The following is a 72089-nucleotide window of genomic DNA, read 5'->3' on the forward strand; positions in this document are numbered from 1 at the left end:
TATAGTATTTGATCAAATACCGCAATAAAAGGATGTACCCCAGTTAGGCCAAAGTCATTGACCATTATATCTCTCCATATATATTATATATATGTTTGTGATCGACGTGCAACGAAACAATGCTAGAACTCTCTGTCCATTTGTATCCCAAACTCACATATAGTTTTCTCTAACTTATATGTGAAGTCCCAACCAAATTAATTTGATTTCCCAACACTCCAGCGATGAAACACGAAGCCATCACATTTTCGAGGTTTTCTCTCTTCCCACTCATTATCTTCTCCATATGTTTTTCCTTCGCAAGCTCAAACATTTTGCTATCGGTTGAAGAACATGACTCGCACTCCCTAACTTCCCCGGATAAGACCTTCACATGTGGCTTCTATGGCCTTGGAAGCAATGCTTACTGGTTCTCAATCTGGTTCACCTACTCCTCGGACAGGACTGTCGTTTGGACGGCCAACCGGGACAAGCCCGTGAATGGCCAAGGCTCTAAGGTCACGCTCCGGGGCACCGGCTCGTTGGTCCTGACCGATGTGGACGGTTCTGTGGTCTGGGAGACCCACACGACTTCCCCCGATGCCCCTTCGCTAGAGCTCTGGAATACGGGCAATCTTGTGCTGTTGCGTCCTGATGGGAGAATTTTGTGGCAAAGCTTTGATTATCCAACCGATACTCTGCTGCCAAAGCAGCTCCTCACTAAGAGCAAGAAATTGGTGTCATCTCTAAAAGGAGGAGCATTTTACTCTGGCTACTTCAATCTGTACTTCGACAATGACAACGTGCTGAGGTTGATGTATGACGGACCGGACATATCGAGCCTCTATTGGCCTGACCCGCGCTGCAGCGTGTCCACGAACGAGAGAACGAATGACAACAGCAGCCGGGTCGCAGTCCTAGATGAGACAGGCCATTTTCAATCGAGCGACTGGTTTCAGTTCAATGCTTCCGACCGAGGCCTGGGGATCAAACGGCGGCTGACAATGGGCCACGATGGGAACCTGAGGCTGTACAGCTTGGATGACCAGTCAGGGTCGTGGGCAGTGACGTGGCAGGCGCTTCCGTCACAGTGCTTGGTGCATGGGATATGTGGGAGGAATGGGATTTGTGTGCACACCCCTGAGCCCAAGTGCGCATGCCCTCCTGGTTACGAGATGAAAGAGCCTAGTAACTGGAACAAAGGTTGCAAGCCCAAGTTCAATTTCACTTGCTGCTCCAAGTCTCGGGACGTGAAGTTCGTGGCGCTTCCCAACACGGACTACAGCGGGTTCAATGCTGTCGAAAACAACAATGCCTCATTCAATTCCTGCAGGCAGGCCTGTTTGGATGACTACAGCTGCTTGGGCTTCATCTACTGGGAATCAAAAAGATGGTGCTCGACGAAGAGCTCGCTCTTTAACGGCTACCAGGTCCCGTCTTTTAATGGAACTTTACATCTGAAATTGCCCGTCTCCATGGTGGCATCCTTGGAGCCGATTCGCAACAGCAGCGATCCCGAGTGCTCCAGGGCCAGAGACCAATTATTCGTCGGTTCATCTAAGTTGTATGACACTACGGGCAAGAGGGTGAAATGGGCCTACCTCTATGGGTTCGCATCGGCGTTTGGGGTGGTCGAAATCCTCGTCTTTTTCTCGGGCTGGTGGATTCTCTTCAGGAAGGGTAATGTGCAGAGCATAGTGGAAGACGGGTACCATGCAATAACGAGCCAGTTCAGGAGGTTCAGCTATGAGGAACTCAAGAGCGCGACCCGGAACTTCAAGGGAGAGATAGGGAGGGGAGCGTCAGGACTGGTGTACAGGGGCATTTTAGCAGACGAAAGGGTCGTGGCCGTGAAGAGACTCGGAGATGTGTACCATGAGGAGGAGGTCTTCTGGGCTGAAGTCAGAACAATTGGGAAGATAAATCACATGAACCTGGTGAGGATGTGGGGGTTCTGTTGTGAGGGCAAGCGCAAGCTCTTGGTCTATGAGTATGTGGAGAATCAGTCCCTGGACAAGCACTTGTTCTCAGGGGACGTCATTGAGTGGAGGGATCGATTCAGGATCGTGCTCGGCACGGCCAAAGGCCTGGCCTACCTGCACCACGAGTGCCTCGAGTGGGTCATCCACTGCGATGTGAAGCCCGAGAACATCCTCTTGGACAAGACATTCGAGCCCAAGATCGCGGACTTTGGGCTGGCGAAACTGCTCCAGAGGGATGGTGCGAATTTGCAGTTTTCGCGCATAAGGGGCACAAAGGGCTACCTGGCACCCGAGTGGACCCTGAACCTCCCGATCACGGCGAAGGTCGACGTGTACAGTTACGGGGTAATGGTCCTGGAGATAGTGAGGGGGATTCGGCTCTCGAATTGGGTCATGAAGAAAGCGGAGAATGAGGAGCAGGAGGCCGAACTGACGGTCTTCATCCGGGAGATGAAGAGGAGGTATCAATGTGGAGAGGAATTGGGGATAGAGGATTTGGTGGACAAGAGACTGAAAGGACAATACAGCCGGAAGCAGGCAGGAGTGCTTGTTGAGATTGGTGTGACATGTCTGGAGGAGGACAGGAACAAGAGACCAACTATGGATTCAATAGTAAACCAACTGCTAGAATTTGTTGATGAAACAAAATTGCCTAAGCCAGATAATGAAGATTAGGCCATTTGCTGATGCTTTTGGTAACATGAAAGATTCGATTTCCAATTTTTCGCCTTTTTTGCTTAGCTTTAAGGGTTGGGTCATCATACTGTTATGTAATAAATTCATCTCATTCTATTTCTATCTGAAAATAAAAAGGACATTACTCATCCTGATCCTGCGAGAAGAATTTCCATTAAAGTAAAAGATGGCTTAGTTCAAGTCTCGAATGTGGTTTAGTCCAAGTTTGCTTTCAAGTCAAGAAGTCAAAGAATACCTAAAGGCAGGCCACTAGAGAGGAAGAAATAATGGTTCTTGATCGGCATATATTGACAAGGCGTCAGAGCAAGATGCTAAGGTCTCCTCTCACTCTGCACTAAATTATTGTTAGGACAATCTAAATCCATTGGTTAATTCGGAATTTTGGAGACACGGTCAAAAGGGATGATTCATTTTCTGCATCTGTTGAACCTCGCAATGCTTTTTGAAGCATGCTCGAGTACATATGAACGAAACAAAGAAACTTGACAAATTGATTGGATATTTCAACGGGGGGGACCACATGTAAGCACCTCATTTTCAGTCAATTAATCACTTATTTCAAATTTTGTGGCGTATGTATTTTGAGTTTTCTTTTTTAATCTTAAACACTTGAAATTTTCATAATATATGGACGTTGACATGAAAATTTGTTTCGAAATGGCTCCATGACTGGCAAGCGCGATGCTACATCTCAATCAAACGTTTTTTTGCCTTCAACATGAAGTTCAACTTCTACCTTTTGCTGTTTTGCCTATGTCCCTATATGTCCATTTCCAATTTCATTTATAACATCTGTCTTTAATATATTTCGGTTGAGCAAATACACGATACTATTGGAGTAAATTTTTCGATCCAGCCATTTCATGATTATGCGACGAGGCTTTTGAAATATTCTCCCAGCTCAAGAAATCCGATGGTTGTTCATTGGCGAGGCCCAATGTGATAAGTTGGAGCGCCATCATTGATGCATTTGCTTCTGCGGAAGAGGGAGAGAGTCTTTGGAACTCTACAGACAAATGCAGCTTGCCAACGTCGCGGGGAATGCTGCAACCGTCTCCAGTGCACAATCAGTTTGTGCAGAGTTGGCGGCACTCAACCTTGGTTGGGAAGTCCACGGACATGTGGTTTGGGCTTTCATGAATCATAACCTCCCGGTGGCAAACAGCTCGATCACAATGTACATGAGATGTGGATGCCTTAATGAGGAGAGCCTGGGGTTCACGAAACTTGATGTGAAGTAATTAGTCTCTTGGAACTCAATGATTGCAGGGTGTAAAATGCATGGTTTAGTTAAAGATGCAGAGAGATATTTTGATGGAATGGTGGAAACTGGAATTAAGCCAGATGAGGTCACTTTTGTTGCTGTTCTTTCTGCTTGTGGTCATGCAGGGCTTGTTGTTGAGGGTCTTTAACTTTATGATCGAATGACTGAAGAGTTTGGAATTGAGCCGCAGGTGGAACACTATGCATGTCTTGTTGATCTGATGATCCGATCTGGTTCCCTGGAGGTTGCTACAGAGATAGTAAAAGCCGTGCCATTCACACCTAATGCTTGTATTTGGGGAGCTCTTCTTAATGCTCGTAGGATGTTTAGAGATACAGATTTTGCAGAGGCAACAGCCTCACACATTTTCAATCAGAACTCAGAAACTACGGGAAGCTATATGCTTCTCTCTAACATTTATGCGGCAAATGGCCAGTGGGATGATTCTGTAAGAGTGCGGATTTCTGCCAAGTAGAAGGGTTTGAAGAAAGTCCCAGGCCAGAGTTGGATTTTTTTTTGTTTTTTTTGGTCAGAGGCCAGAGTTGGATTGAGTTGAATAAAAAAGTCTATGTTTTCGTCTGGGAGCGCCTTGCAGTTGGGTATGGAGGATGTTTATGGTGTTCTTGAAGAAATGACACTTAAAATGCAAACTGAAGATATTATACCTGCGATATTACTAAAGACAAGTAGCAATACAAAGCTGAGAATGCTTAATTAGTCTCTCTTCATGGAATTGCTAATTTTCTTCACCCATATGGCCAGTAGACTATTGGAAATTCTCTGTAGTCTTGAACAGATTGAGCTGGCAGAAGAAAAAAAGGGTTCCAGCAACTAAATTCTACTCATTGTTTAGATGCTTCTCATAACTTGCAGTGATTAGTTTGTGGAAAAGATTTCTCTGTACCATGCTGACTGGGCATATTGTTTTGTTAACGTGCAATGCACTGTTATTGACCCTTCAAATCTAATTGAAAGTTTCGGCCATATTTCTGCCTCATATTTTGGCGCGTTATGCATATCTTTAAGTACGAACTCTTGGAGGTATAAATTGCTTTAGCAGTGAGGACGGGGATTCACATCCCAGTTTAAACAGCACATCCTCAACCTAGGTTGCTTTGCAGCGCAATGAGCACAAGCATTAGGCGCCCTTGGGAATGCGGTTAACACAAAAGACTGAAAAGAAATATCCTCAACTGATATCCTCAATTAGCTTCTTACATCTCCAGTTGCCTTCATACGGTTGCTCAATGAGATCTTTAAAGACATTACCTGCGCCCATCTCAATATATACCTTTGGCCAGCCTTTCTTTTTAACTAGTAGTACACCATTCCAAACATCATGAAGGTCAACCTCTTCAGCAAAGAGAGCAGGCATGATGATTCCCCTACACCCAACAAGATTTCCATCGCTATCATAACAAGCAATTCCAACAGAGGCCTTATGTGTCTCTTGTACAAACGAACCATCACAAATTTGTTTTCATGTCCAGGTTTAGACCGGCCCTCCTCACACTGCCCTTCATCTGGAGTACTCTTCACAGCCTTACTAGGCTCTTGTACTCCCACAATGCATGATTGATCTGCCCAATAACACTCACGCGTAGGGGCTATATGATAAAAGACAGTATAATCAATCTTCTTCAACAAACCCCTCACCTCAGTCTTAATCAACTTGTTATCAACTTGTTGTAGCAGCCATCTATCAAAAGAAGTCATTGGGACTTATCAATCATAATTTTAGCTGCTGCAAACCACGCAGACCTCCACCATTCACAGCAAAGTAGCAGATGTTCCACTGATTGTCTCCCCAGAGAGAATGCAGTCTGGAGTTAATCCTTCTTTTGTATAAATTTTCCCCTGTTGCCACTGCCCCAGAGCACATCTTCCCAATAAAAGATGTTCCATTTTTGGCTGGCTAACCAAGTTCCATTCCAATTTCCATAATCTACTTTCCACTTTGCTAGAACTTGAAGCTTTAGCCACTTCAACTTTCTGTAACTGCTACTTCAAAGCCACTTGATGAGCAGATTTCACGGTGAAGGAACCATTCATGTTCCACGGCCAGAATAATTTGTCCCTCTCCTGACTCGAATAAATGGGGACTTTGGAAAGTAGCTTTATTCCCCTCCGACAGATTGGCTCAATGCTTTCCAGTTTCTATTCCTTTGTTTCCCCGTCAATTAGTTGAGCTACCTTCGTATCTCCATCTGCCTCCTCATCAGTTTTAGGATGGAGTTGGAAGTTCCAGGTATCACTAATCCACTTGTCAGATCAGACAAATAGATTCTCCATTAGCAACTTGCCGTAAATCACCTTCTTTCAGAAGTGATCTTCCCTCCAGGATGCTCCTCCATGCCCAAGATGTCTTGCCTCCTTTAAATGCTTCCTAGAAAGAACAATGAGAGACATACAAGACTTTAAGTAATCGAACGCGCAGGTCCTTTGGGCAATGTATAGTTCTCAATGTCACTTTGGCTGGGAGAGTAGTATTAAACTTCATTATGTCCCTAAAACCTATACCCCATAAGCCTTAGAAATAACTAACTTGTTCCAACACTTCCAATGTACTCTTCTTTCATCTTATTTCTGCCCCCACCATAATTAGCAATAGCTGCATCCAACCCCTCACGCCACTTTTTAGGGAACTCGAAACAGGCCACAGAATATGTTGCAACTGCGTAGGCAACTGCCTTTATCAAGATCTCTCTTCCAACATCAGATAGAAATATTGCTTTCCACCCTTCATCCTCTGGATTTTACAGTCTTCAAGGCCTCTGTTATGGACCTACCCAGATAGTAGGTAGACCCAAATATACCTGGGTACGGCGCCTTAGCTACTCCCAAGTCTGCACTGAGATCCTTTCTCATCAGCGAAAAATAGGTGTGTTAGCTCAGGACTGTCCCTTTTCAGTCAAATTCACTGCAATGTGCCTGTTTGTACAGATTTTACAAGTAAATGAGAGAGTACATCAGCAATAAGCATGAAAAGATAGGGGGGAAAGGGGATCTCCTTGTCTAATACCTCCACTAGGAATGACTTTCCCAGACCTTTTCCCATTATTTATCAATTCATAGGAGACAGATCTAACACCAGTCCCGATCCAGTCAATCTACACCCTCTCACAGCTCAGCTGAAACATAACATACTTCAAGAAATTCCATTCAACTCTATCATAGGCATTAATCATATGTAATTTCAGTGCAGACAATCTTTCCCCTTCTTCTTTAGTTTCATATGCTGAAATACCTCCTGTGCCATAATGATGTCATCATGGATGAGTCTTCCTTCAATTTTATTCTAATATGACTAAATGAAGCAACTATTTTATTCTATCAACTCGAATTTTAGATATTGTTTTATAGAGAAAATTGCATAAACTAATAGACCTAATATGAGAGATGTCTACAGGATTTGACATTTTTTTAATAAGGACTACTGAAGTATCATTCAAGGATGAAGGAAGGACACCTGCATCAAAGGAATTCCTCGCTGCTGTGGTGACAAAGGGCCCAAGAACATTCCAATACTTGTGGTAAAGAAGCCTGGATAACCATCAAGTCCTGGTACCTTGAGAGAGCCAAGCTGAAAAGTGGCAGTTTTCACCTCATTGTTAGTTACACACTGCAGTGTAGCTGAATTCATCTCCCCAGTAACTAAAGAAGAAATCTATCCCTCTAAGAATATCCCAATTCACTCCATCACTTTTAAAAAGATCATAGTAAAAGCTTTCAAACACAGCAATGACCTCCAATTCTTTTTGCATTCACCTAGATTGATCCACGTTTACTCTTAGATTTTAGTGGTTTGGTGAAAAAACTTGGTCTTTCTATTTCCAAAAGTGAGCCAATTAACCCGTGATCTCTAATGCCAGTGCCATTTCCTCCATTCTCCAGTCATCAACCAGTTCTTGTATAATCTCTCCTTCCATCTTATAGTCATCATCAGTGGAGCCCTCCTCCAGTACTTCAGCTAATTTCTTTTTCAGTTCCTCTTTTCCTCCTGCTATAAGGGCAGTCGTTTTTCCTCCACTTAAGTAAAGCATGCTGGCATTTGACAAGTTTGGCCTGCACCGCATTAAGATTTTGGGCTTCGAGCAGGTAATTCCTGGCTTTAGTAAAAGATAGATAATTATAAGTACAAGATAGATAATTAACAATTTATATCATCCCTAAACATAAATAGCGAGTTCATATATATTATAGGATTTTTTGTGTGCATGTAAGTAGGGCCATTTTCTCAAAGACGTACTAAAGTGGACATCGTCTCAAATGAGGGCATTAATTGGCCAATTTAATCTCAAATAATGTCCCGAGCTCAATAATCAGCTAAATCTTTGCCGGCAGGCTTATTCCAGCAGCAACATCAGGGTCAGTTTTGTCCAATTTTTTCTGTTTTGACCCAATTTGAAGAAGCCCTAATTGAAGCTACAATTCGTGCTAACCAATTAAATTAATGGCAAAAACCCTAACAACCAAAAAGCCCCAAATTGAATTCTTATTGAAGATAGGGTTCTTCAAGGGTTTTCTATCTCTCTTGCTATGCCGAAGTCTCGATCTCCCGACACCAAATTTCTGCTCGCCCTCTTCAAGTCTCTCGTTGCGAGCTCTATCCTCAGCTGGAGGGGCATCCATCTAAATTTCAGCGTCCTCATTTTTTATCATTTTGATTTTGTAAGTTTGTTATATATTGGATTCGGTGTTGATGAGTTACGTGTTTGTGTCTTAAACGTGCATAGTGAATGCCTAATCTCCTTAGAAGAGATTTGTACTACTCGCTGGACTGTGGTTGCCGATTCCATTCGTCTTACATGTTTTTCAAGTTCCTCGGTTGGCAGCAGATAGAACAAGAGCGTTCATGTTATCGCCAGGGCATTTTTAATAGGAGGAATTTTGGGCATGAACTTAGTTAGTTATATATTTCTGAGCTATATATGATTGAACCGAGTTTGTTGGATTTAATTATTAGTTAAAAGTGTACCTATTCTTTTATATGGATTATATAAACTCTAATGTTATAACTAACCTGCTGATTTATCATACATACATACATACATACATATATATGAAGATATATATTTTGATAATAGGTTGTTGGCTTCTGTTTGAGGCTGCATCCTTCCAATGGAAAAGCGATTGTGCCATTCTCCCATTCTTGTTGGTTTCGGGGTGTGACAGTCGGGAGGAATTTAGGAAGAGGTGTGAGGGTTATTCACCAAAAAAAGTTCTAACTTGGTTGGTTGAGTGCATGGAGAGCGCTATATCATCGTATTAATAGAATATAACATAAAACCACCATACCGCCGGAACATCAAACCGGTCAAAAATCGATTTTGACCTTATTCAATCCTCAAACATGTGCCTGATTGAACTAGATCAACACATTAAAAACATAAATTTGAGGGGAGGGGGGGTCCGATCTCAAAAATCACAAATTTACTATTTTTGCAATTTTGAGCTATCAGGCTCACTAAAGAAATTTTTTGTACTATTAGTACGAAACTCATCTTAGGTAAAATTTTGGACCTCTAAATTAGGGAAAATTGCATCAACAGTCCTCAACGTTTCATTTAATATACAATCGAATCATAAAAGTTTGAAAAAAATGCAATCAAGTCCTTCTAAAAGAATGCGCACCCAATATTTGCCCAACATGGCGGTTTTCAATATTTGTTAGTTTATGTGCGCTGACGTGGCGACTTCAGGTAAACCCGAAGTAGTAATCCCGAGACAATTTAGATCCTTCATTCTTGACTTTTCTGGAAGCACATAGGGGTCGAGGTCACCGCTGCATTTCTTAGGGGAACTGTCACAAAAGAAAGATTCGTGTTTGAGACCGAAATAAAGGGACAAAAGTCGCCCAAAAATTATTAACAAAACAAAGGAGACTGAACACAGAAAATTTGGTTTTGGATGATTGGGACGTGATCTCTTTGGGGCCGCCAGGCAAAAGACGAAACGAAACGAAAGCCTGCCCACAGACCGTTCTATCCATGCGAACACGAGAAGGCAGGTTTAGGTCATACCACATCGAGACACGCAATAAGGTATTTCGGTGTTTTCAAATCGATTACCATAATTGTATTATTGACTCGAGCGAGCGAACGTGAATGCACCAAAATGGTGGCGAGTGAAACCTTAGATGAAGAGAGATTATAAAAGAAGTTTACATTTCATAATATTCTAACTTCAAAGAGTGAGATATGTAAATATTTCAGATGAGAAATTCATAAATCGCAGATTACATTTACTAAGAGCTATATCGAGTACCTTTGTCTCAATCACTTTGGCAATCAATTTCGTTCCATTTGCTATCGGAGCTACCTAATTTGGAAGATCCGGTATTGGGATTTACCTAAATTAACAAATTGAGTGATACCTTGCCCACCTCCCTTCATGTTTTGCTTTCTGCCGTCCTTGTTTCAAGAAAATGAAGTGCTCGTGGAATAAAGCAACCCTGTGCTCCTTCTTGATTGGGAATATGGAGCCGTGGGAATTGACTTCATGTTCTTTTAAGTCACAAAATAGATATTTAAACGGAATTGACATGAATACAACGACAAAATCATCTGACAAACTCGAAAGCGACACGAATTGATTCGAATTTCCAACATATACATAAGTTTTATAAAACAAATTAACAAACAAATATGGTGCTTTTCAATGACAAGACTTGGCACGTCTATAGAACCCAATTGTAGCATGTGAACATAAATTGCCGGCACACTTCAATCAATATTTGGTAGTTTATTCAAACGGGGGTTGACATTCTATATTTCACGGACAAGGCATAACCAACACGCAAGGTCCTTAAAGTCTGCCCTTCACATATGTTAGAGTTTCTTTTTGTGACGAGCAGATGAATGAATGATTATGTACCATAAGAGTGAGATAATCCCAACAAGTTTTTCGCCTCAGGCTCGCTCACTCCCTGATAACATACCCCCATGAAGCGTGCTCTAAGAAGCATTTTGTCAAACACATTGGGGCTATTGTAATTCCGGGCAGAGTTTTACACGAACCCAACTCACATGGGCATCATGAAAACAGAAACTTGCAGAAGCGATCGCAGACACTCGTGCAGATCAATAGAAACTATTGCAATGACATGTAAGGTTCAAATGGTGCATGTTAAAGTCTAATGCAACGAGCAAGTGAATTCCTACAAATTGGCTACTATGTGGAGACTTTCAATCTCCACCTTCTCGAATTATTAGTTCTATTTGTAATGTTGGGGATGCCCCTAAGCTTCTGTATTTCATTTGATAAATGATACTTACATTTTGCACCAAATAAAAAAAAAAAAAAAGACATTGTTTCCAGTCAATTTCCACGCTGGTCTATTTTTGGACCATTGGAATAATCCCCAGATTAGTATTTTCAGATGTGGCCATTTTACAAACTTGCGATTGCGACTTGGCTTTTCTTATTGCGATTTTCTCAGCCAATCGGACCCAACTCGAACCCTTTACAAGGCCAGGACAACAATTGACTGACCCTAAGAAGATTATTTTACATTGATTTTTATAATTTTCTTAATTTGATATCTAATCCTCGACGTGATCCTTGACTAAATGCGGAAACTGGTTAGTAATCTCTTTTGAAAGCGAATAGTATTGTTTTCTGTGGAGAGTTGGTGAGTCCCACCGCACAATGTAAAACATCAATCAAATGTCCGAATAGGGAGAAAAGAATCTTGTTAAAGACTGTCCTGGGACACCAGTTAAAGAACCATTTTAAAGAAAGTGAACAATTTTCTAGTGCACCGTGGTTATTATGTTTTGTAATCGACGCATTCGAAATCAAAACAATCCTTAGTAGATATACTTATTAAGTACTTCTTGATTTCCAATTGTTTAATCAGCTAATTGAAGTTAAACATGTAAGTAGGGGTGTACAGTTTCCCAATTGGGAAGTGTATATGCTCAAACCTGAAATGTACTCTATAGGTACTAGTTCCAGGTTTTTGAAACCTAGAACGCATCCTATAGACTCTTGGAACCACCCGGAAACATATCAGTTCCACAGGTTCTAGGATACACTCAATCACATATCTTTTTTCGAAAGAAGAATCTATGCGAAAAAAATTGTCACATAGTTATCAACACACTGTACATTCAACCCAAAATATTAAGATCACGTGATACGCTACATGTTAATGTTAGTAAAATTAAATAAAGAAGTGAATCAGTTTCCACTCATCTTTTATATCTATGAGTTTAGATGAAAGCCTATCCAACTGTACTAAGAGCATGAACAAAAATGTGCCGACAAAGACATAGCCGGACTTGTCCCAGAGAGAGGGAGGGGGAAATGAAGTTGGAGATTTATTTTTTTTCTAATAGGATTGGAGATTGCTTATGAACTAGGCTTTTCACGCATAGAAATGTCAAAAAATCGTAAAGAAAAAGAGAAAGCCATAAATAATTAGGTATACTTATGTTTAATTAAGAAATGTCATATAAGGTAAACTCATACGTTCATGGTGCAAAGTGGATGACCTTAAATTCTGGCACCTATCATATACTTCTCAATTCCGAAATTTTGAAATTTGAAACTTATCATGCAAGCTCTAGCACCTATTATGGAATCTACCCTACCATGGAGGTTCTCTACAGTCTACAGGTTCGCGGATCCTCCTACCCACCTGTAGTAAGTTGGCGTAAATATTTGAGGTTTTTAAATTTATTTTAAGCGACCCATTGGAAATAATTCGAATAGTGAATCATATTTGTTACAATTGCCTACTTCTTTTCCCTTGATAATAATTCCGCTAGTGCCTCTGAAGCTATGTCACGGCAGATGTGGACCAAGGTTAATCAAAACAAATCGTGTGAACCAGAATTTCTCCTTTGTCCCATCTTATTTGGCCTTTTAGCGGTTTATACTCGACTCTGCAATGCCATTCATATAAAACTTGATCAGACGTCGAAATAAAGGTATGTACCCCACTTGTGACGGGGACAGGTATCATGTTCCTAAAACCAAAGAAAGACATTCAATTTGGGCGAGTCATTGACTTTTATTTCTAACCATTCATACGTGTGCGCGCGCGTCATCGACGTGCACTTCAGATATCTGTAAACAAAATAAAATTCAGAACTCTCTGTCCATACATTTTCCCAAACTCCAGAGATGAAACACAAAGCCATCCCATTTTCAAGCTTTACTCTCTTCCCACTCATTATCTTTTCCACATGTTTTTCCTTTGCAAGCTCAGACGTTTTGCATAGAGGCTCTTCTCTATCAGTTGAAGAACATGACTCCGACACTCTCACATCCCCAGAGAAGACCTTCACATGCGGCTTCTATGGCCTTGGAGGCAATGCTTACTGGTTCTCAATCTGGTTCACCAACTCCTTGGACAGGACCGTCATTTGGACTGCCAACCGGGACAATCCTGTTAATGGCCGAGGCTCCAAGGTCACTCTCCGGGGCAACGGCGCGTTGGTCGTGACTGACGTGGATGGTTCCGTGGTTTGGGAGACCAACACGACGTCCACCAATGCCAGTTCGCTCGAGCTTTTGAATACAGGCAACCTTGTTCTGAGTAGTCCTGATAGGAAAATTCTATGGCAAAGCTTTGATTATCCAACTGATACTCTGCTGCCATACCAGCTCCTCACTAAGAGCAAGAAATTGGTGTCATCTCTAAAAGGAGGAGCATTTTACTCTGGCTACTTCAACCTGTACTTCGACAATGACAATGTGCTGAGGTTGATGTATGATGGACCGGATATATCCAGCCTCTATTGGCCTAACCCAGACTTAGACGTGTTCGCAAATGGGAGAACGAATTACAATAGCAGCCGGATCGCATTCCTAGATGAGACAGGCCATTTTCAATCGAGCGACCAGTTTCAGTTCAATGCTTCCGACCGAGGCCGTCGGATCAACAGGCGGCTGACAATGGACCAGGACGGGAACCTGAGGCTCTACAGCTTGGACAAGCAGTCTGGATCGTGGTTGGTGACGTGGCAGGCGCTTCCAGGATTGTGCAATGTGCACGGAATATGTGGGAGGAATGGGATTTGTGTGTACACACCTGAGGCCAAGTGCACCTGCCCTCCTGGTTATGAGATGAGCGAGCCTAGTGACTGGGACAAGGGTTGCAAGCCCAAGTTCAATTTCACTTGCTCCTCTAAGTCTCAAAACGTGAAGTTCTTGGCGCTTCCCAACACGGACTATTATGGGTTCGACGGCATCTACAACAACAACGCCTCCTTCAATTTCTGCAGGCAGGCCTGTTTGGATGACTGCAGCTGCTTGGGGTTCAGCTACCGGGAATCGCAAAGATGGTGTTTCGGGAAGAGCTTGCTCTTCAGCGGCTACAAGGCCCCGTCTTTTCCCGGAACTTTACATCTGAAACTGCCTATCTCAATGGTTGCATCCTTGGAGCAGATTCACAACGGCAGCGATCCCAATTGCTCCGCGGTCGGAGACCAATTAACAATAGGTTCATCTACCACGTATGACACTATAGGCAAGAGGGTGAGATGGACCTACCTCTACTGGTTCGCTTCCGCGATTGGGGTGGTTGAGATCCTTATCTTTTTCTCGGGTTGGTGGATTCTATTTAGAAAGCGTGATGTGCAGAGCATAGTGGAAGATGGATACCGCGCGATAATGAGCCAGTTCAGGAGGTTCAGCTATGCAGAACTTAAGAGCGCGACCCAGAACTTCAAGGGAGAGATAGGGAGAGGAGCGTCAGGATCGGTGTACAAGGGCGTTTTATTGGACGAAAGGGTTGTGGCCGTGAAGAGACTCGGAGATGTGTACCATGAGGAGGAGGTCTTCTGGGCCGAAGTCAGTACAATTGGGAAGATAAATCACATGAACCTGGTGAGGATGTGGGGGTTCTGTTGTGAGGGCAAGCACAAGCTCTTGGTCTATGAGTATGTGGAGAATCAGTCCCTGGACAAGCACTTGTTCTCGGGGAACATCATCGAGTGGAGGGATCGGTTCAGGATCGCGCTTGGCACGGCCAAAGGCCTGGCCTATCTGCACCACGAGTGCCTCGAGTGGGTCATCCACTGCGATGTGAAGCCTGAGAATATCCTCTTGGATAAGACATTTGAACCCAAGATCGCAGACTTTGGGCTGGCAAAACTGCTCCAGAGGGACAGCATGAATTCGCAGTTCTCAAGCATAAGGGGCACAAAGGGCTACATGGCGCCTGAGTGGGCCTTGAACCTCCCGATCACAGCGAAGGTCGATGTTTACAGTTATGGTGTGATGGTCCTGGAGATAGTGAGGGGGGTTCGGCTCTCGAATTGGGTCTTGAAGAAAGCAGAAAACGAGGAGCAGGAAACCGAGCTGACGGTCTTCATCTCGGAGATGAAGAGGAGGATTCAATGTGGAGAGGATTTGGGGATAGAGGATTTAGTGGACAAGAGATTGAAAGGGCAATATAGCAGGAAGCAGGCAAGAATGCTTGTTGAGATTGGCGTGTCATGTGTGGAGGAGGACAGGAACAAGAGACCCACCATGGATTCAGTAGTAAATCAGCTGCTAGAACTTGATGATGAACCTAACTTGCCCAAGACAGATAATGAAGATTAAGCCTCTTGCCAATGCTTTTGGTGACACGAAAGATCGATTTCCAATATTTTGCCTTTTTGTTTTGCGTAAAAGATTGTATCATCCACATTTTACGTGAGAAATTCATCTCATTCTGTTTTTATCTTAAAATGAGGAGGAGATTATTTGTCATGACACTGTAAGAAGAATCCGAATTGAGCTAAAAAAATTTTAAAGTTCAGGTCTCGAAGACGGATTACTTCAAATTTGCTTTTAAGAAGATGATTTAATCCAAGTCAAAAAGTCAAAGAATACCTAAAGAAAGGCCACTGGAGAGGGAGAAATATTGGTGCTTGATTGGCAATATAGAGTGAGAAGGCGTGAGAGCAAGATAATAAGGTCATGTCCCCACTGCATTAAATTCAAACATTTCAGCGCGGCCGGCCACATTTGTGACGTGACAGCAGCCGACCAAAGCTTCCTCTTTTGAGGCATGGTCGAGTATATGAACGAAACAAAAAAAACGTCAGAAAATTCGAGGTGCGTGCAGTTGAATACCTTCTCAGTGTTAAAACAAAATTTTCATGATGTATAAATGTGAGAAAATTTCGAACTTGAAGCTGTGCCATTTTTCAAAGGAGGATTTAAAATGAACTTTATTTTAAATAAGGACTCAAAGGTTAAGTTTCAATACCAAATAAGAGAGTGAGCTTGCCAGCCGGTCAATGTTCATCGATCGGTAAGCAAGTGATTTTTATGACGGTGAAACAGGTGCACTTTTGTCAAAAAAAAATTCCCTAAAAAATAAACACCCTAAATTACTTCTTTCTTCCCTTCTTCCCAACTACTTCTTTCCCTGCACCTTCTCTCTCTGCCTCTTTCACTTGCCCTATCCATACAACAAAAGAAAAACACGCAAACACCAATAAAAACTCATTGAGCCGAAATTGCATTTGCACCGGAAAACAGAAGCTTTCCAAGTATGACTCGCCGGTGATCAAGTCGATGAACCCGGAGGTGCACTCCCGCACGGTCTCGTTGGCGTCCTTGGTTATCTTGCCGTTGGTGGGGATGGGGAGGGCCTTGTTCATGATGCAGGTAATGTTGGCAAAAGGGAGGTACACTGCTCGCGGACGCCGGAGCAAGGGTTGTGGTTGCTGCTCTCGTGGTCACCGCCGCCGGGACTCGCTAGAGCCTCCGCCATTGTAACGCTCGGGATTGAGCAATTGAAATAAACGGCGAGCGGCATGAGAAAGCTCCATCATCGCCGCTGGAAGGCACCAGATCGAAAACCTTAGCTCATCGAAAGTTTTAAGGATTTAATTGCACTTTCGTGATAAATTTTAGAACTTATTTGCACTTTTTGAAAGTTTTAAGACTCGATTGTACTTTTATGATAAATTTTAAGACTTGATTGCACTTTTTGAAAGTTTTAGGGCTCCATTGCACTTTTACGATAAGTTTTAGAACTCCAAATTTACTTATCCTTTCTTTATATTTGGCCAATTTTTTTTGTCAAACATTTGATCAATTTAGTTCTAAATATTTGGACAAGTTGCCAACATAGCCCTTCTGGCTAATTTTGGCCAGAAATTACTGACATGGCGGTCTAGTCAACGCCAGCTGGAAATCTAATGAAAGAAAAAATAAAAATAAAATAAAAGAAATAAAAAGAGGAAAAAAAGAAAATTCAGAAAATTTTTAGAAAAAATTGCAAAAAAAAATTCCGTTAGACCTAGCCATGCCACAAATGATGGGCCGCGTTAATTAGACCACCGCATCAGTGATTTCCGATTGGAAGGAGTACATTGGTAACACCAAAAGGTTTAAAACAAAATTGAAAAATTTAGAATTGAAGTGATCGCCATACAATATATTTAAAACTTTTTTGGTAATTTCCCCTAAAATATTTCGAACTTCCATAACAATGATCATGCATAACACAATAAAAATTGTGCATTGCAAATATCTCTAGACGCTCTTATCTAAATACATGTTAATGCCTTGTCGAAAACTATTTCTGATCGAAAGTTTATTATTGTCTATGAGATAATTATCTTTCGGATCGTCATATTTTGTTGAATTTTTTTGGAGTCTTTGGCTTAAAAGGCGTCTCATTTTTATGGGGGGAATTACCAAAAAAGTCTTAAACTTATTGCACTTGTTCCAATTTAATTATAAACTTTTCAATTGAAACCTAAACCTTTTGACAATTTGCCAATGTAGTCCACCCAGGCAATTTTGATTGGAAATCACTGATGTGAACGCTGACCGTCTTACATGGCATAGTCGGCAATGACGTGGACATTTTTATTATTTTTAATATATTTTTGGATTTTGCATAATATTTTAATCATATTTAGTAATTTCTTTTTCTTTTCTTTTACTTTTTTTCCTTTCTTCCTCCGTTGGTCATTGGGCCTCGGCGATGGCCGACGACCAGCCACTGACAATGACTAACGAGGGGTGACCTCGCCGACCTTGCTAGATCCTACAAGGCTCGACCTCACCAGCTTTGGGCGAGGCTCGACCTCATTGGACCTAGCGAAGCGAGCGAGTGAGGTCGCCCCTCTCTAGATCCCGGCGAGGTTGAGCCTTGCCCGAAGCTAGCGAGGTCGCCCCTCGCTAGATCACAACGTGGGTGACCTCACCTGAGGATGGCGAGAGCAACCCTCGACGGTTGTCACCTTTGGCTGGTCTTCGGCCATCGCCAAGGCCCAACAACCGACAAAGGAAAAAAAAAATATAATAAAAAATTCTAAAAATTGTTCACGTTAACACCGATCATATAATGTAGAAGGGTCGGAGTTCACGTAAGCAATTTCCGATCAAAATTGACCGATGGACTACATTGGTAAATTATCAAAATGTTTAGGAATAAATTGGCTAAATTAAAAGATTCAAAACTAATTAATACAAGTGTAATAGATTTATGACTTTTTTGAATTTTTCCATTTTTATGCTACGAGGACATGGCCAAGTACAAGGCCGTAGATTTGTCAAATCAATTTTTTGGAGTACAAAACAAAAAAAGATTCTAGTATATATGCAAAAGGGATAAGTGCATTCAAAGTCCTAAAACTTGTCACGAAAGTGCAATCGAGTCCTAAAACTTTCAAAAAGTGCAAACAAGTCATAAAACTTGTCACGAAAGTGCACTTGAATCCTAAAACTTTAAAAAAAGTGCAAACAAATCCTAAAACTTATCACGAAAGTGCAAACAAGTCCTAAAACTTGTCAAATTGATTCAATCAAGTCCTTCCATTGATTGTGCTTTTTGAAAATTTTAGGACTTGTTTGTATTTTTGTGACAAGTTTTAGGACTTGTTTGCACTTTTGTGACAAGTTTTAGGACTTATTTGCACATTTTGAAAGTTTTAGGACTCAAGTGCACTTTCATGATAAGTTTTATGACTTGTTTGCACTTTTTGAAAGTTTTAGGACTCAATTACACTTTTGTAACAAGTTTTAGGACTTCTAGTGCACATATCCCTATGCAAAAGCTCTAAAATAGATCCGTCAAATTTTGATTTTGGTCGAAAAAGAAACGCACTTCGTTAGAAACTAGAGTAAAGTTAGTGCAAAATATGGGCATAACAAACTAAAGGAGCCTGTGGGGGAACCGCAAGCCAACTACAAGGAAAAGTCTTCTTGCGATAAACCTTCACAATCCAATCCACAACTTGATTTGCGTCTCTGAGACAATAGGCTCGCCAACTGGACACCTCTAAGTTGGCCCAGAATCTACAATAAGTTGGGCCAGCCGGATCTGTCAAATTGATAAGCCCCAATGTCTACTGGTGACAAAAGAAGAATCCTATGACTAGGTAATGGCAACCTTATTAGTATTGGTGCCGGAGGACTTGGTCACTCTCTTGTAATATGTCGAAAGAACCGGACAATTCTACGTTGAACAAAAACAAAAAAAAAACCCCTTAAAACTTATCCCTCTATAAACTTCCACGATGGTTGATAAGTTTGATATATCATTGGCGAATTTCTTCAATTGAATCTACAAAAAGGATGAAAGGAAAGTTCACTTAAGCTTCCTTGGAGAGATTAGTGAGAATGTAGAATAGGTGAGAGTGGGATTGAGTCCACCTATTCTACTTATAGAGTAAAAAAACTTCTCAAATAAAAGATCTTCCATTATGGACATCATATGTGTCGTAACTTTCGTACGACGCTCACTTGAGTGTCATAACTTTTAAAAATGTTCACCCAGATACCAAAAATCCGACGTGGCATGACACTCATGGTGAATGTTATTTAAAAATTTATGATAATCAAATAAGCGCCGTATGAAAGTTATGACACTTGTAGTATTCTTTCCCAAAGATCTTCCCTTATGGGGTCTTTAGAAATTAGCTCTCTTTCCCCCTCCAACGGATTGTGCTTAATGTGTCCCAGTTTCCATTCCGTTGTCTCCCCATCAATTGGTTGAGCTACCTTCGTTTCTCTTATCTGCATCCTCATCAGTTTTAGGATGGAGATGGAAGTTCCAGGCATCAGGTATTCACTTGTCAGACCAGACACAAATATATTCTCCATTATCAACATGCCATAGAGCAACTTCCTTCAGAAGTGATCATCTTCCCTCCCGGATGCTAGTCCATGCCGAAGATGCCTTGCCTCCTTTAGATGCTTCCAAGAAAGAACAATGAGGGAATTATAAGCCATATAGTAATCAAACCCACAGGTCATCTGGGCAGTGAATAATTCTCCTTGCCACTTTGGCTAGGAGGGTAGTATTGATCTTGATTATGTCTCTAAACCCCATGCCCCACCAGCCTTAGCAATAGTCAACATATTCCAACAGGATCTAGCTATAGCTGCATCCAACCCCTCGCACCAATTTTTAGGGAACTTAAAACAGGCCATAGGATATATTGGAACTGCATTGGCAACTGCCTTTACGGGGATCTCTCTCCTAGCATCAGATAGAAACATTGCTTTCCCACCCATCATCCTTTGGATTTTACAGTCTTCAAAGCCTCTGTTTTGGACCTACCCTAGATAGTAGATAGACCCAAATATTTAACGGGGCACTGCACCATAGCTACTCCCGGGTCTGCCCTGAGAGCACTTCTCAAGTCCTGGCCAATATTAAGAACAAAGAAGAGAGTGGATTTTTGGGTATTAACCAACTATGAGGGTCGACAATAATTGTCAATAATCTGTCTCAAAGCACAACAATTGTCTTTAGTAGCCATAAGAAAGAAAACACGATGATCAGCTAAAATAGGTGTGTTAGCTCAGGACTATCCCTTTCAGTCCAATTCCCTGTAATGCGCCTGTTTGTACAGCTTTTATGATGGATGAGTCTCCCTTTCCTGAATTTCATATGGTAAAATACCTCATGAGCCACAATAGTGTTATGTCGGATGAGTCTGCCTTCAATGAAAGCCTTTCGACATGGAGTAACGAGTAAAGAAGCCACTGTTTATTCATTAACAAGGGTTTCGGATATTGCTTTGAAGAGAATATTGCATAAACTAGGCCTATAACGAGAGACTTCTATAGGATTTGGCATTTTTAGAATAAGAACTACTAAAGTATTATTCAGGGATGAACGAAGGACATCTGCATCAAAGAAATGCATCACCGCTTTGGTGACGAAGGGCGCAAGGACATCCCAATATTTGTGGTAGAAGAAGCCTGGATAACCATAAGATCCTGGTGCCTTGAGAGAGCCAAGCTGAAAAGTAGCAGCTTTCACCTCATTATCAGTTACACACTGTAGTCAAGGCTGAATTCATCTCCCCGGTAACTAATGAAGGAATCTATCTCTCTAATACTCTCCCAACTATTCACTCCATCACTCCTAAGAAGATCATAGTAAAAAGCTTTCAAAAACAGCAATGACCTCCTGTTCTTTTCTCACCCATCTAGATTGATCCACGTTTACTCTAAAAATCTTAGTGCTAGCCCTCATTTGAAGAGTAGTTTGGTGAAAAAACTTGGTGTATCTCTTTCCAAAAGTGAGCTAATTAACCCGAGATCTCTCATGCCAGTACATTTCCTCCAGTCTCCAGGTATCAGCCAGATCTTGTATAAGTCGTTCATCGGTGGAGCCCTCCTGTACTTCAGCTAATTTCTTTTTCAGTTCCCCTTTTCCTTCTACTATTAGGGCAGTCATTTTCCTCCACTTAAGTAAAGCATGATGGCATTTGACAAGTTTGGCCTGCACCGCGTAAAGATTCTTGGCTTCGAGCTTGCTATTCCAAGCTTTAGTATAAGATAGATAATTATACGCATAAGATAGACAATTAACAATTTATGTCACCCCCAGATGTAAATAGCAAGTTCAAATCTATTACAAGATATTTGTTTTTTTCACGTGAGTAAGGCTATTTTCTCATAAGATGACCAAAATGGATCTTATCTCAAATAAAGCCTAAATTAGCCAACTTAACCTCAAATAAGGATCCCAGGTCACTGGCCCGCTAAATCTTGGCCAGAAAGCTTATTCCAGCAGCAACATCAAGGGCAATTTTGTTCTGACATTTTCTGCTTTGACCCAATTTGAAGAAGCTCCAAAGTGAAGTTAGGATTCATGCTGACCAATTAAAGAATGCTAAAATCCTAAAAATCAAAAAGCCCCAAAGTGAATTTTGGTTGAAGCTAGAGTTGTTCAAGAGTTTTCTCCCTGTCCCGCTACCTCAAGTCCCGGTCTCCGAACACCAAATCCCTCCTGGCCCCCTTTAAGTGCCGTGTTGCAAGCTTCATCCTCAATTGGAGGAGCATCGATTCCATTTAAATTTCAGCATCCTTTTTTTCTCACCAGAAATTTCTATGAGGCTCCGTTGGTTTCACAGAAAATGCAATGTTTCTGAAAAATAGTTTCCAAAAAGTCATTTTCAATATTTTTCGGTGTTTAGATGAGATTTGAAAATAAACTAGAAAATATTTTATGTCATTCAGTCTAAATAATCTGATTTGATTTTTCTCCTTGCACTCCTTTTAATAATTTTGTTTATTTCTTAAAAAATCGAATTTTTAATTTTTTTGGAATTTTTCAATAATGTTTTATATTTATTTTCTTTTTCTTTTTTTTCTTCTTTTTTATTTTTTTATTTCTTCCTTTGCCGATCGCCGGCCTCGCCTCGCTTTGAGGTCAGCGAGCCCAAGGCCGGCAAGGCGAGGCTACTCTCGGCCTCGCTCGAGGCCGACGAAGTGAGGCTCGACCTCGCCTCACCTCGTCGACCTCGAGCGAGGCCGAGCCTCGCCTATGGCTGGTCGCTGACCATCGCAATGGCTAGCGACCGGCAAAGGAAGAGAGAAAAGAAAAAGAAAAAGATTAAAAAATTCATATTTTAAATAAAATTAAAATGTGTTTTGTGAAAGAAGACATGAAAAATATTTTTCGCTTTTTGAGCGGAAAATATTTTCCTCATTTTTGAAGGTGTTTTTTCCATTGATGGAATATGTTTTCCATGACTAGTTTATTTTTCGTGGAACGAACGTCAAAGAATCCGAAAAACGTTTTCGTGGAAGTTATTTTCCGTGAAACGAACGGGACATAAGGATGCGTTTGTTTGAGGGAAAGTGTTTTCCGAGAATACGTTTTCCGGACTTTCTCGCCGAAAATGGTAAGTCAACTGAAAGCACTTTCCGATCAAAGAAAACATTTCTGAGGCCGATGATCGGAAATAATTTTAAATAATTTTGAAAATATAATCTTTTTTATAATTTTCACCATCAGATTTTCCTCACCAAATAACTAAAAATACTTTCCAAGTCTTTTTTAGGTTTTAGCCAAATATCGAAAAATGAACTCATTTTCCTGGAAAATGATTTCCTAGAAAGTATTTTCAAAAAATGATACGGTTTCCTTGAAACGAACGCACCCGAAGTGCCGTTGTTTCTTTGTTTTTGCTTCTTTCAAAGTGAGTGATGGTGTTGAGAGAAAATTAGAGAGAGGTGTGAGGGTTAGTCGACAAAAAGAGTCGCACTTGGTCGGTTGAGCGCATGGAGAGTGCTATATTATCATATCCCTAAAATTTATCATGTATCATCATATCGCTGGAATATCAAACCAGTCAAAAACTAATTTTGATTTTTGACTCGGTTCAACCGTCTAATAGGTGCCTAATTGAACCGGATCAACACATAAAAAATACTGATTTGAGGAAGGCTTCTCATCTAAAAAATCTCAAATTTTCTATTTTTGCATATTTCGAGCTATTAGGCTCACTAGAGAAGATTCTTTTACTATTATTACGAAACTAAACTGGGTAGATAAATTTTGTACCTTTAAATTAGGAAAAATTGCATTAATAATCCAAAACATTTGATTTTTTTTTATTTTTTATTTTTGGTAACCGAGGATCCGCCACCATTCCCCGGGGACGAGCCCGCACGGGTAATCGGGGCGCCTATACCTCGGGAGAGACTAGCCCAGCAACCCACCGCCAGGGCCCCCCACTTAAATTACGGAACCGAGCGGGGATTCGAACCCAGAACCTCTGAAGAGGGAAGGAAAGCGCCCACCAACTCGGCCATGCGCAGGTTGGTCAAAAACATTTGATTTAATGTACAATCGAGTCCAAAAAGTTTCGAAAAGTGCAATCTTGACAAATGCTCGGCCAATTTTGCCAACGTGTCACAACCAAATCGGGAAAATTGTCTAAAAAGTCATAAATTTATTGTACTTTTTTTCCAATTCAGTCATAAACCATTCAATTTTACTAATTAAGTCCTAAACTGTTTTAAGTTTTGAACATTTTTTATATTTTGCGGGTTGCAAATATTTATTATGTTCATTAAAACTTCTGTTCTGGACACAATATTTGTTTTTCCTTTTTGAGTTTGTTGACAGTCATGGGATGCAATTGGCAAAATTGAAAAATTTAGGAATGAATTGATCAAAGTGTAATAGGTGTAGGACTCTTCGGTCAATTTTCCCCAATTTACTTCCATTTACGATAGGAGCTACCTAATTGGGAAGATTCAACGTTGGGATTTAGCTGAAAAAAGTTCATTATTATCCAAATTGAGTGGTACATCCCCCACCTCCATTCATGATCTGTTCTTCTTTTTTAATTTATAATGTGCCGAACAAGTGGTGCAAAACAAAGAAGGAAGGGAAAAGAGTAATGTAGGAACCACGTGCTCAGACAAATGGACCAAGGGCTCTTTGCTATCTTTCTTTCTAGGAAAGGAAGTGCTCGTGCACGAAAGCAACCGGTTGCTTCTTCTTGATAAGCGATATGAAGCCGTCGGACTTGACTTAATGGTCTCAAACTCAAATCGACACGAATTAACAAAAAAACTTCGTGCTTCTCAGACACAAGACTCGACACAATTATAAAATTCGATGATAACATGTGACTTGTGGTGTCGTGACTTGACTGGATTAACGAGTATCTTCAATGCACTTGGTTAAATTCCTAATCGAGAAGGCCTCGGCACGCTTAGACGTGATTGTATCGTGGCTTTCCTTCTAGAGGCGGGAAAAGTCTTTGGAAAAGTCTTGTCTAGTCTTCAACTTGGACCAAAATAAGTCATCTTTGCCGTATCGAAAAAGTATTCTGTTCTTTATTTTCTGCACCTTGGACCTATGGTTTTGTGTCATAAATACTATGGAAGAAAATGAGGCTGCTTTCAGTCAATTTGCGCGCCGGTCTTTTTCAACCATTGGACTGTTATCCGAGATTGAGCTGTCTACACGTGCCCAACTTGACAACTTGCGATTGCTACTTGGCCTGGTTGTGTTAATTATCTTCTCAGCCTACTGGACCCAACTTGACCCCTTTACGAAGGCCAGAACAATAATTGACTGACCCTAAGAAGATTAGCTTACATTGACTTTTATAATTGTCCTAATTTGATTACTATTCTTTGACGTGATCCGCAACTCAATGCGGAAACTTCACTGTAGCTACCAGGTCCAGCCATTCAAAATCTCTAACCTATCATGTTGGTTCTTGGAACCATCCTGAAACATGTCAGTTCCACGTATTCTAGGATACACTCAATTGACCGGCCTTTTGCAAAAGAAATATTTATGAGCAAAAATTATCGTCGCAGTTATCAATACATTTTACATTCAACACCAAACGTATGGATCACGTGATATACTACATGTCCATTTTAGTACAAAAAAAATGAAGTGAATCAATTTCCACCCATCTTTTATATTTATGAATTTAGATGAAAGCATATTTGACGCAAAGGAAGTTAGATTTGGAAAAGGATTCCAAAATATAACATTTATTCTAAATATTGAAGTACCATTTACAATATCTTAAGTGCCTATTATAGGAAGGTCGTCCTTTGGGATACAATCAAATATTTAAAATCAAATAACATAATTAAAGAAAACAATATTGATAAAGGGAAAGTCTTCAAAACGCGTTCCGAAATCTGTAAATTACGTCTGAAATCTTTGAGAAGGCCTGGAAATCAAGGATTATCTTTGAAGGATCGGAAATCGAGGATTTTGATTTGATATGTTGTACCGTCATAACTCCTTCGGATCAAAAGTTGTGATTGTTTGAAATTGACCCGTCATCTAAGGCGAAGGTGGAACCGCTCACTCTTATAATGCTCGAAGTTTCCCTATAACCATTTGCTATTTGCTCCACGTCAATATCCAATTGTACTAAGAGCATGAACCAAAATGTTTCAACATAGATATAGCCAAACTTGTCACACAGAGAGGGAGGGTGAAATGAATTTGCAGATTTGTTTTCGTAAATGGAATTGGAGATTGCTGATATATTAGGCTTTTCACAAATAAAAATGTCAAAATATCATAAGAAAAAAGAGAAAGCCATAAATAATTAGGTACACGTATATCTAATTAAGAGATTTTATACGGGGTAAACTCGAACCTTCCTAGGGGATACCCTGCAAAGTGTGCCGGGTGCATGGTGCATGGTGAGTATATGGTGGTATGACCCTAAATCTTGGCACCTATCATATACTCACTAGTTTCGAAAATTGGAACTCATCCTACGAGCTCTAACACCCATTATGGAACCTACACGACCATGTAGGTTTTATACGGCCTACTGGCTCAAAGATTCTCCTACACACCTCTCGGTATAAGTTGGTGTAACTACTGGAAATAATCCCAATAGTGAAGTACATTTGTTTCAATTGCCTACTTCTTCTCCCTTGTTTATGACCCCAACTGGCTCCTCGGAAGCAATGTCATGATGATGATTTTCTTTAATCACGGATGTGGCCGAGGTCAATCAAAACAAATCGTGTGAACCAAAATTTCTCCTTTGTCTCTTCTTATTCGGCCTATTTGGACGTTATACTTGACTATTCATATAATATTTGATCAGATATCGAAACAAAACTATGCAGCCCACTGATATCGTACTTCTAAAACTAAAGAAGGAAATTCAGTTTGGGCAATTCATAGACTGCTATTTCTCACCATATACACGTGTGTGCGCGCGTAATCGACGTGCACTTCAAATATCTCTGTAAGCAAAACAAAATCCAGAACTCTCTGTCCATTCATTTCCAAAAACTCCAGTAATGAAACGCAAAGCCATCACGTTTTCGAGCTTTTCTCTCTTCCCACTCGTTATCTTTTCCACAAGTTTTTCCTTTGCAAGCTCAAACGTTTTGCATAGAGGCTCTTCTTTATCAGTTGAAGAACGTGACTCCGACACTCTCACATCCCCAGATAAGACCTTCACTTGTGGCTTCTACGGCCTTGGAGGCAATGCTTACTGGTTCTCAATCTGGTTCACCAGCTCCTCGGACAGGACCGTCGTTTGGACGGCCAACCGGGACAATCCTGTTAATGGCCGAGGCTCCAAGGTCACTCTCCGGGGCAACGGCGCGTTGGTCATGACTGACGTGGATGGTTCCGTTGTTTGGGAGACCAACACGACTTCCACCAACGCCAGTTCGCTTGAGCTCTTGAATACAGGCAATCTTGTGCTGAGAAGTCCTGACAGGAAAATTCTATGGCAAAGCTTTGATTATCCAACTGATACTCTGCTGCCAAGCCAGCTCCTCACTAAGAGCAAGAAATTGGTGTCATCTCTAAAAGGACGAGCATTCTACTCTGGCTACTTCAACCTGTACTTCGACAATGACAATGTGCTGAGGTTGATGTATGATGGACCGGATATATCCAGCCTCTATTGGCCTAACCCGGACTTAGATGTGTATGCAAACGGGAGAACGAATTACAATAGCAGCCGGATCGCAGTCCTAGACGAGACGGGCCATTTTCAATCGAGCGACCGGTTTCAGTTCAATGCTTCTGACCGAGGCCGGGGGATCAAAAGGCGGCTGACAATGGACCGCGATGGGAACCTGAGGCTCTACAGCTTGGACAAGCAGACGGGGTCGTGGGGGGTGACGTGGCAGGCGCTTCCGGGACTGTGTAATGTGCACGGAATATGTGGGAGGAATGGGATTTGTGTGTACGCACCTGAGCCCAAGTGTACATGCCCTCCTGGTTATGAGATGAGCGAGCCTAGTGACTGGAACAACGGTTGCAAGCCCAAGTTCAATTTCACTTGCTCCTCCAAGTCTCAAGACGTGAAGTTCTTGGCACTTCCCAACACGGACTATTATGGGTTCGATGCCATCTACAACAACAGCGCCTCGTTCAATTTCTGCAGGCAGGCCTGTCTGGATGACTGCAGCTGCTTGGGGTTCAGCTACCGGGAAACGCAAAGATGGTGTTTCGGGAAGAGCTTACTCTTCAACGGCTTCAAGGCTCCGTCTTTTCCTGGAACTTTACATCTGAAACTGCCCGTCTCCATGGTGGCATTCTTGGAGCCAATTCGCAACGGCAGTGATCCTGAGTGCTCTGCGGCCCGGGACCAATTATTGTTAGGTTCATCTAGCATGTATGGCACTATAGGCAAGAGGGTGAGATGGACCTACCTCTATTGGTTCGCGTCCGTGATTGGGGCGGTCGAGATCCTTATTTCTTTCTCGGGCTGGTGGATTCTCTTCAGAAAGCATGATGCTCAAAGCACAGTGGAAGATGGGTACCATGCAATAATGAGCCAGTTCAGGAGGTTCAGCTATGCAGAACTTAAGAGCGCGACCCAGAACTTCAAGGGAGAGATAGGGAGAGGAGCGTCAGGATCGGTGTACAAGGGCGTTTTATTGGACGAAAGGGTCGTGGCCGTGAAGAGACTCGGAGATGTGTACCATGAGGAGGAGGTCTTCTGGGCCGAAGTCAGTACAATTGGGAAGATAAATCACATGAACCTGGTGAGGATGTGGGGGTTCTGTTGTGAGGGCAAGCACAAGCTCTTGGTCTATGAGTATGTGGAGAATCAGTCCCTGGACAAGCACTTGTTCTCGGGGAACATCATCGAGTGGAGGGATCGGTTCAGGATCGCGCTTGGCACGGCCAAAGGCCTGGCCTATCTGCACCACGAGTGCCTCGAGTGGGTCATCCACTGCGATGTGAAGCCCGAGAATATCCTCTTGGATAAGACATTTGAACCCAAGATCGCGGACTTTGGGCTGGCGAAACTGCTCCAGAGGGACAGCATGAATTCGCAGTTCTCGCGCATAAGGGGCACGAAGGGCTACATGGCACCCGAGTGGGCCCTGAACCTCCCGATCACGGCAAAGGTCGATGTGTACAGTTACGGGGTGATGGTCCTGGAGATAGTGAGGGGGATTCGGCTCTCGAATTGGGTCGTGAAGAAAGAGGAGAACGAGGAGCAGGAAGCCGAGCTAACAGTCTTCACCCGGGAGATGAAGAGGAGGATTCAATGTGGAGAGGCTTTAGGGATGGAGGATTTGGTGGACAAGAGATTGAAAGGGCAATATAGCAGGAAGCAGGCAAGAATGCTTGTTGAGATTGGCGTGTCATGTGTGGAGGACGACAGGAACAAGAGGCCAACCATGGATTCAATAGTGAATCAACTGCTAGAATTCGATGATGAACCTAAATTGCTTAAGTCAGATAATGAAAATCAAGCCTCTTGCTGATGCTTTTGGTAACATGAAAGATCGATTTCCATTTTCACCTTTTTGTTTTGTGTAAACGATTGTGTATTTTTACTGTTCTGCAAGAAATTCATGTATTCTGTTTATTTCTAAATATGAGAAGGAGATTATTCATCATGACACTGTGAGAAGAATCTTCATTAATTAAATCAAAAGATGGCTTAATTACAAATAATTTCTTTATTACTTTTGAGTAGGCATCACGAATAAATTTACCTTAAGAGACAATGTTTTATATTAATTTGCCCAATGTAGCGTCATTATGTATGAAGAGAAAATCACGTTTAATTGACAATGCTTGCACGTTTCTCTTAAATTTGAATTAACTAGAGTACTCCTCTTTGGACAAAAAAAATCTAAAGTTACATTTGTTGATTATTAAAAGGCATTGAAATTCAGAAGATGCTTCTGCACCATCACAAATAAAAATCCTAATGTGCAATATAAATCACCACTAAATATTATGATGGAATTATTATTAACATTATTCTGCCCATCATTGATTGATTCTAAAATGTATTTTCAACATAATACGGTGAAAATCGGAGCAACAATTACCATCTTAATTAAAAAGAGAGAATACAAAGTATAGGAGATCGGTTCCAGAGTGGGTTGGTTCCCGCCCTGGAACCTAAAACCTGACCGAGTAGGTCCTAGTTCCACGTGTGGAACTAGAAACTGGCCCACCTGGTCTTAGAACCAGACTGAGCGGTCCAAGCCAGTTCTAGGTCGGTCTCAAAACCGGTGATTCTTTTTTTTTATTTTTATTTCTATTCCCTACACGTGGGAGTATCCCAACATTAAAAGGAAAAAAAAAACATTACTCTTTGTTTATTTGTTAAATAAATGTTTACTTGATCAAGGGTGCAACGCTAATTAATGATTGGCTAGTTTTCCATTAAATTTTTTAGTCATTACTCTATTACATGTCATCGTATCAACATATGTTAAATAATAAAATAATGTATATATATGGACAAATTAAATTATGGAGGCATGCATAGGGTTTGCTTCTATATATGTAGTCATTATTATGTTTCAGTGAAAATTGAAAAGTAATATAGTAATTTAGGGATAAGGTGTGCATTGGCTGGATTATCACTTGTGGTACGAGGGATTGGATACAGCTATTGCTAGATTTTGGTGGGAACGGAAGAAAGATGAAAGAAGAGTACATTCCTTGCAGTATGCCTGTTTGTACAGCTTTTACAAGTAAATGAGACAGCACATCAGCAACAAGGATGAAAACATAGGGGGAAAGGGGACCTCCTTGTCTAACACCTCTACTTGGAATGACTTTCCCAAACCTTCTCCCACTATTTATCAATTCATAGGAGAAAGATCTAACGCAAGTGATAATCCAGTCAATCCACACCTTATCACAGCTCAGCTGAAACATAACACAGTCCAAGAAATTCCGTTCAACTCTATTATAGGCTTTATCCATATATAATTTCAGTGCACACCGGCCATCTTTCCCCTTCTTCTTTACTTTCATATGGAGAAATGCCTCCTGAGCCACGCATTTTATATGGAGTAGTAAGTAAAGGGTGCCACCGTTTCATTCTGTTAATACTGACATTAGATATTGTTTTTTTAGAGATAATTGCAGAAACTAATAGGCTTAATATGAGATGCTTCTACCTTGAGCGCATGGAGAGTGCTATGGTTGGTCCAATGTCCGAATCGTCCCTTTACAACCTTCATTCTACGTGTCGATCCTATTCAGTCAGGCAGCTACTTAACGGTTGAACTGGGTCAAAATCGGTTTTTGACCAGTTTAATGTTCTAGTGGTATGATAATATAAACTGGAGGACCAATCGTTCATCCGTGAACCAACGGGTCCGATTTTCAAAATACTGATTTGACGTGGGCTTCCGATCTAAGAAATCACAAATTTATTTTTTTCGTATATTTCAAACTACTAGGCTCACCAGAGAAAATTCGTTCATTCTTTTTACGAAACTTATCGTAGGCAGAGAAACTTGCACCAAATATTAGGGGAAATGACATCTATAGTCGCAAACGTCTCATTTAATGAGGGATCGAGTCTTAAGAGTTTGAAAAAGTACAATCAAGCCTTTCCAGGCGAACGCTCGCCCAATTTTTGCGAAGGTCTCACGACCAAATCCAGCATGGCCATTTTTAAAAGTTTTGCGGCAATGCACTCTGACGTGGCGACTTCAGGTAAAACCAGAAGAAGTAATCCCGCGGTAACTAGATCCTCCATCGTTGCCTTTTCTGGTAGTACTGCAAGAGCAAAGAGGCCCTATGACGTCAAGGCCAACTGGGTTTCTTAAGGGGGGCCATCGCAAAGAAGATTTTCCTCATTTTTTTGTCTTTAGGACTGAAATAAAGGGACAAAAGTCGCACAGAAATGATTGACAAAAGAGACTGAGCACACAGAATTTGGTTTTGGAGGATTGGGACGTCGTCTCCTTTGGGCAGCCGAGCAAAGACAACAAGAAACGAAAGCTTTCACAAAGATCTTTCTATCCATGAAAACATAGCTTTCTGCCGTCCTTTGCTTGTAGAAAATGAAGTGCTCGTGGAATAAAGCAACCCCGTGCTTCTTCTCACAGGGAATATGAAGACGTGGGAATTGACTCAATAGTCTTTTAAGGTGCAAAATAAAGGTTTGATTCTTGACGTCAGTAATCACAAACAGTCTCGGAGCTAGACCTGTGAGACGAATTTGGTGTCTCACCAGTACAAACATTGGGTTTTTCGTGTATTTCTTGAACAGAGATGTCATCTTTTTTACCTCCCAGGAAATAACCCTTTAATGGGAACCATTCATTCGAGCTAAGTCCTGGTTTTAAGTTCTAGTATACTTGCTCTTTGGTTATTATATTCTGGTTTCTTCAAATTACAGTGCCGGTATCGGTGGTTCTAATACTAATTAACATATATAAATACGACCATTTAACAAACCTGGAAGTGACACGAATTGTCATGGATTTTTAACGTATAGAATAAGTTCTATAACACAACTGGCGAAACTATAGCCATTTTCAATGACAAGACTTGACACGATTGTAAAGTCTGATTAGGACACGAAAATGTGAATCGCAACCTGCTGCAGTCAATTGATGGTGGTTTATTCAAACTGGTGTTCACAGTCTATATTTCATGGATAGGCATGCTCAACATGCAAAGGTTCTTAAAGACTATTCTTCACATACATTAGAGTTTCATTTCGTGACAATTGATAAATGAATAATAAATAATGATATACCATAAAAGTGAGATGAACAAGGTTAGATCGAAGCCTGGTTTTAAGTTTGGTCAGAGGTGCAACGTAGTCTATGTGATTTTGTTAACAAGTATCTCGGAAACACTAATTGAGTAATTAATCCAGGAAAACATTCTCACACTTGACTTGTTTGTGTTGTGGCTTTCTTTCTAGAGACAGCAAAATCCTTGGAAAAGTCTTCGCTCTAGTCTTCACCTCCGACCAAAATTAAGGCTCCGTTTGTTTCGCAGAAAAAAAATGATTTAAAAAATATTTTCTAAAAAATGACCGCTTGTATCCTTAAAATAATTAGTTAATGAAAAATGTTTTTATTATCGGCAACAATTTATGTCTAAACATTTTCATTGATGATAAAAATATTTTTCATTTATTCATTTTCATAAGTGATACAAGCAATTATTTTTAGAAAAATATTTTCCAAATCTCACTCCTATGAATTTGTAATAAATATCATGGAAGAAATATGTATTGTGCTTTATTTTTACACCTTGCTCCTATGAATTTGTAATAAATATCATGGAAGAAAAGACACGATTTCCAGTCCATTTCCACGCTGATCTGTTTTTGAACCATTGGGATATACTCCGAGATTGATCTGTTTACACATGGCCACTTTGACAACCTGCGATCACGACATGGCTTTTGTTATCGCGATTTTCTCAGCCAATCGACGACCCAATTGGACCCCCTTCACAAGGTCAGCATAAACATTGACTGGCCCTAAGAAGATTAATTCACATTGACTTTTATAAATGTTTTGACTTAAGTTCTAATTTTCAATAAAGTTGAGACTAGGTAATTTTGCTATTTCTCAAGTATGCCATGGAGTTAAACATGGACAGGAAATATTGTCTTGCAAGTGAAATAAACAAGGACTAACAGAACAAGACTCCCCACGCACAACGTAACGTCAAAATGAAAGTTTGAATAGTTTGAAAAGAATGTTGCCCTTGGGGCACTGAATAAGAATTCTTATAAAGCAAGTGTGCAATTTTTTGATGTACCGTATTTCTCAAGTTATGTGTAATCGACACATTGGAAATCCAAATAGTCCCTATTTTGTTATACTTAAAAAGTACTCCGAAACTCTTTAACAAGACCCATTTTAAAAATAGACTCAAGTGCTTGATTTTGTACTGTTTAAGCAAATAGGTGATGGGGTAAATACACAAGTAGGGGTGTCCAAGTTGAAAAGTAGGTAGGGTATTTGCCCAACCCTAGAGTATACTTTATAGGTACTAGTTCTAGGTTTTTAGAACCTCGAACATATCTTATAGTTTCTTCGAACCATCTTAAAACGTGTCGATTCCACAGGTTCTAAAATACCCTCAACTACCCGTCTTTTTTCAAAAAAAAATATTAAAAGAAAATTGTTACGATGATTATTAGCATACTGTGCATTTAACACACAACATACGGATAATCCTATACAACACATGTTCCTTTTTAATATTAACATAATTCCAAAAGGATAAAAACATGAAAAGCACCAAAAAAAAAAATAAAGAATTGAATCAGTTTCCACCCATCATTTAAATCTATGAGTTTACATAGAAGCCTATCCAACTGTACTAAGAGCATGAATTAAAATGTTTTCGCATAGACATAGCCAAACTCGTCACAGAGAGAGGGAGGGTGAAATGAAGTTGGAGATTTATTTTTTCTAATTGGAATGGAGATTGCTAATCAACTAGGATTTTCACATATATAAATGCGAAAGTTTCGAAAAGAAAAAGAAAATGTCATAAATAGTTAAGTACACATAGATTTAATTAAAGAGTAATTATACATGGTAAACCGATACCTTTCTATAGGTATTTTGCATAGGGTGCAGGGTGCAAGGTGGGTAAAGGGTGATGTGACCGCACACCAACCTATACTCGCCAGTTCCGAAATTTTGAAACCTCGAACTTCCCCTACAAGCTCTAATACCCGCTATGGAACCTACCCGACCATGCAGGTTGTACATGGTCTTCAGGTTCCACAAAGTCTCCCGCACACCCCTAGATATAAACAGCCTACAGGAGTGAAAATATTTGAGGCTTTTGAAAAAAATTGTAAGCAAACTATAGGAAATTATTCCAACAGTGAGGTATATTTGACCGGAAGCCATGTCATGATGATGATTTTCTTCGTTCATAGATGTTAGACCCTAGGTCAATCAAAATAAATCGTGTGAACCAAAATTTCTCCTTGTCTCCTCTTATTTGGCCTTTAACGGCTTATACTTGACTCCATAATGCCGTTCTATTATATAATATCAATTATCAAAATAAAAGTATGTACCCCGGTTGTGACAGGTATCATTTTTCTAAAACTATAGAAAGACGTTCACTTCGGGCAAGTCATCGACTTTTATATGTGTCTGTGCGTGTGTAGGGGTGTGTGTGTGAAATCGCGCTCTTCATATATCTGTAAACAAAACGCAGTCCATAACTCTCTGTCCATTTGTTTCCTAAAACTCTAGCGATGAAACAGAAAACCATCACCATTTCAAGCTTTTCTCTCTTCCCACTCATTATCTTTTCCATATGCTGTTCCTTTGCAAGTTCAAACACCTTGAATAGAGGCTCCTCTCTATCAGTTGAAGAACATGACTCAGACACTCTAACATCCCCAGATAATACCTTCGCATGCGGCTTCTATGGCCTTGGAGGCAATGCTTACTGATTCTCAATTTGGTTCACCAACTCCTCAGGCAGGACTGTCGTTTGGACGGCCAACCGGGACAAGCCCGTGAATGGCCAAGGCTCTAAGGTCACGCTCCGGGGCACCGGCTCGTTGGTCCTGACCAACGTGGACGGTTCTGTGGTCTGGCAAACCAACACGACTTCTACAGATGCCCGTTCGCTCGAGCTCTTGAATTCGGGTAATCTTGTGCTCAGAGGTCCTGATAGGACAATTCTATGGCAAAGCTTTGAGTATCCAACTGATACTCTGCTGCCAAACCAGCTCCTCACTAAGAGCAAGAAATTGGTGTCATCTCTAAAAGGAGGAGCATTTTACTCTGGCTACTTCAACCTGTACTTCGACAATGACAATGTGCTGAGGTTGATGTATGACGGACCGGACATATCCAGTCTCTATTGGCCTAACCCGGACTTCAACGTGTTCGCGAACGGGAGAACAAATTACAACAGTAGCCGGATCGCAGTCCTAGACGAGATGGGCCATTTTCAATCGAGCGACCAGTTTCAGTTCAATGCTTCTGACCAAGGCCAGGGGATCAAACGGCGGCTGACAATGGACCCCGACGGGAACCTGAGGCTTTATAGCTTGAACAAGCGGTCAGGGTCGTGGGTGGTGACGTGGCAGGCGCTTCCGGGACTGTGCAATGTGCATGGGATATGTGGGAGGAACGGGATTTGTGTATACACACCTGAGCCCAAGTGCACATGCCCCCCAGGTTATGAGATGAGCGAGCCTAGTGACTGGGACAAAGGTTGCAAGCCCAAGTTCAATTTTACTTGCTCCAAGTCTCCGGACATGAAGTTCATGGCGCTTCCCAACACCGACTATTACGGTTTCGACCTCGTCTACAACAACAACGCCTCGTTCAATTTCTGCAGGCAGGCCTGTTTGGATGACTGCAGCTGCTTGGGGTTCAGCTACCGTGAAACGCAAAGATTGTGTTTCACGAAGAGCTCGCTCTTCAACGGCTACAAGGCCCCATCTTTTCCTGGAACCTTACATCTGAAACTGCCCGTCTCCCTGGTCGCATCCTTGGAGCCGATTCGCAACGGCAGTGATCCTGAGTGCTCCAGGGCCAGAGACCAATTATTGGTAGCTTCCTTAACCTTGTATGACAGTATAGGCAAGAGGGTGAGATGGGCCTACCTCTATTGGTTCGCGTCCGCTATCGGGGCGATCGAGATCCTCATCTTTTTCTTGAGCTGGTGGATCCTCTTCAGGAAGCGTGATGTCCAGAGCATAGTGGAAGATGGGTACCGCACAATAACGAGCCAGTTCAGGAGGTTCAGCTATGAGGAGCTCAAGAGTGCGACCCAGAACTTCAAGGGAGAGATAGGGAGGGGAGCGTCAGGATCCGTGTACAAGGGCGTTTTAGCAGACGAAAGGGTCGTGGCAGTGAAGAAACTCGGAGATGTGTACCATGAGGAGGAGGTCTTCTGGGCTGAAGTCAGTACAATTGGGAAGATAAATCACATGAACCTGGTGAGGATGTGGGGGTTCTGTTGTGAGTGCAAGCACAAGCTCTTGGTCTATGAGTATGTAGAGAATCGGTCCCTGGACAAGCACTTGTTCTCAGGGGACTTCATCGAGTGGAGGGATCGGTTCAGGATCGCGCTCGGCACCGCCAAAGGCCTGGCATACCTGCACCACGAGTGCCTCGAGTGGGTCATCCACTGCGACGTGAAGCCCGAGAATATCCTCTTGGATAAGACATTCGAGCCCAAGATCGCAGACTTTGGGTTGGCGAAACTGCTCCAGAGGGACGGCACGAATTCGCAGTTCTCGCGCATAAGGGGCACGAAGGGCTACATGGCGCCTGAGTGGGCCCTGAACCTCCCGATCACGGCGAAGGTCGATGTGTACAGTTACGGGGTGATGGTCCTGGAGATAGTGAGGGGGATTCGGCTCTCGAATTGGGTCGTGAAGAAAGCAGAGAACGAGGAGCAGGAGGCCGAGCTGACGGTCTTCATCCGGGAGATGAAGAGGAGTATTCAATGTGGAGATGAATTGGGGATAGAGGATTTGGTGGACAAGAGATTGAACGCGAAATATAGCAGGAAGCAGGCAAGAATGCTTGTTGAGATTGGTGTGTCGTGCGTGGAGGAGGACAGGAACAAGAGACCAACCATGGATTCAATAGTGCATCAACTGCTAGAAATCGATGATGAACCTAAATTGCCTAAGTCAGATGATGAAGATTAAGATCGATTTTCAATTTTTCGCCTTTCTGTTTGGTGTAAATGACTGTGTCGTCATACTGTTATGCAAGAAATTCATCTCATTCTGTATCTATATGAAAATGAGAAGGAGATTATTCGTCGTGACCCTGCAAGAAGAATCTCCATTGAAGCAAAAGTTGGCTTAGTTCAAGTCCCGAAGATGGTTTACTTCAAATTTGCATCTAAGAAAATGATTTAAGTCAAGTCAAGAAGTCAAAGCAATATGTTGACAAGGGGTCAATAGATATTGGTGCATAAAAATAAGGTCTCCTCCCACTCTGCATTAAATTATTATTAGGACAATCTAAGCCTACTGGTTAGTTCGGATTAATGGTCAAATGGGATGATTAATTTTCTGCATTTGTTTAACCTTGCAATCCCCAAATTTCAAACATTTCAACATCGGGCGGCCATATGTACGAATTATGACAAAGATTGGCCGATGCTTTCTCCTTTGACCAAGGGACCATATTTAATACCTCATTTTCAGTATGTCATCACTTATTTCAAATTTTGCAGCCCATGTATTGTTAATTTTTATTTTAAATTTTAAACACCCGATATTTTCATGATATGATATATAAATATTGACACGATAATATGTTTATATTTCGGTAGGAAAGTGCAAAAAAATTACTTTTTCCTTACAAATTCAAACAAACAAAACCTTAATACGTCGATTTTGTAAATTAATCTTAACAAACAAAGCATCATCAATACGGTAAAGGTTAATTCTATTATAATTAGAAATAGTCTAAGAATTTGATATATCAAGTGATATGGCAAAAATTATATACGAAGTCATTAAATCGGTAGTGCAATATTCAATAGCCTTTAAAATTTACATCAGTTGATATATCAATTTCATAACGAATCTTAAATCCATGCATATATTAAATGCATTCCTTTAACAAGTCTAAACGTGAAGCTCTAGAAGAGCATTCTTTGATACCTATTTTTTCTTCCTGAAGGTAGAAAGAGCATTTATTTATTTATCATTCATTGATTTTGTCGGAATTTGACATTACTTGGAAACCATGTTAGTCGTTTGTTCTTCATGTCTGCGCATTAGTTCTTGCTTAAGAAGTCGCACCTTGTGGATTCCATGGCTTTCGTACAATAAAGACATCTCTCTCTTACGACCTCCAATAAACTTGTAACCTTCTGACATGGCGGCAGCGAAACTGAGATGAGAAGAGCAATCTATGAACTTAGAAATAAAGAGTAAATCAAAGATACGTTTTCGTCGCTTAAGTTTAATTTCTTTCGGGTCATATTTTGTGGAAAATTTGGAATCTTTGGCTTAAAGGTGTCCTCCTTTTTTATACCCAGAGGATAAAGACAAGAAAAAGGCCTGTCGATATGTCAAATTGATTATCCTTATGGTCCATCGGTGACTTGAAGAAAGTGACCCTATCGGTGCTGGAAGTCACTCTAATAACCTGATCACTCTTGTGTGGGTTGTCAAAAGGATGGGACGGTTCTACGTTGAACAAAAAAAATCATTAAAATTTATCCGTGTCTATAAAGTTCTACGTTACTAGTTTCTCATATTATTGACAAATTTCTCCAATTGAATCTATAAAAAAAATGATGAAAAGGGGGTCTTTTCAAGCCTCCTTAGAGAAAGTAGTGAGAATGTGAAATGGGTGAATGTGGGGTTAGAGTCCACCTACTCCATTTCTATAGAGTAACAAACAAAACTAGGCTATCTTCCCTTCATTAGAAATGCTCTAGCAACTATATTTGCCAATCAATTTATCAGCTTATAGCATCTCAATCCATGAAATACAGTACTAATCTCATGGACTAAGCAAGATGCGAGCGAGAGCCCATATCGGTGGCCAAGGCCGTATCCATAATTTTATGGTTGCAAAGAAATCAAGTGTATCTTCTTCGATATAAAATGAGGTTCTTACTTCTTACGCCTAAAAAAGTCCGATGAAAATTTACATTTGTTTACCGATAATAGTCTTAGGGTCCATTTGTTCGAAAGAAAACTGTTTTCCAACTTTCCGATAATTAGATGACAGAAACTAATCGATTTATGGAAAAAAATTTCATGGATTGAAAATAACAAACTTAAATTAGAGAAAAACAACGGCCCTTCTGAAATCATATTCCCTATACCACCAAACAAACGAAAATTAACTATTTTCCTTGAAAATGATTTTCACGGAAAATATTTTCTTTTATCATGAAGTTTTCAGTTAAACAAACACACCCTTATTCTAAGATTGTTTATTGGCTTTTATGATTTGCAAGTGCAATTTGCCCTCATATGACTTATCTAATTTTTTTAAGAAATTAAATGGAGGAAAAACTCAATTTGAAGGAAAATAGTGTAACATTATTCAAAGACCTTCAAGACAAAAAATTTTATCAAAACTATAAGAAAGAGTGTGGGCGAAAAACATAGATCCGCCCTGGTTGTTGACCTAATCGTTTGCTCTTAAGGGTATGAAATATCGAATTTGTATCGTATGTCGTGCAATACTCAAGTTTGTCTCCTTATTACTAATCAACTCCATGGGTTCAATACAAATATATAGATTTCAACTATGTACTTCTCTTTAATTGACATTCATGACAATATTATCAATGATAATATATATATTAATCGTAGCAATGCGTAAGCAACATTCCAAATACCGACTAATGTTGAGCAAAAACTCTTATTTGATTGACTTATTGATGTCATTTGATTGTTTTCAAATAACCTATTTTTCTCCGATTAAGCGATCAACTCTCATTTGATTGACTTGCTAATGTTTTTCTTATTGTTTCAAAATTACCAACTTCTGTAAATAAGTTTTTTGCTAGGAATTTATTAATTTGTAGTTGTGTAGCTTACCAATGTCTAAGAGTTCTGACCAAAAAAAAAAGAAAGTTTCAGAGTTATCAACTTTTAGTATCAAATTATGAACCTTAATTGACGGATTTACCAAAATAATCTATTCAAGTTACAAAACAATTTTAGATTACCAACTTGTATGAGAGACTTACTAACATTTGTTTGATTGTCTAACAAAATTGAAACCCTTATTTGACTACTTTCAAATTATTACATTATTCTACATAAGTTACCTACGTTGTAAAGTTATCAACTTTAATACTAAAATAGCAAACTTAATTTGAGTGAGTTACCAACTTTTATTTGATTAGATATCTTGATTTGAGGGACTTTCCCACTTTTCTGCGATTAAGTTAGCAACTAGTGTTTTGGGCTTCCGACTCTTATTAAGTGACTGACAAACCTCTGTGAGATTGATTCCAATTACCAAATTTTATAATAAATAAGCAATTTTATTTGTATAGCTACTATCTCTTTTATGTAATTACCATCCTTAATTTGATTGACTAACTAATTCTGTTCAATTAAGTTCTAGTTTTAGATAATCAATTCTTATTTTCGTGACTTACCAACATTTATTCAATTGTTCTGACAAAGAAAATATTTATTTGATTGTTCATAAATTGTCCCCATTTATGAACTTTTTAAAGTTACCAACTCTTGTTAAGTGATTTATCGAACTATATTTGACTGATTCCAAAGTGCTTACTTTTATACTAACTTTCACCTTTATTTGTGCAGCTTATCAACATTTTAGAGTTACCAACCCTTGTATCTAATGAAAAATTTTAAATTAAAAATCTTAATTTGAGGGACTAATTAACTATTTTCGATTGAATCCCCTACTAGTCTTCAGTTATCAACTCTTATTTGAGAAAAAAAAATCTGCTGAATGTCAGCTACGAGCAACACCTCATAGATCTCTTAGCAAAATGATAAATGTTTCCACAGATTCAGAGATCGACGGGATTGCGGTAATTCATGATCTTGAGCATGGACACTGTTTTCAACGATCTTGGATTGGTCATACCCCCCGGCTCTGGGGATTGTCAATGTCCCACTATACCAACGTCTTTGATCACATTGGCATACTGCTCCTTTGCCTTCTCCGGCAACGATGCCCGCGCAGCAGGGGTCTTGGTCACATTCGTTTTTTTGCCCCATTTGAAATTTTAAATACTAGTCGGTTCTTACTAGAACAACAGTTGCATGTTAGTGAACCTTAAGGTTATTTCCACTTCCATTTAAAATGAGGAGTTTTCAGGGCACTGCACAACTGGAATTGGACCTGCAGTGGGCTTCAAGAAACTGGAGGGGCAAGGCTGTTTCTGCAAGTATTTTCAAAGTTACATCTTGTGCCACGATTTGTCACATCTCGCTTACTAGTAATTCTAAACTCCAAGACGATGAGATTGTTATTTCGACTAGCACTAGTTTTTGTAAAGTTTATTGTGGTGTCCTATACAGATTGCATTCCTCATAGTTCATACCTCCAGGCCGGTTCTGCAGTTAATTTTCAAAATTCCTTGGTGTGCTACGACTCATCAAATTAGACATACTAGTAGTCAAAACTTCACGATAGTGATCATCATTTCGCGTAGTTCTATCCTTTTCAAGTTCATTGTAATGTTTGTATTGATTGCACTCATCACACTCCTTATACCTTGGCGAATTGTAGGGAATCGGAGATTTTTGTGACTCGACTCTCTCGAACTGGACTTGCACAGCTCTTGCTCAACATATGAATTAATCAGTCTTTTTTTTCTCTTTTGTGCAATCAAAAGATAGAATCAGTCAGCGCTCTGGTGCTCTCGACAACGTTGAGCCGAGGATCCCTTGATCACGAGTCTCCCAAATATGCTTTGTTTAGGCTTGGCAAGTATCTCGAAATAATGGGTTTCTAATTGCCGATTTAAGCATGAAACAATGTAGTCATGCAAATGTTGTTAAGAAACCTTTAATTAAATAAAAATCCTTCAAACTCGTTATGATCCAAAGTTGCTACAATTAGTAGACATTTCTTCACACCTGATCGATGTTGCAAAGTGCTAGAGAAACAAACTGTGCAATAAACTCTGTCCGCTAGAGAAACGACGTGTACAACGACCAATCTACCCAGATGGTGTCAAAGTTGTATCGAAAACTTAAGCAAGAACACACCTACGCGAATTTCACAGGTTCCCCACCTTAAAAAACTCACCATCCCATTCCATAAATAACTCTTGAAACATTCTTCGCATCCAGCACGATTTTGGTTACTGTCTGGAAATTGTGGTGACAACATTAACCCAGACACGAGTTTCATTAATGACACCTTCCACACGAAAAATATAATTCTCATCTCCGACTATCATCACATAATCATCCTCGCTATTATCTCGGTGGTGGCTGACTAGATTGATGCTTGACAAAGTAGAACTAACATCAAGAAAACTTGCATATTGTGTCGACTTAGTCAATGAGTGTTATGGTGAATAGAACGAATCATAATGCCAAAACAGTACGGGAACTAGTGTTCTTTTTCGAGATACTTGAAATCACATTGGCTTAGTCTATACAATACTTAGCTCATGAAAACCCTCCCAACAGACTATTTAAAACCATCCATGTACCTAATCAAGGAAAGGCCCACTATAGTTCCAAGAAAAATCAAATTCACCGTGTCTATAATCATTATGGTAAAAACTAAATTTTCAAGACATGGTAAAAGTAAATTTTCAAGAAAAATCACACCATAACACCTCATCCACAATTTCCAACTAGTATATGAACTCCGGGAATTTACACAACTTCCAGAGAGTCAGCATTACAATGAGTAATGCGAGAGATATGTTCACAAAGACTCGAACAATATATGAGCAAACAGCGAATAGCCTCGTGTTGTATACATCTCTACAAACAACTATACTTTTTGAAGCCTTTTGACTAAAAGGTCTGAAATGAAATATCTCCATGATTAGTCAGCTCACAAACGCCGTCATATGTTGATGCTCGCTTGGAATCACTTTCATTTAATACTATACTAGAAAAACCATGAGCTTTTTGACAAGCAGTGCTTTGGTTCATGTGTTGTCACTGAGATCTTTAGAAAAGGGGGGAAATAAGCAAGCACACTGAAGGTAATTTTTTACGCCTTATAAAGGCAATGTAATCTCTGCACACCAGAACAATAGCCTAGTTACTTTCCATTCACATCGAAAGAGAACGTAGGCAGGCCATTTTCAGCTTTTTTTTTTTAGCCCTCCATTTTACAATTCCCAGTTACTGCTAATATGTAGATAAAGCAGACCCATATACTCCAATAATAACAGGCAATGTCTACATAATGAGAAGAACCGAACACGTACCTTCTTACATTATCTTAATCTTATGGCAGAAATTGCAAACTTCCTTTCATTGGTGTCGGCTCCGGGTTGTCCTGGTTGATCTAAGAACATCTACCGTAACTTTGGTGAAACAGTACTCCAACAATGACCCCCAGGCTGTTCTAGTCAAGAAAAACTTCAGCCAACAAAATCATGCAAAAGTTGACCACCAAATACATCCCTTCCAAAATGCCGATCCTGTGCTTCAAAACTACCTACAACATACCCTTCGTTGGTTGTTTCAAGGCCAATGCCAAAACGCTGTGCTGCGTTGACGGGGAACGAATCTGACAAGCCCATCCCGTTGTTATTCTGGTGAAGACCCAGTGTTAAAGAAACGCCGCTGCTCACACCTCCAATACTTTCACTAACAGCAACATGTGGGTGGCTAGATATATTGTGGTACAGATTGAGTGATTCATCATTTCTCATAGGCACGGCGATGGGAAGTTCACTTCTGGTTCGTTTAGGTAGGGCATCGTGGAGCCTCTGAGCAGAGGTGGACGGGTTTTCACAAGAAAACGAATTCACCAATGGTAGCTGGTCAATAGACTTGTTGACATTGCGGTCCTCCCTTTGCGATGGTTTCTGAGCTTGCTGTGTTTCTAGCATGTGTATTTCCTCAACCATGGGTTTCCAAAGCCTCACTCTCGCATTGATAAACCAGTTAGAAACCTGTAAAACAAAAATCGCATGAAAACTAAGCGAGCACTTCCCATGTATTAAAACAATCTCTAATCAGAATTACTGAAAACTTCTAAGGGAAAGGAAAATGGGCAGGACTATAGCTTGCAAGAAAGGATAGCATTTGATTTACGTGAGTTGAAAACCAAGTTTAACTGAAGAAGGGAAACTCACCTGACTTCTGGATAGGCCCGTCTGTTTAGCCAGCATAAGCTTGTCTGTATCGGTAGGATAGCTGTAACATAATTTAGCAATTAGTGGGTGTGTAGAAAGACGCGTAAATGGCACTGATCCAAGCAATTTTGCCAGTAATTGAAGCCAGTCTAAAGTTTGCAATTTCACTCACGGGTGAAGGAAATGTTCAAACAACCATGCCCTCAGAACCGTTACCGCACGTTCAGGAAGTCCCCTTTGAGGACGCCAAACAGGCTGGTGCTCCAGATATCCCGAATTCTGGATAGCTCTCTGGGCATACTGGACTCGTTCCTCAGTCTCCAATCTTGAGGCATCATCTCTTTTCTGGCTTACTTGACTAAAAGTCTTGTTGGTGAACTGAAGTTGGTCAGCAATTGCATTTTTCAGGCACTTAAAATGTTTGGACATTGCTTTTAAAGCCAAGTTTGCATAAGGAGCTGCATTACTAAGCCCCGCTACACATTCAAATGATGCGACAACGGCTTGCATTTGCTGACAGTATTGCTTGTACCTTCTGCAGACCTAGAAAGCACAAATGAAACAATATAACATGTAACAAAAATCATCCAAAACCGAACTAGCAAAATATAAACTATCTACAGCAAAATGAATCACGCACTAAAACATCACGTTAAGCAAAAGAAACTTTCCAAGAGATACTGAATTAAAAACATCATATGTAGCATGGAATCTATTAGCCAAAGAGAGAAGAACCATAAATTGGTAAATAGTAGCATAAACAAAAACTGTATTTTCCTTTGAATAAACCAGGGTTAATAAGTGTACGAAAAACCATATATAAAAATAATTCTCGGCATGATCAGGAGGGTAGACATACTAAAAGACAATTGAGTCCCCATAGGCTATAGCAATAAATATCCCGAATATACTTCTGGATGTCTAGGATTCTCAAGACTGCTTGACCATACAAATACGAAAATAATTCATGCATATTATTTTTATACTATTTTTTAGAATCCACATCAGATGTTTCTGGGATACGCTCTCTGTTAAAATTAGTTCATTCAACCCTCTCATCCATCCGTAAGACCATGGTACATCAAACAAATCAAATAAAAGTCCTCTTCCCACTTAAATGGGTAGCAATTGATTGATGGTTACATAATAGTAAAGGCTTTCAAGTACTAGGTTGTTTAACATGATTACTGTAGAATCATGGCCTTTAATTAATGAAAGAAAGACATCTTACTGATACATGTGGATCACATGATAGTTGGGGAAGAGGATAAGGCCGCATCTAGTTAATACGCAGAAAACCTTTTCAGAGCTAACCTAGAAGTTCATCAACATGACAGAAAACGTCATTTGATATGTATCTTAGCCTTATCTTTCCTGATATTCTGGAGCCACCATCTCACCATATGCAGGCATTCCACATCTCTCCGATATCTATATCCATCCCAAGTAGATTATTAAGACACTGATAGTTTCTATCAATTTTTTTTCGTATTAAATTTGGCATACCCACTAATGGTACTTGAAGTTCATTCTCTGACCGAAGTAGGAGAATGTCGACAAAATGTGTCACGAAGTAGGAGAATGTCGACAGAATGTGTCAGAACCAAGGTGATACAATGGACCCCTTGTAAGTTTGTAACAACACAGCATCAAGGCCAATAAGAGTTGCCCGAGTTGCATCACAACAATCTTATTATCCAGATAATGGAACAGCGGTTGACAGCAAGATAAAAAACTGGAATATGTCACCAACCGGTACAGCCCCCTTTCATAATGATCATAACTACCGGAAACGTCAGCTAACACAATGTGACAATGGCGACGAGAATATTTGCACGATACCCAATACAATCATGCAAAATCTTTCCTTCCTGCCCTCTCATGGGTCACGAACAAACCATGAGTATCCATTTCGTAAGGAGTGCTCGATGTGTCAAAATAATGAACTTTTGCAAAAAAACAAACATACCACGCCATCATCATCTCAACTTACACGTGCAATACGAAGCAAGCTAAGTGGCACATAGCTTACTTAAATCAAACTCATAATCTATGAGCATCATTCAATCATAAACAACTCAATGATCTCCAAGGTTTAATAATAATTTACAAGTGATCTTACGAAACTCCATAAAACTTGAGGATCTCTATATGCAAAAGCTATAATTAGTTAATGAAGTTTGAAGGCAGCGTTCAAGAATTCAAATATAATCCGTGGCGGTGATTAATTAGGACTACTATGTACAACAAAATATCTTCACCAAGTATCTCCAACATATCCAGACTTGGTGTACATTGACCACAAAGTACCAGCTCTTCACGAATTACTATAACGAATCTAAAGGAAGATTATGAATAGGAAAGAATCGATGAAAATTTTGTCATTGTTTGGATGAGGGAAAACACAAAGAGAGACAATAAATGAAAATAATTGAAGGTGAGAGGGAAGCATTTCCCTATGAGCCGCTGATAATTAGAAGTGAAATGTATCAGCAACTCTTTTCTTACAGTATCACGTCCCACTCCCCCTAGGAAGGTGAAACTACCAAGAACCAGCGTACTTTTCGTTTTTTCACTTTCCAAAGTACATCCAAGCAAACCAAAGAAATTAATATTTCCTTTCTTTCTTCACCTTTTACCTCAGATCCTTCCTCCCGACTAGAAGGTGAAACTACCAAGAACCAGCGTACTTTTCGTTTTTTCACTTTCCAAAGTACATCCAAGCAAACCAAAGAAATTAATATTTCCTTTCTTTCTTCACCTTTTACCTCAGATCCTTCCTCCCGACTAAAACTGCGAAAAATAATGCAAAAATATATATATTCCCATGCTGGTGTTGCTTAGTCGCAGGAAGAGTGAAAGTCTATGGTAGAAGTTTCTATTGAGTCATGCTGCAAACAAACCCTAGTTTGAGAATGTGAGGTCAAATATTATTCCACATCAGAAGCTTCAGCACCGAATCTTCACAAAGTGCCAAAGTGACTGTACTATAACCTCACTCATAGAGTCCTCTAATGAACTAGGATGTTCTACTACAACCATCTCCAAAAAGAAAGGTTCTTCAAGCGTGACTTCAAATTATAGGTTATGCGCACGCAAAATCCAATATACATCAGGACACAAGCATTTTACGCACCAACAAAGCTGGAAGTCCCAAAAAAAAAAATTAAAGTCATCAAGGCTAATAAATTCATAAATGGAGAAATCTACAAATAACAGCGAATTCGATATGATTTGAATAGCTTATCAATGCAAGCTAACCATGATTACTCCACTTCGAGTAAATAAATTTTGCATCAGTCACAACTCGACATAATTTGAATAGCTGATTAATGGAGGCTAACCATGCGAGAAAGAAGAATAGGATGAAAGATCATCTGGCCAACATGGCACCCACTAAAAATCAATAATAGCAAATATTTCACCTCGTCCCTGAGATATGATTGACTAGCCAACAAACATGAACGATTTTGTCTTATAGCAAATCCACCCTTTGGCTTGCTCATACCCAGAATAATGTCAAATCCAAGAAAAGGACTCGATTTACCTCAAAACCTCTATATTTACTAACATTACTACATGAACTTGCAGTTAGATTTAGGCATTAAATGTTCCTTGAAATACAACCAGGGTTCTACGTTCATTCACCCAAGTGAAACAGCCATCTTAACGAAGAAACAATATATAATACATACCAAGACAAATAGAATATGAACAACACACGGAACAAACTGATGGTGTCCAAAATATGAGCTTGTGCTAATAAGGCTTTAGCTAGAGACCACCCAGTTCAAAGGGTACAAAGCCAAAGTCCAGGAGTCTTGTACCATACCCTTCCTCGTTCGCATGGGTTGGGGAATAGCCTTCCACAAGCACTCTTCATTTTGGAGTAAAAAAATCTTTTTTCCAACGGATTCCTTCGACCACTTTCAGCACATTATTAGTACTCAGATCCTCGGTGACTGAGTCACGTATTACAACTCTTTCCCTAGTTGTCCGACACTTTATGGAGCCAAATTTCCCGGCATATATTCCCCTCCCCTCTCAACTTTACCAGAAAAGACGATTTTTACGGTCGCCAAGGCCACACCTTTCCCTCTAACAAAAATTACCTTATCTTAAGAAAAAACAAAGTACGAGGACGGAAGCTATAAATTACCCTAACACCCAACACTCGCATTTCAAGACACAACTATAACCGATTTTACGCTCTAACAGCCGAAAGGCAAATCACAATCGGCTCGAATGATGGATAATCTCACGACTCGGAATTCCCGGAATAAAGAAATCCACGGAAGTACGAACGCTTTGAGAGGGCCAACACTAACGAACCTCGCAAGATCACACAATATTATCATCGAAAGCAAGCAACCACCGAACAAAGATTGCACAAAAGACGCGACCAATGAAGCTTCCATGAAGCTCCAACAAAAACAAGTGAGAAACGACGGAGATTGGTCCACGTACCTCGTCGAGCATCGAGATTAGCCTCGACTTCTTCCGGCGAAACTCGCCGCCGTCTCCACCACAACCATCGTCCACACTCATCCCACAACCACCACTCAAGTTCTCCATGGAAGGCTCCGTCATCGAGCACGAATCGGCCGTAATTTTCTCGGTGCAAATTGCGCGGCCGGCCTCGCAAAGCTCCTCGAGCAACTGCTGCGCTGGCCTCAAGAACCTCGACCCCTTGAGGATCGACGCGTAGCCCGTGAAAGGCCCGAGCGGGACCGGGCTGCTCATGTACCCGCCGCCGCCGGAAGCGGCCGCCTTCCCGCCGTACACGGCGGCGGATCCAAATCGCTGCAAATTCAGCTCAAGGGGCAGGGCGTTTTGGTGATTTCTGGGGTTACCCGCATGAGACGACAACGAGAGCGACAGTCCTTGGCCGTTGTTCCCGGCGCCCGAGTCGTGCGCCAGCGACAGAGGGGGCTCTCCGCCGCCGGCGCTGTTGTGGTTGTTGTACGGCTGCGACAAGCTCCCGAGGGTGCCTTCCATGCCTTGAGTCGCCGCGTAGAGAAACAGCGGGTGGCTCGCGCCGCCGATGTCGCCGATCGAGCTAGGGTTTATCACCATAGCGGAGTGTGGATCCAAGTAGGAAGAAGCCGACGACGAGGACGACCCCCCTCCGCCTCCGCCGCCGCCAACGAAGCCGATCAGATTCGCACCCCCTCCCCCCTCTTCCTTGACGAGGGAGATGGAGTTGTGGCCACCGCCGGCGCAAGCGAGCAAATCGGGCTGGAGGAGGGAGGGGTCGTACAGAGGGAGCAAGCCGGCGCACCCATGGAGGTTGGCGGCGGAGGGTTCGACGAGGCAAGAAGGCTGGTGGTTGGTATGGTTTTGGACGACGACCACCCTGAGCTTGTCTCTCCTGCTCTGCTGCGGGACGTGGTAGGGCTCGAAACCCTCCGACATGGCCGTGAGAACAAGAACCGAACAGAGAGAGAGGAGAGGGAGAGAGTAAAGATGGAGAGAGAGAGAGAGAGAGTGAGTGAATTATGGAGGGTAGAGAGAGAGAGAGAGAAAACAGTAAGATGCAGAGAGAGATGGATTTTAAAGAAGATGAGGAGTGGGGGTGATGATGAAGTGAGAGGTGATGATGATCTCCGGAGCTGCGAAAATGGCAGACTGAGCGCAACTTAGCAGAGATACGTGAATGGATGGAGAGAGATAGAGAGAGAGAGAGAGAGAGATGGGGGTAGTAGTAGTAGTAGTAGGAGTGGTTCAGTTCTCACGCATCATCTCGTCTCAGACACAGTTCCATTCCAATTTCTTTATTATTATTACAACAACACCCTCTTCGATCCGCACAAAATCCAACCCAAAAATTTCCAAAAGAGTAAAGTTAGATCAACAGTAAACTGACCCACGAAACTAATGCAGTTGTAGTAGCGATCCATGAAATTTTTAAGTGAAGGGGATTTACAGCTCTAATGATAACGAGCTAATTAGGATCTTATCATCATATCTCCGCTGGGCATCTGAATTACGTGGAATAATAGTGGGGGGAGATATGTGTGTGTGTGTGTCGTGCATTATTATTCCATCGCGAAAAGAAGAAGTGAGATGGGGAAGTGATTGCTCGCATAGGAGTTCGGGTCACCGGGAGACCACCGGCTATTTCCGGTAATAACTCGTGGGGAGCTCCCCCCAGCTGCTCCTGCCCTCCTGACACAGAGTTTCCCTAATTGTGTCGTCTTGCAAGTTTTGCACCTCCTTTTCTCTTCTCTTTTTCCTTTTATTATTTTCATTATTATTGCAAGTGTTCTCTCCTTCGCTTCTTTATCATTTTCTCTTCTTCTTTTTAAACCTAGGCTCTTATTTAATTTCAGAAAAAATGAAAAGAAAGAGCTTGCGGATCCACAAGCAACGAGCCAAAAACTTCCGATTTGTTTGGATACTTGCAAAATAAATTACTTTTACTTCTCGCGCCACCTTTAAAGTTGTCAAAGAAGATTGTCATTTCGAATTTCGAAATTTTTATAAATACAGCTTTTCTGTGATCCGATATATCGACTGGAGATATATGCGTGTTATTTCCGGAATTTGCCATGTGGATTAGCGGTTCTACTTATTTCGGATTCGAACCCTGCCTACAAGAATCGATGCTAGAGAACTTTTGGGTGTCTTGTACTTAGTCTTGTACTTTACTAAAATTTGCTGTTGAAATGATATTCGTGGCATACTTGTCAATTAGTATTGCATTAATAGAAAAGTTAATTGCATTTTACCGAAAGATGCATTTTCATGTTGACAATAATGTAAGGTCATAGAAGATGAAATTGGCAAAACTGAAGAACAGGCAAAAAAAAAATCTCTTGTCTCGTGAGATGACTCCATTAATAAATTTAAAGAGAAAATGAAAAATACCTTAAACAAATTATTAGAGTGGGTAGAGGGTACAAAGAATTGGGTACTAGGAATTGGGCAAGTATTGAATTTGATATAACCTCGTGCTTTGGAGCTTACTCTCTACTAGTGGATTTCACTAATGAACCTCGATTATGTTCGATAATTTTTAACATTACTTTAAAAAAATCACCAAAAATCCTTAAATTATGTTCATTATCATATATTCATTCTAATTTTTTTCTTATGTCATAAAAAACATTTAAACTTCTACCTATGTGACACATTTACCTTTCATCAAGGTTTCGTTAGATTATTTTTTAGTCAAAACAGTATCATTTTTATCTCTCTTAAGCCACGTGGGCGCAATGTTAACGTTGTTTGCTTTCCGGCATCCCTGTAGGTAGATCTTTAATTTACGCTTTTTAGTGATTTTTGCCCTTACTTTTATCGTGTCAATGTGATATATTTCCAAAGGTCTTGGGCATTTTTGCGCTAAATATCAGCTCCATTTTAAGAACCACAAAAAAAAAAATCGAAACAGCTCTAAATATATAAATATATACATGCAAAATTATAAAATAACTTCCGTAGTTTTTCGAAATGCTTTAGTAGTTGTTAGAAATTCAGAACAATATTTTTAATTTTTAATTGTTGCAGGCGAAAAACCATATAGAAAAGTACAAAATAACAGAAAAGTACAAATGAGGAGAGATGTCAATCACTATTAAAATACAGAATGGTGGAAGGGCCAGCAAAATCACGTTAAAAAGAACTTTCAAATTCTAAACACGTCTTATCACGGAGATTAATCAAGATCGAGTTCGATGATCTCGTTCCCCCAAAAAAGAAGAAGAACTGAATATTTTATTAAAAAAGAAAAGAAAAAGATCATGTTTATGACGCAAGTAAGAAGGCGGGAACAGAAAGAGGGACAGGAACAGGAAACAGGAACAAGAACAGCAGCAGCAGCAGCAGGAGGTGTTGAATGAAAGGCCTTTGCCGCTTTCAACACTCATCCGCCACAGCTTTTTCCCCCGCTCCCTCTGCTGCCCCCCTCGTTTTACGAGGACGACCCCCTTCTTTCTAACTTTTGAATGAATAAACATGCTCGCTTTCGAAGGTCCTGAGTAAGACATTCTTCAAACGTAAAACACTTAAAGAGTAGAGGTAAATACTGAATTCGTATTCGTACTGCTACGAGCACCAGCACGTTAAAATAAAAAATATAGTCTTATTAGCCCATTAGGTATATACACCGGGACAAACGGAGTAACACTAGTCGAAAAGTTTCGGCTTTCTCCTACTTTGATGAGGTACACTTAACTCGGCTTTCCCTGTTTTGAATGAATAAATATGCTATTTCTATCGAATTATTTAAGTTTATTAGTTTTGATAATCAACCATTAGAAGAGTTAAAAAATGGGGTTAGGACAAAATTGACGGGATCGATCGTTAAGCTGAAGAAAATTCCCCCAAGACTCTTTGAGAAAGGGCAGGAGAAGAAGAAGAATCTCTGCTGGAGGTTGCGTGATTATCGATTAAACTAATCTCGATATAATGATTATTTACTTCTAATGATTGAGGATGCCCTGGATCACGGTCCCCGAGAAATACAAAATTCCTGACAAATACGCCTTTTACACAGATACACCTTGGATCTTCTCTATGACGTTAAACTCCAACCTAAACTTATGTACTCTATCTAGTTTAACGCAACTTTCTTGGTAAGGCATGTAAAGGAAATAGTTGCTCAGTATGTCTTTTTGTTATTGGCATCTTGGGGGTCGATTATTTGATTAGGGCAAATTTATTCTTATTTCGAGTTTCGTGTTTAATCATTTTGTTTTGTGTCTAACGCGGACTTGTACGTGAGTGAGGATGTTCACAATATGCTAGAGTACCTCATCCAAGAGTTCGAGCTTGATGCCTTACGAGGGTCCTGCTAAACACACGTGCTTTCGTGCAGTTCTGCATTGTGAGTGATTCTATCTATTATGAGGTTTATAAATTGAGTTTATGATATTTTTTTCAAGAAGCATTAATTTGTGCACAAATAATGTTAATAATCCATGAGCATGGACATGTAACCTTGGCTACATGGAGGTCAATAAGACATCTTGTATGTTTCGTGAATCGATTAAGTTCAGGCTTTCACTTTGTGCAAGCAGCCCCGACTCAGAATTGTTCGCAAGCAGCTAATGAATCTAACAAGTGACCTCTAATTCTCTAATTTTTATTGTTTTTAAATTTTTTCTTATATTTTCGGGATAATGACACAAACAATCATTGAACTTTGACTCAATATGCAATTTAATCCATGAACTTTTAATTTGTTCAATGTAGTCCCTGAACTTTAACCTAATGTTCAATGTGGTCTCTGAATTTTTAATTTGTTCAATGTGGTTCCTGAACTTTTGGTACATGTTCGATTTAGTCCCTGAACTATATTAAAATGTACAATATAGTCCCTGAACTTGAATTAATGGAAGAACTACGCTGAATATTTTTATAAAGTTCAGGGACTTTATTGAATATGTACCAAAAGTTCATGGACCACATTAAATATTGGGTTAAAATTCAAGGACTATATTGAACAAATTAAAAGTTCTGGGACTAAATTGCACATTGAGTCAAAGTTTAGCAACTGTTTGTGTCATTTTCCCTATATTTTCCTTCGTTCTTTTCTTTTTATTCCCATTCACTGGCCGCTAGGCAAGGCCATGACCGCCTTTGCTTGCGGGCGGGGAGACCTTGGCAAGGCTAGCCTCGCCCGTGGTCGCACCTCACAATGGTCTTGGTGACGCGGAGGAGGGCGAGCTTGGCCTCAAGGTCCTTCAATTGGTTTAGCAGGTCTGCCTTCACACTTCTACCATAGCTCGTGTGCCTTGATCCTCGCTGTCACGATCCAATTTCAAGAATGAAAGGCAAGTTCAAGGTGCAAAAATCAAGATAACATGCAAGATACCTATGGAATTGATAGAAAGAGGGCCGGAATGAACGTCCTCTCTCACCCATGTTCTGGGTGAGGCGCGAGCGAGCAAGGGTCGCAGCCCTCGCCTAGTGGCCGGCAAGCTCTAGCGACTCTCGCGGCCACAATGGGGAAAAAGAACGAGAAAAAGGAAGGAATAAAGAAGAAAAGAAAATAATACAAAATTCAAACAAAACACGTTAGCTCCGGTCGTACCACATAAAACGCCCCGCGTCTACGTCAGCAATTTCCAGTCAAAATTATTTAGATAGACTTAATTAGTAAAATGTAAAAATATTTATGATTTAATTGGCACAGTTAAAAAGTTTGACAAAAAAGTGTAATAAATTTATAACTTTTTTGTAATTTTCTCAAAGGAAGACATGAACCAGAAAGCTATCCCTACGCACGTGAAGTATTATTGCAAGAAGTGCATCAGTAAAAATCTCCTGGCACGGGCTCTTGTCAGTGAATCAGGAAGTTTTATGGAAAGAGAAGATCATTTATTGCGTATTAAACCCCATAAACATTCTTGACTCAGTTGAAGTTGAATTAGGGGTGTGCAACCGGACCGAGTTTACCCAGAAACCGAATCGGTCCACCTGAAAAATAGGTCCGGGTACCGATTCTTGTTAGAACCGGTTCGGGAACCGGTTTCATTTTTTTGGAACTGGTTAGAACCGGTCCGGTTTCCGGTTCCAAGTAAAAACCGACCCGGACCGGTTTTAGAACCGGTTTTAAGATAATGTAAAAAAAAAACCCTAAATGACGATCACGTTACCCTACCTCTCTTCTCTCTTCGCCGCTCCTCTGTCTCAGTTCTCTCTTCGTCGCAAGAACGCAATTACGCAACCGAGGAGGCTCCTCGTTCGCTTCGCCCGTCCGGCTCTCACCGATCCGTGAGTCCTCCGTTCCCTCAGTCTCTCTTCTTTGTCTTTGTTGCAAGGTTAGATGGTTTCGAGCTCGAGCTCCAAATCTGTTCTCGTGTTGGGGAAATGTTCGAGTTCGAGTTTGAGGTTTTGCGTTCGAGTTTTAGGGGTTTTTCTCCGCGGGCTTGGGTTGGTGTAGAAGATTCTCTGAATTTTGATGATCAGTGGAGGACTTGAGGGAAGATACGCCATCTGATCTTGCGGAATCCGGCTTGTCTGAGTTTTTTTTTTTTTTTTGAAACTTTTTATCTCTTGCTTCTTGGACTTCTGAGTTTGTTTAATGGTAGAATATAAGCGTTGGTTGCATACCTGATTTCGGTGGTTGGCCTCAACTTGAAACTCTATGTGTTGCAAGCTCCTTAAACATCAGTGATTTTTGCATATTTGAGTTGAGAACCCCCTTGAGTTAACCTGATATGTTCATCAGGAGTCCCCCTTTGTTCATTCTTGTCGTCCTTTTGGTTTAAGATGAAGAACTTAAATTCACTAAAAAGAAATTTCGCCCTTTTATCCAATATAGAAAAGAAAAGAACTCATGCTTGTTAGCATGCAGATCGCTAACATTTTATGCTTGCTGCTTGTAATTTATGAATAGGAAGGGAATAATTCGTCACATATCAATTTAGCATCGTAGACAAGAACAGTGATATTTGATCCTAGAATATAGTTTAGCATCGTAGACAAGAAAAAGTTTGCAATCGCACCAATAAGTCAAAGAATGGTCCATCTGTGTAGTTATATGTTGCAAGCGTCTGCCGGATTTACTACCAAATCTTGCGTAGTTTGTTTAGGGATTGTTACTTTTGGCGGATATTGATTTTTATTATTCATCTTTTATTTTGAATCGTTTCATTATTACATATATTATTTTGCTAGAAAAAAATGAAACCAGAAAAAAGGAAAAAAAAAAAAACAGGTTCTCAGGTAGACCCTAAAACCGAACCGGAAAAACAGGGTCGGTTCCAAAACAGGGTTCAGGGAAAACAGGGTCGGTTTCAGGTTCCAAAAATTGGGAACCGATTATAACAGGGTTGGTTTCAGGTTCCAGGTCTGGACCCAACCCACCCTGGAACCGATCACCCCTAAGTTGAATAGTACACATACGCTAATTTTTTGACAGAGTTATTGAGTCTATAGATTGAGATTTTCTACGCTTAATGTCTATGACAACATTGGTAAATTCATTTATTTATATTTCTTCAGTTCTCCTATGAGAATCAAAATTCGTTAATAAAATATATGTATATATGTACATACAGAAGAGACAATTTCAACCTTATATGCTTAAAAAATGCAACACTGGAATTTTATAAAGAGATGATAATAGTCCTAACTATAATGTACATGATATATGGCCCTTAATATACAAATTAGATAGCTAAAGATCACCTAATGTTTTGCTCGTACATGGACCCAAGACGAGTCACCATCAAGAAAGCACTTCTACTTTTATAATCAAACACCGTCGGTATCAGATTATTACGGCATAATCACTGTCGTTAAAAAATACGAACAAAACTATGGGGTTTATTTATAGTAGCTCGTGTTTTTTAAGCTTTTTACCTTTTCTTATAGCACTCTGAAAACTTAGGTTTATTGAACATCAAACGCCCGAAACCTTTCAAACGATATACATATTGACCTGTATAGTCATTTATAAAAGTTTTTCATGATTTTTTCAAAATTTCAAATGATTTATTTCCATTTTCCGTGATTTTGAGGGAAAGAAAAAGGTTTTTATGTGAGTTATTCTCGTGTATCAAAATATTGTTATTCTTATAATTGTTTTATGGGGGGGAATAAATCGCTTTCACTGTTCAGGAGACACCCTTTGGATGAATTGGAAAGGTTGGTCAGAAAAGCATTGGATTAGCATTTTCCCTTCGATTGGCTCCTGATCTGCCACTAAGTTCAAAAACTAGATAGACTGCTTTTAGCAACACTTTTTTGATAATTATCAATCAAACTGCTGTATATTCTCTTACCGGTCATCTCCGAAAAGCATAAGCCCACGCGGAAATTACCGAGTGAACTAATTATCATCTTGTCTAGGCACATGTCATGTCATGTTACTGCAGAATATTATGATTCATATCGATCATATTAAGAGATTTGATTTATTTTAAATTCGAATTGTTCGTTGCATTCTCAAATTTCTCGGTATTTAATTGGACAAACATGTCGAATCACGTCAAAAACCATCGCCCTAGCGTGCGCGTGGGATAGATTTTATCGAAGATCGAAAAGTTTCTAAGATCCCGATATAGGGATTTCAAATCAATTAAAAGTTGCTAAAAAATTACTTTTGAGGTACAAGCTTTTATAAAAGAACCGGGGATTTAAAGGGTGAATTACTGTAGAGTTTACTCCCAAAAAAGGCAACGGTGCAAAGTGATTGTCAATTATAAATTTTAAAGAAAAGGGAGACGGGGGGCGGGCACCGGGCAGTGATTGCTTGGTAATTAGACTATTTAAATAATTTTTGCTTTTTCCAAGATAGAAAAGGGAGAAGTTCATGCATGACAAGCCTATGTGTTAAATATGATTGCACTAGAAGCATATGGAACCAAAAAAGTGGCTGCCATGCATGAATAGGGAAGCACGATGCAGACAAACTTCATTGTTCACCTTGATTTTGCTCAATAAAATAAAAAAAATTGATTCCTCTGGCCACTTGAGAGGTATGTTTTTGAATCCCTAATGATTGATTTGTTTGTTCAGTCATGGAGCTATAGCGGGGTTCGCTTTGAATATAGAATTGCTTGCTCAGACCCGTTCAAAGATGAATTCTCCGTGCTCCCTCGATTAGAATATTGAATAGATCAAATCGTTAACCAGATCAATTGATGATTGCATGTAATCTTCTTCTTAGTATGTTGGGTTTGACCGCTCTCTATGAGCACATAGGAGGGAGTGTAGGTCCCATGGAACCCACTTTTAATTGTATTTTTATGTTGGCATAAGTATTTTAGAAGTCATAAAATTTGTTGTGAAAGTGCAATTGAATTCTAAGATTTAAAAAAAGTGCAAGCAAATTCTAAACTTATTAAAATGGTGCAATTAAGTATCTCCGTTAATATGCTACTTAGGGAGCGTCACAGTAAAAAAACTTAAAAGTTTAATGAAAGAAAAAAGAAAGAATAATAAGAATTAAAAAATAAAACATCTAAAACAACCATGGCCGCCCGCTGCCACCGCTTCCGCAATTGGTGCCACCACTACCACCGATCGGCCTCACCACCACTTGCCGCCACAGATCCGGCCTCACACCAATCACAATGGCTTCACCACCACCAACTCCTCCTCCGGCCTCGCACCAAGCATGACCCCAGATCTGAAGTTCTGGCCACTCGAACTCATAAAATCAGGGTTTTGAATTTCGAACTCGGAAGCAGTTCAAACACTTGCTAATTCTCGAAACAGAAAATCAATGTTCGGTTAGTTCCCCTCAACAATCGACACCCACCAAACGAATCCACAATTTTCTTTTTTTCTCTTTTGGGGTTCTTCTGGGTTTTTTCAGATAACGAAGTGAGTGCTGACTTTGTTGATTGTCTCAAATGATGGGAAGATTTCTTATTCGGGGCAACAGAGAGAAACACTTTTGAGTTCTTGATTTTGGGATCAGTTTATTTTTGGAGAGATGAGAGAGACACGAAGTGACGAAGGGTCCATGTCAACATCGACTATAAACTATTCCTGGAAAGCGGGAGACCTGGTCTCCGATCAATTTCCGGCAGGTTTGTAGGTCCTCGTGGTGGATGATGATCCAACTTGTCTAGGGATCTCGGAGAAAATGCTCAAGGCATGCCAATATGAAGGGAAAATAGTCCAACAAGTCCTAAACCTATTATATAGCTACTAATTTAGTCATAAATTTTTCAATTTGACTCATTAGTTATAAACATTTTGATGATTTGCTTGTGTAGTCAATTCAGTCAATTTTGATCGAAAATCGTGGCGTGGATAATTTTTACAATTTTTTAATTTTTCTAAAGTTTTTATAAATTTTTTAATGTTTTTCTCTCTTTTCTTTTCTATTCTTTTTTCCATTGTGGGCTGTGGCTGGCGAGGGCTTGTGGCTCCCATTAAGAAACGAAAAATAAAAGAAAAAAAATTATAAAAAGTATATAAATCATCCACATCATCATCAGCTGTCCTATGCTGGGCATGCCATGTAGAACAATCAGCGTTCACGTTAGTAATTTCCAACTAAAATTGGCCGAAATAATTACATTGGCAAATCGTAACAATGTGCTAACATGGCAATGATGGTAGACATGGCACTAACATGGCGCCCATTTGGCTTGAGAAGGTGCCGCAAAGGGTTAGCGGTTCGCAGCCCTCTACCATCTATGATGGAGGGGAGAGGTCCCTGCGATTGAATGAAAGCTTAGTGATATAATTATAACTGCCATCTAAGATTCCGTTTATTTCGCAGAAAATGTGACATTTCTAAAAAGTTTTTTAGGAAAATGGCAATATTTTCCTGTGTTTGGTTGAAACTTGAAAATATACTAGAAAATATGTTAAGCAATTGGTATGAAAAATCTGATTTGATTTTCTTATGAAAATTGCCAAAATAGTTCAAATTTTTTAATGTTATTTTTTTCCTTTTCTTTTTCCTTCTTTCTCAGTCGATCGCCAGCCACAGCGACGGCCATAAACCGACCACAAGCAAGGGACGAGCTCGCTCAAGGCCGGCGAGGCTCGACCTCACCAGGTTCGGTGAGTTAGGTGATGCTTGAGCCTCGACCGAGGTTGCCAGAGCCTCACCAGATCTAGTTAGGCAAGGCTCGAGCTCGTCAACCTTGGGCGAGCTTGTCCCTTGCTTGTGGCCAGTGGCTGGCCGTCACCTTAGCCGATGACAGGCCGAGGAAGAAGGTAAAAGGAAAAGAAAAAAATTTAAAAATTGATTTTTAAAATATTTTTATTAGAATAAATGTCTCATTAACTAAGAACCCGAACCCGAGCACCGAGAACTTGAGCATGGCGGTCGTGGACCTGAACCTGAGTGTCGAGGACCAAAACTTGAGTATCGGGGACTCTAGCACGGCCTTTATGCACTCGGGCTCGAATGCTGGAGCATCAGGCATCGAGCACGAGCACTAGGGCTTCGGGCCCGACCTTAGCGAACCCAGGGCACTGGGGTCCGAACGTCAGGGACTTAATCTTGAATGCCGAGGACCCAAGAACCAATGTTGGGGTTTCCGTGCTAAAGCATAGAGTTTCGGGTCCAAGTGCTGATAACTAATCATATATTTGGAAAATGTTTTTTGAAATTTTAAAGAGAAAATCATTATCCATAATTAAAGTATAGGTCGGAAATCATTTTCCGTTGACTCATTTTCCCAAGCAAATCAAATGCCGAAAAATAAGGAAATGTTTTTCGCGAAAAAAATAGAGTATAAGTTTAAATCACCAATGCAATTTAGCCAAAAATTTAGCCTTGTTTTACTTAGAAAATTCACATTCTAAAATTGACTAAATCACGCTGACAATGACAATGTTCTAATATATCTAGTTAACAAATTTGAAAGATGTCGGTGCTACTAAAACAAAAGAAAAAAACCAAAGGAAAAACAGAGAGATGACATATGTCGAGAATCTAACGCAATTTATATTTAACTTCTTTTAACAGGCTATGTACCACCGTAAAAGATTATGATTAATTTTCTCTTAAAATAAAGTACCACTAAATGAAAAATCAATGATTGCACCAGCCAAATGGGATTAAATGTTTCATGTTGGCTGAGTCTCTACGCTTGCGCTCCTCTAAACACATTCATCTAAAAATTTAAAGTTATAAACTAGGTTGATTATAATGTGATTAGATTTCACGGCCCTCGGTTTAAAAAATTGTGTCAGCGTGAGTCCAATCATGGAGTACTCATGTATTATAAGTACGTTTTTTTTCCCTAGTTAAATCGATCCTAGAGTATGGGGCGCCATCGAGAATCATTGCGGGCCATTATTTTTCCGAATTTAAGTAAAGCTTAGTCATAGTCCCATGATAAGTCTGGACTAATGCTGTGAATTGACGAACTAGCAACTAGCAGACAAAACTATTTATTTAAATGGGTCACGTGGTGCAGGTTACTTTACCCAGCAAGCTTGCCGATTTCAGCCATTTCTGAATTGGGCGATCTTGCGAACCTCCCGATGCCATGCAGAAGATTTCAGGCAGACGTGCACGAGTGCCCCGCGGTTGAGTGTTACGAAGACTATCGTTAAGATGAGGCGGATGCTAATTAATTTTGTTGTTTTTTTTCGCTATATTAATCATCACTTTTAGGAGCCACATGGATATTCTCCTTGGGAATTTGATTATAATTATTATTCTTGCAAATAGAAATTATAAGGAGATAATTTGGTGGGTATACAGGTTATTCTAGTCCATACCATGTCTATTTGATTTCTGTAAATAGTCAGGACCAACATACATATGACCCCTGGGTTGAGCGTTGGTTTGCGCTCAGTTCCTTTCACGAGAGGTCCTGGGTTCAAACTCGCTCATCGGTGATTTAAGTGGGGGATCGTGGCGGTGGGATGCTGCGCTAGCCCCCCTCGAGGACTAGTCGGGTATCACCGCTGGTTTGAGCCCTAGCTCACCGGCCGCGCGGATACCTTGATTATCAAAAAAAAAAAAAAAACATACATATGACCTATTTAGCAGCAAAACTTGAAGGGGGAAAATTTGAGTCGAACGTGGACCTCAAACTTAAATTTATAGATAGAGAACATGGACAAGGTACCTATGGCAAGGTACCTATGGCTTTTAATTATGAGTTTTTTTTCTTTATTTTCGCTGAGGCCTTCTGGGTAATCAATCTTTGTATTTTAATTTAAAGTATCTAAAAAATTAGATATTGTATTTGCGAGCTATAATGATTTGCTACGAAGAGCTTATTTTAATGACATGACTAGGGGCTAGTATGCACTTTACAAAGAGAGTATGCTTGGCAAGGGTCATGACATCCTTGCGACTGCAAATGGCGAGGGGATGTGACCCCCGCTTGCACCAACCATGGTCAAGCTCAAGCCAACTTGTACCTTGTGGTCATAGGGGCAGCAACACCTCTAATTGCGCGTGTGTTCTAGCTATTTTCGCCTAAATAGAGTAGGTACCACTGTACACTCTGTGTGTTTTGTGAGGATCTCGACACCAATAGCGAGGGGTTACGACCCTGGCCTGCACCAACCTGTTCCTTGTGGTCACAAGTGTAGCGACACACTCGGCCGCGTACGTGTAGAGATTTAAAAATGCCCTTGTCTAAATATAGTGAGTGTCATTGGACCCTATGTGTTCATGTCAAAGGTCACTATTCACCGGCATCTGGGTAGTGTTGGGCCAACCCTGTGCACTTCCCTCTCTCCTCCCGCCCCCCCGGGGGGCACCATAGGACCATATCATGTCCAAAATTAGCCACATAAGCGACATTCGTCGGTAATTTTATTTAGTGGCGGAGGGACTTAATTCAACTAATTGCAAATGTTAAAAGAATTGCATTGCACAAAAGAATAGTAAATAGATCAAATTGTACAGACAATGGTACTTTTAAAGGACTAGATTAATCCGAATAATTTCGTCAAGAACATTTCTACTACACTTCCGCGCGCGCACGTACAGAGAGAAGAATTTAAGAATCGTAAATAAACCAAATTTGACATTGTTAGTAAAAGTTAGTTGACAGAAGAAGAATTAAGTAATGTAAAAGACTTTAGAATTGGGAACCAAACAGATTCTAAGTTGGTTTGACGTTTCCAAAATCGGCAGTCGAGACAATTCTCCTTGAAATTGGCTTGAATCCGAAACCAGTTCCGATCTGTTACTAAATCGAACAAGCCCATTGCACACACCCCCAATATGTTGCTATTAGAATGTACTATATCTGCCTACCATATATTACAATAGGGAAAATTACCGGAAAAGTCTTAAATCTATTATACGGATATCAATTCAGTTATAAACCTTTCAATTTGGTCATTTTAATCCTAAACCATTTAACAATTTGCCAATATAGTCCTATTGGCTAATTTTGATTGAGAATTGCTGACGTGGACGTCCTACATGGCACGACCGTCGTTGATGTGGGCAATTTTTTGCATTTTTAAATTTTTTTTGAATGTTTTCTTTCTTCCTTGGCCGATTGCTAGACCTTGGCGATGGTCGACCGTGCCAAATCTGGAGAGGTCTAGCTCACCACTGGTTGGGTGAGGATTGATCTTGCCAGATCCGGCGAGGTCCAGCCTCACTAATGGCTAGGCGAGGCTCACTCTTGCTGGATCTAGCATGGTCGAGCCTTGCTGGCCCTCACCTATGGCCAATGAAGAAGCAAGGAAGAAGGGAAAAAAATTCAAAAAGTTACAAAAAGCAAAAAATTGGTCTACAACAGCGATTTCTGGCCAAAATACTGGAAAATTTATATTGACAAATCATCTAAAGGTTTATGAGTAAATTAACAAAATTGAAAAATTTAGGGCTAGGTATCGATAAAATAAGTTCAGGACTGTTTGTTAATAACATTCCCGTCACATGGTCCATGAAGTCTTTCCAAACGATTATTTTCATTTTTCTTCTCCATGAATCAAACACCAAATCCCAACGTGGCCCTCCAAACACCTAGTTCGACTGTCAAAAATTAAATTAACTGACTCAGCAATTACTCTCTCCTCCGGGGTCATTCTGCGCAGCCCCATCTTTCAGAGCGCAGTTTCACTGCCGAAACGTCCAGACTCCACGGTAGCTCGCGTAGTGGGACAAAAAGTGGCCTTCACAACGTCATTAACTTAGGAACCAGTAAAATCAGTAATTAATGCCTTCGTCATCGCATCGTACTTTAGAAAAGATAAACAACACTAACTACACGAGAACTACACACTGCTACTGCACTGCCCCGCACTGCACTAGACGCTACGCTACGACCTCTGTTCTCGCACCTCCCGTTTCGTAGCCGAGCGCGAGAAGTGAGAACCCCCCCCTGAGACAGCGACATTTACTGAACTGTCCAAGTCCCAACTTGCGATCTCTGCCAAAATAATTGACGATCGAAGCCGAAAGGACAAGAGTTCGGGGATCTCCACGTGGGCCACGGGGGGGTGGGGGTGGAGGGGAAGCTTGCAGGTGACGTGTCCCGCGCAGCTGCTGACGTCGTCGGGGAACTCGAAGGGCTGCTGCTGCTGCTGCTGCTGCTTCTTCCTTCTTCTTCTTCTTCACGCGAACCTAAGAGGGTGCGAAGATCTTTTGCTTGGAGAGGCGTTCATGAGAAAGGGCCCCCCCGATTTTGGCGTCGTTCGACGGAACGGAGTTTCAGTTTGGGCAACAGTCGATCGCATCGAAAATGACAAGAGAGGTGGAAACGAGATCCGTACCGTCGTCGCCTGTTCTGACCGCACTCGCTTTCACAAGATAGAGATCGGGTTATGTGCGCATCACCTTTTTATTTATTTTAAATTACGTGCACATAATTCTTTTTATTTTCTTTTTTACTTAAGGAAAAACAAAATTCAATCATCTTGATGATAGGACACAAGAACGTAATAACGAAAGCGAATTGAATTGAAAGAAGAGGAAGCGATGGATGCCGAACAAATATCACGAAAAATTTCAAACCGATTCCTTCTTATCGTATCTATTCAAGAAAGAATTTCGTTCTACAATAAAAAAATACCTAAATTGATTTACTAGTGCTATATTCATCTCGAATTAATTTTCACGATATAAATAATCTCAAATTTGTGACAAATCTATCGAATCTTGAGACAAAATTAGGGCAAAATTAGAGATTTTAGCGAATTTTCGAAACTTGCGAGTGCTCTTCGGGCAAATTTAATCGATTTGAACAGTTTTCTAAATCTCTATTCATTTTCTTCGAATCTGGCTTTCCCAAAACGACGTTGTTTAGGAAACCCATTTTTGTTGACTTTCCATGTCGAATCCACTTCACACGCCAATATTTCGAGTTGTTTGCTGCATGCATTTCCAATTCAGCAATTTAATGAAAATATTGGACGGAAGCTAACAGATGATGGATTTGTCACATGAGTATTTGTTTTAGATTTTTTCTAACACGAAAATTAGTTTGGGTAAATGCAACACACGTGTATCATATTGTGATATTTTGTGAAACGAAATTTGGTTTGGAGTATAAGTAGCACGGGTGCGCCAGTTTGGGGTTTTCTAGTTACACGAAAGTTAGTTTGGAGTAAACGTGATCCGTGTATACCAGTTCGAAGGTTTTGGTGGTACTCACGCTAGAGATATGAAGTTTCGTCCCGAAAACCAGTATAGTTAATGAATGGACCGATGATTTGTCTCGAGCATATAATTTATTTTTAATTTTCACACGATTCAAGAGTCTCTTTGAATTTTATTACATTAGAGGTGGTCAACTGACATGCTCAAGCTTGTGACTCATCAAAAGTTTAGGCTAAAAATGGCCCCAAGATCACGGCAAGTTGGTGTGCCCAAACTTGTCCTTAAGCTCAAGAATTGGGGACAAGCATCTCCCGATTCTCACCAACAAAGATCGAGAGGCGTAGGCTCTTGGACAACAGTCTTATATAGTAAGGGGAAGAATAATGAACAATGAATACTTGCTCGTCTTTATCAGAAAAGCGTCAATAAGGGGAAGAATAGGCTAAGTGCTTAGCTATTCAGGCCAGTCCACACAGCCGGGCCCGTTTAGTTTCTGTGCAAAAGCCCGAAGATACTGCTCAAACCCTTTTCTGACCTAAAACCGAGCTCAAAGCTGAAGCATCAATACAACACATGATTCTCACATTTCGCACCTTGGAGCTATGATGCATACAGTTCTTCACATCCCCATTCGGCACACCTGTTTTGATTTCTGGTTAGATCTTTTTACCATCTAGCTATCAGTTTATAATGTCAAGCTTCTTACATGGGGAAGTCATTGCTAACCTAGAGTCTTCTCATTGAGCGATCTCCAAGAAATAATGGAGTTGGTTTAAGATCTCATATGAAACCGCATATTAGAAAGAGTGTTGTGTGGAAAGGATTTAATCCCAATAGCAGAAGTTTCCTTGAGATTCACGTTATGTTTGGAAAATACATTAAAAATTCTTGCACGTAAATCACTGAATGACTGGCATGTATATTTGGAGTTAATTTTATAACCGAATTATCCATTTGTCAACCCTTTAAACAGTGACCTTGTAACTTTATCTTTTATTTCGCTAGTGAACCTAATAATAGTTCTTTATATTGGCAAGTAAAATTATGATTAAACCTTTTTTTTATACGAAAATGGATAGAGCCCGAAAATTATATCGTTACTCTCGTTATAAAACATGATATAATCCGATCCCTTAACAACAAAGGAAGCAAATCTATTGGTGGCCTATCTAATGTAAGATTAAACCTTTAGTCGGTACTTGGGAGGGTTTTTCAGAGTTTCAAGAAATAGACATATTTAGCTGAAAGACATATTTAGCTGAAAGAGATGTAAAGAAATGGAGACTAATTGATATGTGACCACGTACGCATGGAGGAAGCCTGCGAAATAATGGAGATTTCAGATTCTTCGACATCAAATCCGAGAGATATGGACCAGCTAACAAAAAACAAAAGCGATTCGTCATATATTAATATGCCTCCTTGTACAGCAAACTTGTACATTGTCGCGCCTCGACTAGTCGACGGTCCTAGCGGAACAATCTTGTTTATGCGCATCAATCTCTTTATGCCGGTGTTCGCGTGTACTAAAATTGCGAGGAAATAAAGAACATCGACAGAAGTAAAAATCTTGTTCTTCAGGTGTTTGCACGTGCTTCTACTTGGTCGGAATCTGCTTTTTATACTCGTCATCCATAGCCGCTTGGGGATGGCACATGTATCTTGTACAAAAGAATATTGTACAGCTAGGGTTTTAAGTCTAAATCTAAAAAAGAAGAAGGAAAAGTAGCCCCAAATCTCGAATCGGTTTGAACGTTCAAATCCCGGCCAAGATTAGTTCACTCTTGTAGGGCTAGGTTGCGCCAAGCTTCTTGGTTCGGCTTAGCAAATGGGCCTTGAGAAAATGTAAATGCCTTTAACTTAAAGCCTATTGGGGAAATGCAGATTATGTTTAGTAAAAAATCATTTGTAAAGTTACTTTAGGCCAAATAGTGTTTGGCAATTTTTTTTTGCAAATGGCTTATGGGTTTATTTTTTTAATAAAAAAAGAAACCCTTTGTCGGCTCCGATGAATGGTGAGGGACGCCGATGAGCCAAATTTGGCATTGGCAGCCGTCGCTCGAGGTCACGACCCCAGGCAGCCCTCGCTAAGGTCGCGCGACCCCAGACGACGAGGCCTAAGGTCGCGTGACCTAGGCGATCGTCGCTTGGGTCACATGACCTAGGTGACTGTTGCTTGGGCGGTTGCGTGACCTCAGGCGGCTGTCGCTAGGGTCGTGCTACCTCGTTGGCCCTTCGTTGTCTCGATCTGGCCTCGTCGGCTTTGGCTGGCCACTCTTGCGCAAAGAAGATGAACAATAACAACGACTTGCAAAATCAAAAAATTAAAAAATTAGTGAGGGTAGTTTTCGAAAAAAAAAATTAGTTTCAACATTTGACCAAATGCTGAAAGCCCAATGCTATACCAGCATTGGGCTTTCAATCTTTCCAATGCTGGCTTTCACTTGAAAGCTCCTTAGGAAGACTTGCCAAACATCCAAGCATTTTCGAAGGTTTTAGGAGGCCGAAAGCCTCTTGGGAAAGCTAAACCAAACGCACCCTCAATGCGTTTGAGCAACACCTAAAGACATGTAAAAACCTTAAATAGTTGACAGGTCGGGCCCGATGCGATCTTTGGATCATGTAATTCCTTCCGGATCAAAAGATCATGGCTCGCTGAAGCCGAAGCACGCTGACTTACGTTGAAATTTGCATATCAAGATCGTAATTGCCGGTATATTGGTTACAAATTTATATTCTTCATCTTAGACGTTTGATAGACCAATGAAAAAAATTACAGGCCCAGATCGAATGGAAGTGTTTTGGTCCGGGCCAATTCTATGCTAATCCTAATCCAATATGCTTCTCCATTGGGTCATGATCTTATTCTAGGAATACACGTAGAAAGCTCCACTGACGTAGGGCTAAGAAGTTTGTCAAATCACTTTCTCAAGACCAAATTGCCTCCCCACTATGAATTGTTGACTAAGATTTTGTAGTTTTGAGTTCTCTTCATGATAAGGGTCAACTAAATAATTACAAGTCAACGATTACTTTACTAAGAGGAAATCAGCTCGAATTACTTATATATATATTATAGATATATTTTGGTCGGAAAAATTACATATATTTCGACTATCCCAAATCCAGTCATAAACAAATAGAAGATAAGCTGAAGTTAAATTCATCTACCACATGTTCGAATATTACACCAACATAAGCGCACGCGATTGCGATTATTCAAGCCAACGTGCTTGGGTCGTCCCCTTCGTAGCAATCGGCGACAGCCACGCTCCTCTGCACGTTCTTGTAAGTGTACCGCCGGGCCAAGAGCATGTAGAAGAGCATGTTGACCGCCGCCATCCCGGCCAGAAGCCAATAGAACTTGTCCAACTGGCTGCTGTTCAGGTCCTTGCCGAACCAGCTGCGGCCATGCTTCTCTGTCAAGTGATCGACTGCCGTGATCATGAGGCTGCTCAGGAAGTTGGAGGCCCCGATCACGCTGAGATACAAGGCGATGCCAAGGCTCCTCATGGAGTCCGGGACCTGGTCGTAGAAGTACTCTTGCAGCCCCACCAGAGCGAAGCCATCACCGAAGCCGACGATCAGGAACTGTGGGGCAAGCCAGTAGACGCTCATGGATGTGGAGCCTGTTAGAGGGTTCTGCCGAACGACACCCAGCCTCCTGTGCTCGACCACAGCGGCCACGGCCATCGTCACAACTGAGAAGAACATACCGATCCCAATCCTCTGGAGGATCTTGATGCCGCGCTCTGAGCCCGTCGTACGCCGCAGTGCCGGCACGAGCGCCTTCTCGTAGAGGGTGACGGAGATGATCATCCCAATCGCGGCTAGTGCGTAGATTGAGGCCGGGGGGATCAGGAAGCCGCCAACCTTCCGGTCGAGGGTCGTGCCCTGCTTGATGAAGAAGGTCGACGCTTGCGCAATGCATACGCCGAACGGCAAGGTGGCTAGCCAGATGGGGATCATGTTCAGGATCAACTTCATCTCCTCAACCTCGGTCACACTTGCAAGCCTCCATGGATTTATTTGCTTCTCAGTTGAACTTTCATTTCCCTCAACAATAGCAGCCTTGTCTAGGAACCTGATATAGAAGTCAATCAAATCAAAATTGGATCAGACTAGAGAGATATTAGATAAAAATCAACTGAGATTTCACGATGTTCTCTGTTTCAGATATCCCTTTTATATGCATATAGAGGCGAGAAATTGCAATGTGCTATCTTCGTGTGAAAATAACATTGACCTAGATTATGTGTATGAGCTTACTTAAGGGTCTTGGTGTGGCACAAAAGCCTGCCTTGTGGCTTTTCGGACTTTGAGACTTCATGCAATTCTGACGGATCCGAAGGATGAGGAAGATTTCTCTTGGCAATAGCTGCCACCAGAACTTGCAACATCGGGGTCAAGGGGCTTCCCGTCGGCGACCGATACCGATAGTAGGGCCTTCCAATGATGAAAATCACCAGAGACATGGCCATGACAGCGGTGAGGAGAATGTCGGCAGCACCCCAGTTGACGTGGTCCTGCACGTAGACGACCACTGTGACGCTGAGCAGGAGCCCGCAGCAGAGGCCGAAGTTCCACCAGTTGAAGTAAGACATCTTCTTCTTCCTCTCCTGGGGGTGGTTGTCGTCGAACTGGTCGGCCCCGAAGCTCTCGAGCGAGGGCTTGTGGCCTCCTGTCGCAATTGATATCAAGTAAATGGCCAGGAAAAACACGACCTCATGCTCTTTCCTGGGTTCCTGGCACATGTGGCCAGGCTCGCAAGCCTTCAGGCTCGGGACAAACCAGGACATCGTCAGGAGAATCAGACCCTGCCATTTACCACATCGAGAGTTGGTTAAAATCGGATTGGGCCCAATAATTATCCGTAAACATTAGCATTTATCGAGTTACATATATGTACCAGGAGGTAGATGATCACGGAGATGAAGACCGTGGAGTAGCGGCCCAAGTAGGCATCGGCTATGAATCCGCCGAGAAGGGGCATCAGAGTGGTGACACCAGACCAGTAGTTGACGCTCTTCGCTGCTGTCTTAATGTCCTGGTGAATCACCCTGGTGAGGTATAGAATCAAGCTCGTGGCTATGCCAAAGTAACTCAGCCTCTCGCTGAACTCTATCGCTGCATAATTTTTATCGTTTTGTCAGAAAGGAAAAATTTTGTTGGCAGAATGTAATTACTCATTACTAGAATGTGTAGTCTCAGAAATGTATATGATGGCTTCAATTGATCGCACTATGGTCCAAACACGACGTACTGTTTGTGTCCACTGACTAGGGACAACTATTATTGAAATCTATATGATTGGTCGGTGGCGCTCTATGTTATTAAATTTTGGGCAATTAATGTTCGAGAATCGCAGAAACCATACGATATATTATGTGACCAACCAAGTCAACAGCTGTAGGAATAGAATATTAGGAATTTTAACGGGGGAAAAATCACGTAAGAATGGAGTATACATGCTAAACTGAATCTTGATCATTGAAGATGGTGGATCTCACGTGAATTTCATTAGATCTGATGATCCAGATTAAATTTAGTATATCTACAGTAGTATATCTACAGTCACGGGACACTTTCTCTATACATGGGTCCAACTCCACATGAGTGATTTGTGTACCCCCGCATGATTGACCTTTCATATTCTCATTTAAACTTTATGTGCTTTTGTGGATTTGAGAGTATATATGCATTCCTAAACCAAGAAATAGAGCACTAGTCACTGTTGGATGCACATGGTGAGCTTGGGCCACCAAGCAAAAAACCCTCATAGTACTCGAGAATTTCTGTGTTCTGTCGAGAACCTAGAACCGGATAAGCATAACCAAGATAGAAATCTTTTTGTACGAGGAAGATGCCTATAAAGCTTTGTCAATTGAAATCCAAGGAACCCAAAAGGAGCATAAGCCCAAAAAAAGGCAGGGAGAAGCAAGTGGCCAACTGATCTTATTCGATACAGCTGCTGAAGTTGATGGATCCTTTGAAGAGAACTGTTCGATGACAAGAAGGAGAGATATTTTTCAAAGAAATTAACAGTGTCGTTAAGCAATTGTTTTCACGCGCTAGGGGTAGAGGACTCAATGCATGCATCTATCACGAGGATTCTACACTTCAAAGGAAGATTGGGTTTCAATAACTCCATCCTCTCTTAAAAAATAAAAAACCCGAAAAGAATAGAGAAAAATTTAGCATAGGAATTTATAATGAAAATGATAAGTTTCAAGAGAATGATCCGGAGACTTCAATCAAAGGAACTTCGGTATGAACAGAGATTCTGTATATATTACCAAATTTTCCCTCCGGCATAAATAAGGCAATTATTCCATAGGTTATCTTGTAGAGTGCCTAAAATGCTCGGGAAAGACATTTATAAAAGAGTTTTAAGTTTCGAAAGATTGATTATATATTTTACATAAAATAAAAACAACACTTTTGACCTGGACGTGTAGTCAATAGAGAAGATCGTTAAATTCAATTAATAGTCGTCTCGAACTG

General features: G+C 40.7%; 6 protein-coding genes and 1 pseudogene across 6 annotated transcripts in view; 5 read left to right on the forward strand and 2 right to left on the reverse strand.

The window, feature by feature from the left end:
- Window positions 1-224: 224 nt before the first annotated feature.
- LOC115692438 (putative receptor protein kinase ZmPK1) lies at window positions 225-2636 on the forward strand. The gene has a single exon (XM_030619279.1). The coding sequence runs from the start codon at window positions 225-227 to the stop codon at window positions 2634-2636; it is 2412 nt and encodes an 803-aa protein (XP_030475139.1).
- An 888-nt stretch (window positions 2637-3524) lies between these two features.
- LOC115692427 (putative pentatricopeptide repeat-containing protein At1g17630) lies at window positions 3525-4639 on the forward strand (annotated as a pseudogene).
- An 8322-nt stretch (window positions 4640-12961) lies between these two features.
- On the forward strand, window positions 12962-15609 carry LOC115662299 (putative receptor protein kinase ZmPK1). Its single transcript, XM_030584464.2, has one exon. The coding sequence runs from the start codon at window positions 13054-13056 to the stop codon at window positions 15478-15480; it is 2427 nt and encodes an 808-aa protein (XP_030440324.2). The 5' UTR covers window positions 12962-13053; the 3' UTR covers window positions 15481-15609.
- An 11202-nt stretch (window positions 15610-26811) lies between these two features.
- On the forward strand, window positions 26812-29512 carry LOC115662355 (putative receptor protein kinase ZmPK1). The gene has a single exon (XM_030584504.2). It carries the CDS (start codon window positions 26938-26940, stop codon window positions 29374-29376), a length of 2439 nt encoding a protein of 812 aa, XP_030440364.1. The 5' UTR covers window positions 26812-26937; the 3' UTR covers window positions 29377-29512.
- Window positions 29513-35024: 5512 nt separating this feature from the next.
- Window positions 35025-37666, forward strand: LOC115662363 (putative receptor protein kinase ZmPK1). The gene is given in 1 exon segment (XM_030584514.2): window positions 35025-37666. A coding segment is annotated over 1 exon segment (2424 nt). The 5' UTR covers window positions 35025-35120; the 3' UTR covers window positions 37545-37666.
- Window positions 37667-43498: 5832 nt separating this feature from the next.
- Window positions 43499-50319, reverse strand: LOC115693669 (BEL1-like homeodomain protein 9). Its single transcript, XM_030620710.2, has 4 exons — window positions 49106-50319; window positions 44811-45181; window positions 44639-44699; window positions 43499-44455 (listed from the first exon to the last, which is right to left on the reverse strand). The coding sequence occupies exons 1-4, from the start codon at window positions 50051-50053 to the stop codon at window positions 43919-43921; spliced, it is 1917 nt and encodes a 638-aa protein (XP_030476570.1). The 5' UTR covers window positions 50054-50319; the 3' UTR covers window positions 43499-43918.
- An 18314-nt stretch (window positions 50320-68633) lies between these two features.
- The window catches only part of LOC115694589 (protein NRT1/ PTR FAMILY 5.6-like), a 4595-nt gene continuing 1139 nt past the window's right edge, over window positions 68634-72089 (reverse strand). The window contains exons 2-4 of the mRNA XM_030621682.2: window positions 70495-70712; window positions 69855-70402; window positions 68634-69669 (exon numbers count right to left, since the gene is read on the reverse strand). Coding sequence (XP_030477542.1) covers window positions 68805-69669; window positions 69855-70402; window positions 70495-70712 — 1631 coding nt within the window. The 3' untranslated portion in view covers window positions 68634-68804. The remainder of the gene's footprint in view (window positions 69670-69854; window positions 70403-70494; window positions 70713-72089) is intronic.

Source organism: Syzygium oleosum, unplaced genomic scaffold (genome assembly GCF_021117445.2).
Source record: "Syzygium oleosum isolate NSW1041296 unplaced genomic scaffold, Sole_v2.1 Sole_v2.09, whole genome shotgun sequence".
NCBI classification, from domain to species: domain Eukaryota; kingdom Viridiplantae; phylum Streptophyta; class Magnoliopsida; order Myrtales; family Myrtaceae; genus Syzygium; species Syzygium oleosum.

Excerpts from the sequence above, each read along its gene's own strand:
- LOC115693669 (XM_030620710.2), bottom strand. The coding sequence starts at position 50,053 with ATGTCGGAGGGTTTCGAGCCCTACCACGTCCCGCAGCAGAGCAGGAGA. Across the intron at positions 45,182-49,105 it reads TAATCTCGATGCTCGACGAG|GTCTGCAGAAGGTACAAGCA; the intron begins GTACGTGGACCA and ends TGTGCTTTCTAG. Across the intron at positions 44,700-44,810 it reads TTTGAACATTTCCTTCACCC|CTATCCTACCGATACAGACA; the intron begins GTGAGTGAAATT and ends ATTATGTTACAG.
- LOC115692438 (XM_030619279.1), top strand. The coding sequence starts at position 225 with ATGAAACACGAAGCCATCACATTTTCGAGGTTTTCTCTCTTCCCACTC.
- LOC115662299 (XM_030584464.2), top strand. The coding sequence starts at position 13,054 with ATGAAACACAAAGCCATCCCATTTTCAAGCTTTACTCTCTTCCCACTC.
- LOC115662355 (XM_030584504.2), top strand. The coding sequence starts at position 26,938 with ATGAAACGCAAAGCCATCACGTTTTCGAGCTTTTCTCTCTTCCCACTC.